This window comes from Lepus europaeus, chromosome 1 (genome assembly GCF_033115175.1).
Source record: "Lepus europaeus isolate LE1 chromosome 1, mLepTim1.pri, whole genome shotgun sequence".
NCBI lineage: Eukaryota > Metazoa > Chordata > Mammalia > Lagomorpha > Leporidae > Lepus > Lepus europaeus.
The window spans coordinates 108,376,324-108,448,412 of NC_084827.1; the positions used below are offsets into that span (position 1 = coordinate 108,376,324).

At 39.6% G+C, this 72,089-nt stretch overlaps 1 protein-coding gene and 1 non-coding gene across 2 annotated transcripts; one reads left to right on the forward strand and one right to left on the reverse strand.

Moving 5' to 3' along the window:
* Positions 1 to 267: 267 nt before the first annotated feature.
* On the forward strand, positions 268 to 374 carry LOC133768399 (U6 spliceosomal RNA). Its single transcript, XR_009866948.1, has one exon. It is a non-coding gene; the product is annotated as a U6 spliceosomal RNA (small nuclear RNA).
* A 14,999-nt stretch (positions 375 to 15,373) lies between these two features.
* On the reverse strand, positions 15,374 to 42,887 carry GALNT3 (polypeptide N-acetylgalactosaminyltransferase 3). The gene is made up of 10 exons (XM_062200158.1): positions 42,319 to 42,887; positions 36,469 to 36,641; positions 32,439 to 32,588; positions 29,672 to 29,906; positions 29,069 to 29,186; positions 27,449 to 27,649; positions 22,869 to 23,000; positions 22,554 to 22,655; positions 17,110 to 17,262; positions 15,374 to 16,026 (listed from the first exon to the last, which is right to left on the reverse strand). Exons 1-10 carry the CDS (start codon positions 42,831 to 42,833, stop codon positions 15,904 to 15,906), a joined length of 1,902 nt encoding a protein of 633 aa, XP_062056142.1. The 5' UTR covers positions 42,834 to 42,887; the 3' UTR covers positions 15,374 to 15,903.
* Positions 42,888 to 72,089: the final 29,202 nt, after the last annotated feature.

Consider the following 72,089-nt stretch of genomic DNA (forward strand, 5'->3'; position numbering starts at 1 on the left):
TCAAATAGAGAATTAAGTGTGAGATAAATAAACCTTTCTTTATGAAGTACCCAGGCAGGTATTTTGTTATAGCAACAGTAAACAGACTAATACACTAACTCTACAGAGTACAGAATTAAACAATATGTCTTTGACCAAACTGATGGTCAAGGGAAGTCAGAAAATATTCAAAATAGCAATTGTTCACGTAGTCAGCAGTTCTGTACAGTCGCGCATCTATAATCATTTAAATCTGTTTTCCTTAAAGCCTAAAGAAAGAGATAATGGGTGCTCGCTTCGGCAGCACATATACTAAAATTGGAACGATACAGAGAAGATTAGCATGGCCCCTGCGCAAGGATGACACGCAAATTCATGAAGTGTTCCATATTTTTAGAATTTGTTGCCACTCATCCTGCCCTGCAAAAGATGCTTAAAGATGTGTTACACACAGAAACACAGAAACATGGTCACCAATATGAAAGAAGGTAAAGGAAGGAAACCTCACAGCAAAAGATCACAGGAAGCTCAATTTCTCTTTGACATAGAATTAAACTCTGATGCTCTGTTAAAGCAATGTGTTAAAGTAATCTATTATGTTCTCTTGAAGTCTGTTAAATTCTAATTGTTCAAAAACAGCTGAATTTTTATTAAGAGCTATGGGTTATTTAAATATGTGCTTATTTTCAAAGATTTGAATAATCACCTTGTAACAATGATCAAATTTGGTCTATGTTATGTCATGATTTTAAGGAATCTTATTTCAACCAGATATTTTGGATTTTGAGCCTTCTTGGCATTCTTGACAGGCATTCAAAATATTAGAAGTACTGTCAAGATGTGATGTGGTACCAAACTTTAAGTTTCTATAATGGAAAATGCTATTAATACAAATGTTTGAGAATTAAAAAGTCTAATGATCTTGTGTTACTAGACATGATAGTTATCTTAATGAGAAAGCCCCAGAGGCCTAAAGGGTTAAATACTTGTAAAATCCTACAGGTGCTTTCAAAAATACTGTGAAGTAAGCAAATGCCTCTTGTTGGTTGATGAGTTTATAATTTTAAACATGGCGACTTAAAGTCTTTTGTCATCCACAGTTATATATGATTTGCTGCTCATAAAACTAAAGCATTGTTGGTTCTGTGTTTAGCTGTCCTCCTATAGGTTCCTATGGACTTTTTCCAGCCACTTCTATTGTATTCAGTACTTTGGGATGGATCTGTAAACAGATGAAGCCAATAATGTATTAACAGTACCAACTGAGAGAAAGTATGGTTAACTGAGGTTACTAAAAACAAAAAGCAATTCAAATCAATTGGCAATCTACAAAAATAGTTAAAGATTTTAAAAGCTATTATTAAAATTGCTATATTGGTCTATTATGTTATGTTATATGTGTGTACATATTGTATGTCCACATGGGGAAATTTTATTAAGAGTTTTATTTTAAATGGCTTATAGATAAGATTGTCCATAAATTTAAGCTGCTAAAATCAATCAAAGATACATTTTAATTTGTGTGACCTGAATCTGTGTATCATATGTTTTAGACTTGTTGGTAGAAAGAAACTAAAAACATTTTATATGGTTGTGCTTAAGTTTACTGGTTAAACAAACTACACCATGTTAGATATTTAAGAGGTGTTTTCAAATACATGATTCTTAAAATTTATAGAAGGCATTGGACCTTCTGGTAAATGTTTTCTTAAGTTGTTATCTAATGGTTGAAACGGTTTGCTAAGTATTCATGTGATATTGCTATTGTCAGCAAGCGATCTAGGACTTGCTCCCTCATTTCTCTATTCTAAGCCCAACTTGTTCTTTCATTTCTCTATTCTCTTTAAGGTAGGAAACTAATTCTATTATGAAGGAATCTGTAGGATGCACAATTTAATCTTTAGACCTTATAAAAGAGATGGCTAACATTTTTCTGTAATAGCATAGCCAAAATAAGAACTTACATAATAATCTCATAGCTAGATTTACTTCGCCATCAGCGAAGTATACAGTAAGTAGAAAAAACCACCCTTTCAGACCAAAGGGAAAGAAAGTTTTAAAGTGAGAATAGAATTTTCCTCATGGGCATTGTCTACCTTAGAAAAACTACTACAGAACATGCCTGTGACTATAGACTTGTAGTTCAGGCCACCGAAGATTAGAGATGGGACACGGGCACTCCCTTGACTTGCATCCTCTGGTCTGCTTTAACACAAACCAGGAGGAAAAGAAAGCTCGGCATCAGAAGCAATGGGTGGCAGGCCTATTAATGGCTGATCTGTACAGTGATCTGCCCTCAAGGAGACCCAACAGGCCAGTCCACTGCAGTGCCTTTCAATGTGGTAAGCCTGAGCTTCAGCAGGAGTCAGCTTGTGAAGAGCCCTGGCAGCTCTGCCAAGAGTTGGATCACTGGAAATGGACCTGCCCTGGAGTCGAAGGATGCCCAGGTCAGAGCCACAGATCTTATTGGCTCTAAGCTGAAAAGCCCTTCACTCAGCCCAACTTCCAAAGTGACCACTGCAGCTGAGGGGACAGCCAAGTAGGGTCAGCAACATTGCAGGCAGAACTGTAAATTTCTTGTTAGAGATGCCCCCTGCCTTTACCTGGCCAGCTCTCCTCCCAGGCCAGCCAAGTAATGAAAGTCAACAGAGTGCCTTCCCCTAGGAGGTTCACACCTCCCTTAGGATATACCCCATGAGAAGAGATAGGTAGGTCTGGGCCTCTTAACTTACAAGGCCTAAAGCCCACCAGATTATTATCAAGCCCCTTCTATCAGGTTCTATTTGCCTCTCAATCAGAAAACTTAATTGTAGCTTAGACAGCACCTTTCTTAGCTCCTCTAATAATGACTCTGTCCTTTGTTCTAGACCCTGTCTAGCATACTTGGGTCTCATTCCTTTGTAATCATAACCTCTACTCTACCACCAATGGCTCTACTCCCAACCTGTGTGTACTGATGGTCCTCTTCCCCACTTAATGCTGTATAATTGTTCAAACCTGGTAAATGCCACTCTTAGGATCATTGGTTACTATCCTCACTCTGTCCTTTATGACCTTGTCTAAATATGAGCAGAGTCGGTAAACTTGGAAGGCTTCCATAGCCTTGGCAACTCATGACGACAGCCTAGGGTGGTTCACTTGCTCCTCATGTGGGATCTCTGTCCTTAATGTGCTGTACATTTTGATTTAATGCTATAACTAGTACTCAACCAGTATGTTTCACTTTGTGTTTCTATATGGGTGCAAACTGTTGAAATCTTTATACTAAATTGATCTTCTGTATATAAAGAGAATTGAAAATGAAAAAAAAAACAGATAATGGGAAAGAATAATGCTACAGTCTACAAATCCTAGGATTTGTACTAAAAACATTTGTCATTTTTTAGCTGCTTCTCATCTGAATTCTTTTTGTACGCTTGTGAAATTTCAGCCGTCAACTGCAGAAACTCCAGAGTCCTCTATTCGCTTTCACGGGCTCCATTGTCTTGAGGGCTCAATCTGTATCCTTCCTGGGCACTGACATGGGAGGAAGTGAGAAAAGAAGCAGGCAGTGTAGAATTCATTCTGGCAGTAATAGTGGCAGTAAGTTTGAGAACCCTGTCAAAGCGGCAGAAAGGAGGTCATCCCGACGCCAAGGTAAGCAGCAGGCAATCCAAGGTCAGGGGAATGAGACGCACGAACCATTTACCTGGTGTTTGGTGGCAGCAGAAAAAGTATTCTCGCCACTGGAGATCTGTAGCATAATTTTAGCTTCAAAGCTGCGTACTTTACTTTATCCTGCCTGCCCAACTGTTTTTAGCCTTTTCTCCAATGTTCCAAATTATTCTGTGAGCTACTCAATATCCTTTCAACAAACCCCTTTTCCACTTAATCATCCAGAGTTGGCAATAAGAACTCTGATGGAAAAATAATAAATGTGCTCTAACACAGAATAACAGAAATAATGCTTCTCTTAGTTAAATTAGATTTTATAAATAAATCCATAGAATGTATTTGGTTTTTTACAAAAAAAAAAACAACAAAAAACTTCTCAACAGTAATTAGTAAAATTTTTTTATTAATACAAAGAGAATAGATTTCATGTGTTTCATAGACACAATTCTAAGATGATAACCATATTTACCTTCCTATCCCTCTTCCTCCCTCAACCTCCCTCTCTCCTTCCTTCTTTTTAATCTTTGTAAAAACATAATTTTAATTTACTTTATAATCACAGGCTTAATGCACCACTAACCACAATATTCAGCAAGTAAAAAGTAGAAAGACCACTGTTCCACAGGACTGCTTTTTAAAGTATTTTCATAACTAATGCTATGCTCTAAAGGGGAAACATTTTCAAAACACCTATTGGAAAAAATTAGACTTCTCCCATAATAATGTACCCCATGGATGGCTGAGTTTCAATGGGAATGCCTTAAAGTTATGATATTATTAAGTAGAAACAAACACTCTCATAACCAACTTTCAAGAGAACATATTCTGCATGTGACTGATGCAGTCTTCCTGGGATGTGTTCTGGAAGACGCTGTCATTTTCGGTTCTACTCTAAGAGTTCAGGGACTTGCTGAGCATCAACATTTCCTTATCGGTTGTGAATGTGTCAGCCACAATTTTTATTGAGTCTACTTTATATTCATTCACATTTCCTCCTACATAAACTCTGTGTAAGGAATTTCATGGATTTACTCTATGCTATATGAACTAATATTTTAATTTTCAGTTCCATTATTTTGTGCTGTCGGCTTTTATAAGTATACATTTGTTTGTAATTTGTCTTTTGAAGAAACAATGTATATAGTCAGATCATTTTTTCCCTATCAAGACTTTAAAAAAAAAGATTTATTTGAAAGGCAGAGTTAGAGAGAGAGGGAGAAACACAGAAAGAGAGAGTCCAGATGCTAGTTAACTCCCCAGTAGCCACAACAGCCAGAGCTGAGTCAGGCTGAAGCCAGAAGCCATGAACTTCATCCAGGTTTCTCATGTGGGTGGCAGGCGCTCACCTACTTGGGCCATTTTCTGCTGCTTTGCTAGGTGCATTAGCAGGGAGCCGGATTGGAAATGGAGCAGCTGGGACTCACACAGGATGTGGGAGTATTGCAGGCGGCAGCTTAACCTGCTGTGCCACACATAGGGACCCTTATGAAGGCTTCTGTATAGTTAATTTTCATTAGTCCAAGCAAAATCTGACCTTTGTGTTTCTATTTGCCCATTTTTGCTCTTCATTTTTCATTCCAATGCTCATAGCCCTTCCTATTTGGAACTCATTCATTCCATGTTTAATGTAAGCATCTTAGAAAATCACAGTTGGTTTATGTAAATGATGTACTAAATTTACCTAAATTGCAGTGTGATGTGGATTTCACTGTTTCTTGCCTCACTTTCATGAAGATGACATTTAGTGGTGACAAAAGACAAGTTTACATGTAGAAGAAGACAACAATTTCAGGTAAATGCAATAAATAAACATGGTGATTCAGTACTGCCTGAGTTACTTTATGAAGGGTGGTCTCTTCTGAGAATGTGTTGAGCTGAACTGAAATGTGTTAAGTATAATGTTATCAAGAGCATTCAGATAGAGAAAACATGAGCTCTGAAGCAAGAACAAGCTGTATGTGATACACGCATACAGCAGGCAACTGCTGTGTCTCTGCACACTGAGGCAGAGAACAACTGGGCCTGGATGAGGCAGGAAAGGATGGGATCAGGGAGGGTGAATTCTACTGAAGAACCACCAGGAGCCAGTGGAAGGCTACAATAGCAAGAGAACTATGCAGTTTTTATTTAAAAAAAAAAAAAAAACTAACTCAAGATGCTTTGAAAAAATCAACTAGAGGAATGATCAGACACCAGGAAAATCAGTAAAGAGATCATCTTGTGCACATGAGATGTGATGATGACTTAAATGATCATTGGATGGAGACAGGAGTTTGCAATGCATGTTGCCAAAAGAGGAGAGAGTTTCACAAATTTCCAAAATGAGATTATAGTCAATTGTTTCAAATGCCACAGAGCTTAAGTAAATGCATGCAGGAAAGAGGGTACTGGGTTTGACAACTTGGAAGTTGTTGGTAACAGAGAGGTTAATATTGGAGGTTATTTTTGTTAGAAAAAGAAAGGAGATTTCTCACCAAGAATACCAGATTCTACCCTCTTCTGCTTTCTTCCAAGAATCCCCTGAAAATGACAGCAAATATAGAGTTTCATATATTCTTAAGGAGAAAGAGTTAGAGAGGCTCCCTGACAACACCATTTTGAAGCCCGGAAAGCACATTAATTAGTGTAAGTGTCAACAGGATGGACAAAGGTTAATGCAAAGCAAGCAGGAGTGAAAGCAGAGAAGTAATCCAGGTTGTCCAGCAGGACACAGAAAGGATCAGAAAACCATGGTACCTGATGTCTCAGGCAGGGAGGGAGAAGTTGGGTTCTCAACAGAATTGGCTATCAGTCTAGGTTCCAGTGAGTTAGACCAGCCAGTTCTCCCCAACACTCAAGCATAGACCTTGAGATTCATTCACAGGAGGGAGTAAAACAGAGGGCCTCTTGACCAGCAGACACCAGCACAGGTGAAGACAGGGGTCTTGTATTGAAAATGCACAGTGGCGCTGGCACTCCGGGTTCTAGTTCCAGTTGGGGCGCTGGATTCTGTCCTGGTTGCTCCTCTTCTAGTCCAGCTCTCTGCTGTGGCCCAGAAGGGCAGTGGAGATGGCCCAAGTGCTTGGGCCCTGGACCCGCATGGGAGACCAGGAGGAAGCACCTGGCTCCTGACTTTGGATCCGCACAGCACGCTGGCCGTAGCGGCCATTTTGGGGGTGAACCAACTGAAAAGGAAGATCTTTCTCTCTAACTCTGCCTGTCAAAAAAGAAAGAAAAAGAAAAAGAAAATGCACAGCTTGTTCCCTTCACCTAGGAACAACTGAACTGACTCCCTCCAGGCAACTAACTGAAGGATTTCCTCCTGGGAACAAACTTACTATTTTCTTTACCAGTGCGAAGGCCCCAGTTAGGCTTGTCCCACACTATATAGCTTTTCAATAAATATTTGATGCCCTTCCGTTATAGATAATTAGTCAATTTGAGAATCACCAGACATTTCAGGGAAGCATCTATTATGAAACAGAGAGTATAACCAATAGGGAAAAAAGAAGCAAAATAAATAAATAAATAAACAAATGGCAGCAGCTTGGAGGAAACAGACTTTACAAGTAGCTGAAAATGTAACTGAACACTTACAGGATGGGCATATGGCACAAGTCACCACTTGGGACTCCTTCGTCACTTATCAGAGGGTTTGAGTACTGGCTACTTCACTTCAGATCCAGCTTCTGGCTAATACCCATGCTGGGAGGCAGCAGCTGATAGCTCAAGTACCTGGGTCCTTGTCACCATGAGAGAAACCCAGCTTGAGTTCTGGGCTCCTGGTTCTGACTGGCCCAGCTCTGGCTGTTGCTGACATTTGGAGAGTGAGCCTGTGAATGGAAGTTCTCTTTCAAATACAAGTGAAAATAAATAAATAAATGAAAAAGTAAATAAATAATTGGAAAGAAATCCACCATTTATATTAGAAAGATAAAAAGAAGGACTGGTGCTGTGGTACAGGTTAATCCACCTGCGGTGCCAGTTCAAGTCCCGGCTGCTCCTCTTCCCATTCAGCTCTCTGCTGATGGCCTAGGAAAGCAGTGGAAGATGGCCCAAGTGTTTGGGCCCCTGCACCCACATGAGAGAACAAGAGGAGGCTCCTGGCTCCTGGCTTCAGCTCGGTCCAGTTCCGGCCATTGTGGCCATTTGGGGAGTGAACCAGCAGATGGAAGACCTTTCTCTCTGTCTCTCCCTCTCACTGTCTGTAACTCTACCTGTCAAATAAATAAATAAATAAATAAATAAATTTTAGAAAAAAGATAAAAACAAATCACATTCATAAAATAATACAGCTGTATACAAGAAGCATTCAGAGAACAAGAATGTGCTCTTAGAAATTACAAATGACAAAAATAAGAAACTCATGGCCGGTGCCACAGCTCACTAGGCTAATCCTCCACCTGCGGTGCCGGCACCCTGGGTTCTAGTCCCGGTCAGGGTGCCAGATTCTGACCCGGTTGCTCCTCTTCCAGGCCAGCTCTCTGCTGTGTCCTGGGAGTGCAGTGGAGGATAGCCCAAGTCCTTGAGCCCTGCACCCTCATGGGAGACCAGGAGAAGCAACTGGCTCCTGGCTTCGGATCAGCACGGTGCCCCGGCTGCAGTGCGCCGGCCACAGAGGCCATTGGAGGGTGAACAGAAAAGGAAGACCTTTCTCTCTGTCTCTCTCTCTCTCTGTCCACTCTGTCAAAAAAAAAAAAAAAAAAAAAAAAAAAAAAAGAAAGAAACTCAATAAAAAGCTTAGAGAACTATATGAAGAATATCTTATGGAAAATATAATAGACAGATATGTATAGTGTTGTTTAGGTGAGTGAAGCTGCTCTCCTAAATAGATTGGTAGATTAGTGTATCAGGACCTGTTACAAGATTTCCAGAAAGAAACTAAGAACAGAAAGGAGACAAAATTCATGGGGCTGGCGCTGTGGCATAGCAGGGTAAGTAGCCACCTGTAGTGCCAGCATCCCACATGGGTGCCAGTTCAAGTCTTGGCTGCTCCACTTCCAATCTAGCTACCTGCTATTGTGCCTGAGAAAGCAGTGGAAGGTGGCCTTAGTCCTTGGGCACCTGAACCCACGTGGGAGACCTGGAAGAAGCTTCTGGATTAAGACTGGCCCAGCTCCAGCTGTGGCGGCCATTTGGGGAGTAAACCTGCAGGTGGAAGATATCTGTCTCTGCCTCTGCCTCTCATGTGAATAAATAAATAAATCTCAAAAAAAGAAATATTCAGAAAAAGAAATATTCAGAAAAAGAAATATTCAAAAAAGTAATATTCAGAAAAATATTCAAAATTCAAAGATATTCAGAAAACGCCTCAGAATTTAAAGAAATGAGTATTTAAGGAGCAAAATCAAAATATATTGTAACATAAGGTTTATGAATGAATTTGAAGAACACTGGGGCAAACAGAAAATCTTTAAGTATTCAGTAAGGAAAAAAATAAGACCACTAACAAAAGATCAAGAATCAGTGGAGATTTCAATACTGGAATTTAAAAGAAAATGAGGTAACACTTTTTTTTTTGACAGTCAGAGTTAGACAGTGAGAGAGACAGACAGACAGAAAGGTCTTCCTTCCATTGGGTCACCCCCAAATGGCTGCTATGGCTGGTGCACTGTGCCAATCCAAAGCCAGGAGCCAGGTGCTTCCTCCTGGTCTCCCATGCGGGTGCAGGGCCCAAGCACTTGGGCCATCCTCCACTGCCTTCCTGGGCCACAGCAGAGAGCTGGACTGGAAGAGGAACAACCGGGACAGAATCTGGCACTCCAACAGGGACTAGAACCCGGGGTGCTGGCACTGCGGGAAGAGGATTAGCCTAGTGAGCCGCGGCACCAGCCAAGGCAACACTTTCTGTTAAGAGAAATGTCCTACAGAATAATAGTTGATGGTTGCCTGAAGAAATAGAAGATAATATATCCACATGACATACTTCAAATAAGCTGGAGCATTTTGGAAGGAGGAATTTACCTATTCCAGGATCCTTGTATTTGAAACAAGACGAAGGATGAAAAACAACATCAACAAAACAGTAACTCTCCACAGAACCAGAAGAGGTAGCATTAGATCTGCAGCTTCAGTGAAGGCAAAGCAAGAGTGGAACTTTCATATAAGAGTTTTCTGATCAACAAAGAAGAGTAAAAGTTGGCAGAGTAGAAGTTGATACGAGAGTGGAGACTGACCAATTTAGAGATATACAGAGGATGTAGGAGCTGCCAGAGAGTATAACAACAGTAATGGACGATACAAAGTCACTGACTTACAGTGGTGCTTGAAGTAAAAAGGGATGCAGTTTGTTGAAGGCCACCACAGTCATCTCAGGGAACCCTAGACATTGGTTCAGCGGGTAGTCTGTCTATTCCATGTGTGGTCTCTGGGCCAGCCACCAAGTTACCATCAACACAGGCTGTACCCTCAAGATTAATGAATCAGAATCTATAGGCAAAGAATATCCTCAGGCATGTGCAATAAAGTTTAAGAAAAGTATTATTATTTTTTAAAGATTTATTTATTTATTTATTTATTTGAAAGTCAGAGTTACACAGAGAGAAGGAGAGGCAGAGAGAGAGAAAGAGGTCTTCCTTCCACTGGTTCACTTCCCAATTGGATGTAATGGCTGGAGCTGTGCCAGTTCGAAGCCAGGAACCAGGAGTTTCTTCCAGGTCTCCCACATGGGTGCAGAGGCCCAAGGACTTGGGCTATCTTGTATTGATTTCCCAGGCCACAGCAGAGAGCTGGATAGGAAGTGGAGCAGCCAGGATTCGAACCAGTGCCCATATTGGATGCCGGCACTGCAGGTGGCAGCTTTACCTGCTATGCCACAGTGCCATCCCTGATAAGTATTAATTATTTACCTGTAAAATATGATGCCTCTATTTTCTCCTGTGTCTAGCAGTAGACCCACCAGAAGCTGCGAGTGTAGACTATCATGGAATTGTCTTCCTCCAAAACATCATTATGTCATGACACCTCACTGATGACATTACTAGACGGTGACCTTCTTGAAGACAGATACTATTTTGCATATTATTAGTCCCTCATGCCTAATATTCCTAAAACACAAAATATATTTCCTAAATATTGAAAACTGGAGAGGAAGAGTGACTAAATGTGCAGAAGAAATCTCTTCTCCAGTACAAACTGATTATGGCTTAAGATTTGGAAAAGGCAATTAAAAACAGAAACCCATAAAAAAGGACACCAAATATTTCAACTCACACCTATATTGCATACATATTAATTGCTTTAGGAATACTATTAGGCCGGCGCTGTGGCTCACTAGGCTAATCCTCCACCTGCGGCACCAGCACCCCAGGTTCTAGTCCCGGTTGCTCCTCTTCCAGTCCAGCTCTCTGCTGTGGCCCGGGAAGGCAGTGGAGGATGGCCCAGGTCCTTGGGCCCTGCACCCACATGGGAGACCAGGAGGAGGCACTTGGCTCCTGGCTTCGGATCGGCACAGCGCGCCGGCCATGGCAGCCATTTGGGGGATGAAAAGTGGAAAAAGGAAAACCTTTCTCTAACTCTGCCTTTCAAAAAAATAAATAAAATGAAAAAAGAAAATACTATTAACTAGTTTCTGAGAGTCCTACACCTTTCCTGCACAAATCACACTAAAAAATGGATTGTGGGCGCAGACTGATGAGGTCTTTGCTAATTATAGACTGAAGTGATCTTCTGTATATAAAGAGAATTGGAAACGAAAAAAAAAAAAAGAAAAAAAAAAACAACCTGGTGTTAAAATGGAAATGGCATAGAAAATTAATTAATTTGAAAAAAATTATGTAGGATCTCTGTCTTTAATGTGCTGTACATTGCTATTTAATGCTATAATTAGTAATCCAATGGTAGTTTTTTCACTTGGTGTTGCTATGTGGGCAAAATGTTGAAGTCTTTACCTAATGTATACTAAACTGATCTTCTGTATGTAGGGAGAATTGAAAATGAATCTTTACACGAATGGAGGGGGAGAGGGAGCGGGAGGGGGGAGGGTTGCGGGCAGGAGGGAAGTTGTGCGAGGGGGGAAGCCATTGTAACCCATAAGCTATACTTTGGAAATTTATATTCATTAAATAAAAGTTTAATAAAAAAAAAATGGATTGTCTTATGATATTAATTTTTACTGTCTTTAAGTAAATTGTGAATCTTCCTGGATAATTTTTTCCTTATCTTTTACAGTTCTTATCCACCCATGACTTGGCATTTTTAAAAGACTTTTTTTCTGGGGCCAGTGCCATGGCATAGTAGGTTAAGCCTCCACCTGTGGCACCAGCATCCCATATGGGTGCTGGTTCGTGTCCCAGCTGCTCCTCTTCTGATCCAACTCTCTGCTAATGCTTCCGGGAAAGCAGCAGAAAATGGCCCAAGTGCTCAGGCCCTGCACCCATGCAGGAGACCTGGAAGAAGCTGCTGCCTCCTGGCTTCAGATCAGCCCAACTCTCGCCGTTGCAGCCATTTGGGGAGTGACCCAGTGGATGGAAGACCTCTCTCTGCCCCTCCTTCTCTTTGTCTGTAACTCTGCGTCTCAAATAAATGAAGCTTTAAAAAAAAATGAAGCCAAAATTGACAAATGGGATTACATCAAGCACTGCAAAAGAAACACTCAGCAAAGTGAAGAGGCAACTGACAGAATGGGAGAAAATATTTGTAAACTATGCAAATGATGAAGGTTAATATCCAGAATCTATAAAGAGCTGAAGAAATTCAACAACAAAACCAACGATTCAGTTAAGAAATGGACAAAGGACTTGAACAGGCATTCTTCAAGAGAGGAAATTCAAATGGCCAACAGACATTTGAAAAAATGCTATCATTAGCCATCAGGGAAATGCAAATCAAAACCACAATGAGGTTTCACCTCACCTTCTTAGAATTGTTCTCATGCAGAAATCAACAAACAAAGGTTGGCAAGGATGTAGGGGAAAAGGTACCCTAATCCACTGTTGGTAGGAATATAAATTAGTGCAGCCACTGTGGAAAACAGTATGGAGATACCTCAGAAATCTGAATATAGACCTACCATATGATCCAGTCATCCCACTCCAGGGAATTAACCCAAACCAAAAGAAATCAGCATCTGAAAGAGTTATCTATACCCCTAGGTTTATTGCAGCACAATTCACAATAGCTCAGATATAGAATCAACCCAGATGTCCATCAACTGAAGATGTCCATCAACTGAAGACTGGATAAAGAAATTTTGGTATATATACACTATGGAGTACTACTCAGGTGTTAAAACAGAAATCCTGTCTTTTGCAACAAAATGAACACAACTGGAAACCATTTTACTTATTGAAATAAGCCAGTCCTAAAAAGACAGATATCACAAGTTTTCCCTGATCCAAGATAACTTATAGAGTACCTGAAATGTAATGTGCTGGAGTGAAATGGACAGTTTGAGATTCAATGATTGTTGATAGCTCTTGTCTCTTCTGTTGAACTCTTCTACTTAGTGTAGGGTTAACTTTATGATAATAAGTAAACTGCAGTATATCTTTATAAAAATTAAGAGTGGGAATGTGAGAGGGAGGAGGAAGAAGGGTTAGAGCATGTGTGGGAGGGAGGGTAGTGGTGAAAGTATCACTATGTTCTTAAATCTGTATATATGAAACACATGAAACTTGCATAACTTAATTTTTTTTAAAAAATGACTTTTTCTAGATTTTCATAAGAATTAAACTTTGTTTTCCCAGAAATAGCTCTCTATAGTTTTGCACTTTTTTTTTTTGATAGTTAGCACAGTACTTGTTACATTGTCTAACAGCAAAACCATTCTCTGGTAATACAGAGCCTTAACAAAATTCATCATCATTGGTAATAAGAAATTTTATTTTATTTCTTGTTTTCTCCTATAGCTAATTGTGTGGTCATGATCCAGTTTCAGTGAGCCTATTCTGCTGACCTAAAGAGGGATGGCAGTACAGTTTATCCATCCAGGGTTCTCAGGTCTTGTTCTTTAGAATGAAGGCAATATGCCAGGTCTTCTGTAGCAACTAGACCATTCGCCACAGCAGCTTCAAATTGAGCAAGAATTTCACAATTTCACACTTGAGTGCCTTCAAATCTCTCAGGTGGACAGCTGCCAGGCTCCATAAATACCACCCTGTTAGTATGGTTCCAAATCTCAGATTTTTCAAAGGCACCACTCACCCTAATGGGCCAATCCTTAATGAAATTAGTTGTAAGACATTTGAGCAACAGCCAGAGGCTCCTATAATCAGCTAAGCAGGACTTGCCCTGTGAATGAATTTTACTCAGTCATAATAAAATCAGCCTAATCTAAATACAAAGTGTCTTCAACAAGTTAAAAAATTCATATTACAAAAAACTATAAATAGGATTTCAAATGACCTTTGCATCCTTATCTTTTAATCATATTTTCTATGAACTTTTGGAAGTATCCATCTAGACTTCAGTGATGATGACATGACTGAGCATGGAGGAACATCGAGTTTTTAAAAATCATTTATAACACATCTTGGAGAAGTTTGCTTTTAGAGCAATGACAAGCTCTAAGGGCAGTATTTGCTCATGGTTGTTCACATCTTGAGTATCAAGTTGAGAAACAGAAATTAAACAAGTGGGCACTAGAATATATTTAGTTATATCTATATTGGCTACAGTATGGAGATATGTCTTTACATATCAAATATGAATAGCGAGCTCTTCATAAGATATAACATCCCACTTACATTCACTATTTCCAAAATATTTTTCCTTCTGTCTCACAAGACATAGCTCAAAGGCAATGAGAAATCTACCACAACTTCTGATACAAAATTAGGTATACAATAACTATGAGTTGAGTTGAAATGAAAGGTGGCATAGGAATCAATTAGAAAATGAGTTTTTTTAAATGCAACTTCAAAGTTACAGACAATGAGAAGATGGGGCCAATAAAGTACAACTGAGGCTCTGCAAAGTTTAAAATATGAAGGCAATCATATTTTAACTTCTGGAATAAAAACATGAGATATAAAAACATATATACACAGTCATTTTATATATATATTTATATATTTTATATATTTAATTATATATACATTTAATGACAACAGAGCTAAATTTTCTAAGCATCAATTTAAAAATTACTATCAGATGCTCAAAGAATATTATTAGAAATTAGTATAAAAAGTTCTAAATATCTAACAGAATCTTCTCTATTCTCCAGTCTTTATGCCATTATTCTCAAGCATTTGAATTTTACATAAGAACTATCAAGTAGCCCTATAATTGCTTAAAATTGAATATATAAAATTCATGTGGCCCCACTTTTTACCAATTATAGATTTTACCCAAAAGAGGAAAAAAGTTAATAAGATGATTACAATAGTGTTCAAGATTTTTTTATTGTGTTTTCCAAATAGATAAAAATAAGGTTTTTAGATGAAAAAACATTACCAAGACAATCTATAATTGAATCAGTAACAAATAAAATTTAGCTTTATATGAGTCAAGTATTCTGCATTTGAAATTCAATATCACAAACATTCAAGATTAGTGAATTTTGGTAAGAAAAAAGACTAGCAGAAAGGAAAAGGATACCTTTTCAACAGAAGGTAATTTATAATTTTTTTTTTTTATCTTTTAGTTGCTTTGGGAAGACATCCAGTATAGTTACTTAAGAAAACTCTTTAAGGAAGACTTAAGTGTATCAAGTAGTGTGAGCTTCAGACTAAAAAATATTTTAAAATTTGCAAAGAAATTTAAGTGTTAAAATATTCTTCTTATTATTCAATTTCTTGTTTAAGGAAACATTTGACAGACAAGTAAATAAATGGCAAAAAATGTTTACTTGCATTTTAAAATAATAAATTCTATAGCTATAAAAATTTCCTGGTTTATACACAAAGGTCAATGTTTGACCTTCATTGATCCATTTCAATGTAGTTAAAAAAATACAGTATCAAATATTTCTCCTTGTCCCCCAAAAAACTAGAGGAAATATTTTAAATTGTGAGCATGTGACTATAACTATGCATATCCTCAAGTGCAAAAAACACACAAATATCACTTTACTTGAAAAATTATTTTCTTCATACTGTAAACATCTCTTCCCCTACCTCTGGACACTTCAAAATAATCTTTGGTATTACTAGTTATTGTGCTTTGAAACAGAAAGTTACAGGATTTCTGCAGCAGTGCTACATAGACATTTTAGATATAAATAAGAAAAATGCACTTGGAATAAGTTACGATTAGCTGCTTTTGCATAATTTTCAAAACTACAGTGTATGCCTCGTCACAGTTTTATGAGAAAGAACATCTCCATTCCAACTCCTTAATTTTAAGGAACACTTAATCGTTTTGGTTAAAAATCCACTTTTGGAGTAGATCTGATGGATTGCATGACACTAAGTTTGGATGCTCTCCATTTGCTGAAAGGCACATTTTTAAGTGTGGATTATACAGAAGTTGATCCTAGAATGAAAGGAAACAGACATTAGTTTCAAGACTTATAGTTAATTGATAATCATGAAAATGACTTTATGGTCTTATCAAAACTTGTCTCTGGGCCGGTGCAGCGGTTCATTGGCTAATCCTCTGCCTGCGGCACCAGTACCCCAGGTTCTAATCCCCGTTGGGACGCCGGATTCTGTGCCGGTTGCTCTTCTTCCAGTCCAGCTCTCTGCTGTGGCCCGGGAAGGCAGTGGAGGATGGCCCAAGTGATTGGGCCCTGAGCCTGCATGGGAGCCACATGGGAGACCAGGAGGAAGCACCTGGCTCCTGGCTTCAGATTGGCGCAGCCGCTGGCCATAGCGGCCATTTGGGAGGTGAACCAACGGAAGGAAGACCTTTCTCTCTGTCTCTCTCTCTCTCACTGCCTAACTCTGCCTGGCAAAAAACAAACAAAAAACTTGTCTCTGATGCAAACACTGCCATTGATGTCACTACTCTTTAACATAAAAAGCCATATAACTAAACAGAAGTGTCACTAAATAAGGCCTGAATCCAGTTTTCCAACAAGAAGCACTCCATTGATATATCAGTGGTAAGCTCTTAAAAATCTCAATTGATGAATGATAGATAGTCTTATGGCATTCTAGTGTAGTGTAAAACAATTTTAGGTAAGAATTGTCATGTATTTCCTTAACTCTAGACTCATGAAAAAGTATGAAACAGGGGAGGAAAAAATTAGTTGCTTTAAGTGAGAAACAACTAATGATTTTTTTTCTCTGACAGAAAAAGTGACTATTATAAAAAGCATAGTAAGAACTCAAAAAGGTAAAAAATGTACACAATTATTTATAATTCAAAGAAGTGTTGATCTGTATAAACAATATTTCAAACCAAACAACCTTATCACTAACTTTGCTTCTAAGGGTATTTAATTCATAGATATATTCCCTTGTCATAGGGGTAGACAAAGAATAATTAAGTTAATAAGGGTTTAGAATTCTGATAAATAACATTAATGGACTATGTGTCATGGGTCTTCTCAGATAAGCAATGATAGCTCATCACAATAATTAAGTGAAAGTGTGAATTAATGGCAAGAAGTACCTTCCGGATCTCCCAGATCTGTTCTCCAGTGACAACTGTGTTGTGACCTTTGTAGGTGCAGGCCTTCAGCTGAAGGTTACCTTGAGCAGCATGAAGACATAATTCCTTCTGGATGTTGTGCCGGATTTCATTTTGAGCAGAGTATTCAAAGTACTATGGAACAAAGAGTACTGTTACTGGCAAAAGCACCCCAGTGAGCTCCATTGCAAAACAGAAAAGCAGTCAGCAACTCGCAGTATAAAGAAGTTATGATCACATCAACAAAATAAGACAGCAAAAAGTGGTTATTCAAAATAAAAGTGGAGATTTTACGATTGAACATGTTATGGTCGACCTTCAGCCAATCACCTTCAGGTGGTTACTTAAGAAGCTGTTATTGTCTTCCTCACCATAGCAGTTACCAGAAGCTATCATGTAAATGGAGGCTAACATTAGCACAATGCAAAAAAAGGGCCTAGAAGTTGGCAAGGACATTTTAACTGCTTTTTTTCTCCCACAAATGTTCCCTCTCATGGTGGGTGTTTAGCCTAGCAATAATGATGCATGTTAAAACACTCTTGTCCTACATCAGAGTACCTGGGTTCAACACCTGGCTTCACTCCTGACTCCAGCTTCCTGGTACCACAGACCCTGGGAGGTACTGGTGACGGCCCAAGTAGTTGGGTCCCTACCACCAACGTGCTAGACCTGGATTGAGTTCCCAGTTCCCGGCTTTGGCCCAGCCCAGCCCCAGCTCTGGGGAGTATCTGGTGAGTTAACCAAAAGAGTGTGCTTTCTCCTTCTTTCTAAAATAAATTTTTAAAATAAAAAATAAAAGTTTGGCTATAAGAAAAATTGTCCCCTTTCTCTTACTCATCTCAATTAGAGGCAGTTTCATTATTCTATGAATTATAAAATATTTTCCATGTCCCAGTTTCCTCACCTATATACAGTTATGAAGATAAATGGGTTAAGATGCATAAAATACTTAGAACAAGTTCACAGTAAACACTCAGTACATTTTAGCTATTGATACTATAAGGGATGCTTTCTTCTTGCATATCCAATTAACTAATTAGTAAGTAGTCCAACAGGATTTCTCTCTCAGATGTTCCCATCCTGTGCTTTCTTACTTCCATATCCTTACTTCTGTTACTCAAATACCCCCAATAACCTCTGACTTATATTCTTACAATCCGGCAATTCAATCTGTTGCTAGTTAGTTTTTTAAACCCTTGGTTTAAGTGCCTACTGCCTTGCTTAAGTGAATCACTACTATTGCTACAATGAAGTCCATATTCCTTAATTGGTACATGAAACTTCCCAGTTTCAATCTTACATCAACCACTGTCCTAGTCATAGACTACGTTCTTTTCACAAAACGCAACCCATGCAGAAAGTCTACAACACAAAGGCTGCTTTACAGTCTGTGTTCTGCCTGCAATACCCTTCTGACCCTTTTTTTAGCTGTATAACTCCTTGGTATCCTTTAAGAGCCAACTTAAATGTTAGCTTCATTCTTCAGCTTTCCTTGAATTTGCCCTATATCACAATGTTACACCTTGCTCAAGGCTTTCCTTGCACATCAGCAATAACTTTTACAGCATTCTGTTAAAATTGTGTGTGCAGCTACCTGCTTTCCCAAAAGTCAGGCATCGTATCTAGCAATAACATATATTATACATCAAATATGTCATAATGTTCATAGTTTGAAGACAAAATAAGTTAGCACATTGATTTCAGTCATGAAGTAATTAGTATTAGCACTAGTGTTTATTGAATCTCTGTTATGTACTAGGGTGGTACTGTATTAAACCTTTCTTGTCTCAGAGTAGGCACTCAACAAATAACTGAATTAACAGAGTCACATAGCTTGAATTCCTCCCAGTCTTAGCCTTGTGCCTAAATTATCTCCTCTCACAAAAAAATCTGTCAATCATTTTGGTAATTGATAGCTGAAGAGATGGAAATGTTGAAGAAACAGGTTTAGATAATGAAAACATTATTCTAATTAAACCTATCCAAGAAAGATAACCTTAAAGTTTCAAAGACAGGGGCTGGCACTGTGGTACAGTGGGTTAAACCCCACCCTGCAGCATCTGATATGGGCACTAGTTTGAGTCCCAGATGAACCAGTTCTGATCCAGCTCTCTGCTATAGCCTGGGAAAGCAGATGAAGGTGGCTGAAGTGCTTGGGCCCCTGAACCCACGTGGGAGACCCGGAAAACACCCCTGGCTCCTGGCTTCAGATTGGCTCAGCTCCAGCCATTGTGGCCATTTGAGGAGTGAACCAGCGTATAGAAGACCCCTCTTTCTCTCTGTTTCCATCTCTCTCAAATAAATAAAATATAAGGCAGACTGGGGAAGGTGCTGTGGCACAGGTTAATCCTCCGCCTGAGGCATCGGCATCCCATATGGGCACGGGTTCTAGTCCAGCTCTCTACTGTTGCCCGGGAGGGCAGTGGAGGATGGCCAAAGTGCTTGGGCCCTTGCACCCACAGGGAGAAGCACCTGGCTTCGGATCGGCGCAGCTCTGGCTGTTGCAGCTATTTGGGGAGTGAACTAATGGAAAGAAGACCTTTCTGTCTCTCCCTCTCACTGTCTGTAGCTCTACCTCTCAAATAAAATAAATAAAATCTTTAAAAATATATATAAGGCAGACAATATTGTTTTCCTGCTCAAAATGCTGCTGTCCAGCTCAATGGCTCCTAACTCAGAATTAAATCCAGGTTTCTTAATGGAGACAACAAAACCCTGAGACAAGGTTTCTTATTGCTATTTCTGACCTCACTTCCTGCCCCTCTTCAACCAGACCACTTGGCTCAGGCCACACTGGCTTTCTGTTTTCTCCAATCCCTGACTCCGGGCCTCTGCCCTTGCCCATCCTACCTCCTGGGACCTGGTTCCTCTCCCAATGCATGCAGGCTCCACTCTAAGGCCATCTTCCCAGAAAGGTCTTCCCTAACCTCTAAAATTAAGCACCCCACCACACCCTTCCATCTCTGCACATTTCATGTCTTTTTCCCTTCCTGTGGAACAGAAGCTTCACAGGGCCAGAGGCTTTGTGCTTTATTCTGTTTTAGCAGTGTATGTTACAGTACAGATTCTACACAAATAGATACTGAATATTTTCTCTCCATTTCCAAATTTCTAAAAGACAGCTATATCAGCATATAATTAAAAAAATAACCTTTGGCATAGAACAATCAAAAAATTTAATGGTAATGATAGCAGAAAAAAAGAATAAAGAACATATATAATATATTGTCAACATTCATAACAAAATAAATATGTCAGAGGAAGTCTAGAGAAATTTGTAAGTATTTATAAAGTTTTTACAAATGAGGAAATATTTTCCTTTGCTCAAAACCTTAATTTTTAACATCATAGTCCAGTATTACTTCCAAAAGAAAGTAGTTGTTTATATAACTATTTTTCTTAATAGATAGGGGAGGAAGGACATTCAAACATGTATACTCAGGGGCTGACGCTGTGGCATAGTGGGCTAGGCCCCCACCTATGGTACCAGCATTCCACATGGCACCAGTTCAAGTTCCGTCTGTTCCTCTTCCAATTCAGCTCTCTGCTATGGCCTGGGAAAGCAATGGAAGATGACCCAACTCCTTGGGCCCCTGCACTCACATGGGAGACCTGGCTCCTGGCTTCAGATTGGCCCCGCTCTGGCTGTTGCAACCATTTGGGGAGTAAACCAGCAGATGGAAGACCTTTTTCTCTATCTCTCCCTCTGTCTGAAACTCTACCTCTCAAATAAACAAAAAGTCTTTTAAAAAATATACTCATATTTATATAATTTATATACATACATATACATACATATACACACAGATAGGTATACATAGTATAAGTAAATATGTACGCATGTGTGTACCTACGTGAGGGAATATTTATGTCTCCATTCTAATTCAGAATTACACTTTGACCATATACTTTCAGATCCAGTTTACCACTCTGGTTTCTGGGCATCTGCATCACCAACCCTTATTAGAGCGATTGCTTTGAGTGAGTAAGATTAAAATTAAATTAAGGTGAGCTTAATGAGTAGGAAAAAATATGGAAGAGGACTTATCCTCTCTCCTTAAAACTAACATCACCAAAGTTCTATTGTGTTAAAATTGGACTTCATAGGATGTTTTTAGCCTAGTAGTTAAAATGTTTATTAAGATGTGCACGTGCCACACTGGAGTACCTGGGTTTGATGCCTGGCTCTGGCTCCTTATTCCAGCTTCCTCCTAATGCAGATTCTAAGAGGCAGTGGTGATAGCTGCCATCCATACAGGAGCCCAATATTGAATTCCTGACTCCTGGCTTTGGCCCCAACCCAGGCTCAGTCCTGGCCACTGCAGGCATTTTGGGGAGTTAACCAGTGGGTGGGAATTGTCTGTCTGTCTCTCTGTTCCTTTGCCTCTCAACTAAATACATTTTTAAATACAAATTAAAATAGTATGACAATCCTCTACACATAATGTTGGACTCTACTACCCCAATGCACCTGTAGTTCCCAGAAAAGATACATAGCAGGCTCCTCTCCTTACAACGCCTTTCTTCACACTCTTCTCACTCTGTTCTCATTCCACCAGCGACTTCTCTAGCTCCTTTCAAAAGCGTTTTGCAATGTCACCTTTCCCAGAAAATCATATGGCCCTCCAGTCTAGTTTCGATGCCTTTTTCTTTACCCCCAGAGTACTCTGAATACTTTATCCAGACCTTCTCGTGATGACTATAACTGCTGGTTTTGAAACAGTTTTGTAGAAAGACTAAGAGTCTAAATTTTGGTGTGTTTGAACATACCAAAGTCCCTGACATGTAGGGTCACTCAGTGAATTTGCTAAATGAACAAATAAAAGAATATGGTCAAATCCATCCTATAGTTAACTTGCAAAAGGAAAGGAATTTAAAAATCATAGTTATTTATCTTTGACTCATAGTAGGCTAAATAGTACCATTTGGCATTGGAGTCTGAATTGGTATAACAGGGTGGTAACACGCTGTGATATTATAAAGCAAGGAGAATCAGGAGCACACCTTTGTGTGCATGGGGGTTGAGGGGTACTGAAATACTTTTGTGGCCCACAAAAAATACTTAAGTACTGCTGTTTGAGTATTAATATATGATGCAACTTGTTATTAAATCCAATTAAATATGGCCTTTATGTATAATCTTGCAAAAGTAATGCAAACATCAGCATAGAACATCACAATTTTTAAACTCTGAATGGCATGATCCCATTGTTTTCTTTTTCCTTTCCACTGAATGAAATTGTTTTCAGCCCCAGAGTGTAAACCAAAATACTCTACAACTTCAATATAAGTTGCCAAACTTAGTCTAAAAACATTTCACCCACTACTTTCCCTAAGTAAAAAACTGAGTGAGGACTTCTGAAAAACACACATCTTTCTTGTGATTTTAATTGCCTTAAGAGGGGAGACTTAGGCACAGCGCTCACCTGGTTTCCCCCAAGTCCATGACACGAGTACAAAATCAATGGTTTGCCTCCTTGATTATTTTCTCCAACATCCAGGCATAGAGGTTGACCAACACTTTTAATCTAAAGGAAAATTTCAAAGTTATAAAAATGTTTTGAAAATCTACAAAGTTTATATATTTTCTCATCTAGTTTCTGGAAGTCATGTTACTAATAATAATAGTGTATAACCTCAAAACCAATACACCAGAAAATATTTCAGCAATTTTTGCTGAACCACATAAATGCTGATGGCAAGAAACACATCAAATAAAAAAGGAATAGGAAAATACTTACATATCCAGATATAACAGGATTAAGTTCTGGCACATACACTTCTGGATAAATAGTGTTCAAATACCATGTAAAATTTTTACATTGAAGGCGGTTTTTTATTTCAAATCTTTTTGAAAGATCACCAAATGATTTCTGAGGAAAAAAAGTGAGAAGTGAAGGGAATACTTACTCAAAACAGTACTGATAATGTATTTCAAATGCTACTAATAGAGCTGGCGTTTGGCCTAGCAGTTAAGATGTAAAGATGCCTGCAGTCCATATCAAAGTGTTAATGTAGACCCTGGGAAGCAGCAGTAATGGCTCAAATAATTAAATTCCTGACACCCAAATAGAAGGCTTGGATTAATTTACCAGCTCCAACTTTGGCCTTGGCCCAGCCACAACCATTACAGGCATTTGGTAAATAAATCAGTGGATGAAAGCAGTGCGTGCTCTCTCTCTGCCCTTCAAATAAAAAAGCTAACAGGATATGTTACTATTTGTGTTTATATGTACATATTTAAAAATTGATGGGGCTGGTGCTATGGCACATCAGGTTAAAGCCCTGGCCTGAAGTGCCAGCATCCCATATGGGCGCCGGTCCTAGTCCCGGCTGCTTCTCTTCCAATCCAGCTCTCTGCTACGGCCTGGGATAGCCCCAGAAGATGGCCCAAGTCCTTGGGCCTCTGCACCCGCATGGGAGACCTGGAAGAAGCTCCTGGCTTCGGAGCAGCGCAGCTCCGGCTGTAGTGGCCATCTGGGGAGTGAACCAGTGGATGGAAGACTTCTCTATCTCTACCTCTCTCTAACTCTTTCAAATAAATAAAATAAATCTTAAAAAAAAAAAAAAATTGAGGCCAAAATGCAAGATACATTTTTTTAAAAAAATTTATTTATTAAAAGGCAGAGTTACAGAGAGAGACAGGGAGATCTTCCACCCACTGCTTTATTCCCCAAATGGCCACAACAGCTGGGGCTGGGGCAGGCAGAAGCCAAAAGTCAGAAACTTCTTCTGGGTCTCCCATGTGGGTGCAAGGACCCAAGCACTTGGGCTATGGCTATCTTTTGCTTTTTTCCCAGGTGCATTAGCAGGTAGCTGGATCAGATCAGAAGTGCAGCAGGGACTCAAACTGGCACCGATATGGGTTGCTGGCACTGCTGCAGGTGGTAGCTTAATTGGCTATACCACAGTGCCAGCCCCCATTAAGATGTAACTTAGTATTATTAACATTCATTCAGGTAAAAAGTCTGTTGCTCTCAGAATCAAGTACTAACAATGTGCTATTTTATTCTTCATTTGTGCCAGTAACTTCCCTTACAGGACAAAGATCTCCAGTGAAATCCTGTAGGTGGCCATCCAAAACTGATTCACTTATACTAAAAGTGTCCTGTAAAGTGAGGTGTGAGGACAGGTATAGACAAATATGTGATTTATCTTTTTCTTCTGTCAAGATGTTCTCAACACATTTGAGAACATTTTTCTAGTATAACAGTGTTGCTTACTATTAATAACATCCCCAACTAGGCAACTTGCAGAAAAAGCAATTTTTTAGTTAATTGTATTTCATTTTCTCTTATTTTAATGGACTAAAAAATGTTTTTAAAGTATTTTGCGTACCAGTAAAGTTTTGGAGAAAAATTGCTTTTGATACCTAAATTTATGAACAAGTAAATGGTAAAGCTTATCAGTTCAACTAAGAAACATTTTCATATGCCAACTTCAATGTCTTGAACTCAGATGTTTTAGCAAAAGGCATGGCTCTCAAGGAGCTGCAGTTGACTTGGGAATTTACCAGGAAGAGCTATTTGCCCTGTGGTAAAAACAGGGCGACAGGCACAGCAGAAGCTTCAGTTAGTACTCACCTGCCTGCTTAGCCAAGTACTCCTGGACAGTACACAGTCTGCTCAATTTGTCTTAGTGGCTTTGGCAGGGTGCGGGGTGGGGAAGCAATCTACAAACAGTGCTTTGAGTTTGTATTCTTTACAACAATAATCAAAAAAAATTTTTAAAGTATTTATTTATTTGAAAGGCAGAGAGAGAAAGGGAGATACATCTCTTGTCTGCTGGTTCACTTCCCAAATGGCCACAACAGCCAAATCTGGGCCAGGCTAAAGGCAGGAGATAGGAACTCCATCTTGTTCTCCCACATGGGTTTCTGGGGGCTAAGTATGCTTCTTCTGCCTTCCCAGGTACGATAACAGGAAGTTGGATAGGAAGTGGAGCAACCAGAACTCAAACTGACACTCTGATATGGATGCTGGTGCCTCAGCTTAACCTGTGCCACAAAACCTTACAATCTCCCCCTTACCCGGCCCTTTTTAATAGATTTAATATGAGCAATTAAATGCTTTCTTTAAAAATATTTATTTATTTTTAAAGGCAGAGTTACAGAGAGAGAGGGACACATACACAAACACACACACTCAAACACACACACACACACACTGGGTTGGGGGGAGATATCTTCCATCCGTTGGTTCACTCCACAGATGGCTGCAACCACCAGGACTGGGCCAGGCTGAAGCCAGGAGCCAGGAGCCTCATCTGGGTCTCACAAATGGGTGGCAGGAGTCCAGATACTAGGGCCATCTTCCACTGCTTTTCTCAGGCCATTAGCAGGAGCTGGATCAGAAGTGGAACAGCCAGGACATGAACTGGCACCTCACACAGGATGTGAGTGTTGCAGGTTGCAGGTTTTTTTTTTTCTTCCGACAGGCAGAGTGGATAGTGAGAGAGAGAGACAGAGAGAAAGGTCTTCCTTTTTGCTGTTGGTTCACCCTCCAATGGCCTCTGCGGCCGGCGCAATGTGGCCGGCGCATCGCGCTGATCTGAAGCCAGGAGCCAGGTGCTTCTCCTGGTCTCCCATGCGAGTGCAGGATCCAAGGACTTGGGCCATCCTCCACTGCCTTCCCGGGCCATAGCAGAGAGCTGGCCTGGAAGAGGGGCAACTGGGATAGAATCCGGCGCCACAACCGGGACTAGTACACGGTGTGCTGGCGCCGCAAGGCGGAGGATTAGCCTGTTAAGCCACGGCACCGGCCTGCAGGTTGCAGTTTTACCGGCTTCACCACCACACAAGCCCCAACAATCAAAATGTTGATGCTCTTCACTCCTAATAAATATACCCCCTCCCCCCAAAAAAACCCTAACACTATCTGTTTCCTACAAAGAATTGGGTGGCATTCACTGAAGCTTGTTAACGTCTAGTTAATTTACCACATCCAATATTAAGACAGTTGGCACTCAGTTCTAATGTACTAGATACTGAGGTTCTACAGAGCAAGTATTAATAAGTATACCATATGTTATAAGTAGTTTTCACTTCCTTATTTCACAGATACCCTGGGAAAGAAGCAAGACATGAATTTCCTATGTCAAGACAGGGAAGGAGAGAACAGAGACATTCTGAGCATATTCTCTATGCCCAGCCACTTAACTACCACCAATGAAGTACTATCTCTATCACATTCTCAAAAGGGATTTGTCAAGGTAACACCTTCACTGAGTATTGGAATTTGAAGTTGAAAAAAACCTTTGAGCTTGTGTTGTGGTGCGGCAAGTTAAGCTGCTGCCTGCAACACCCACTGAGCTCTGGTTCCAGTCTTGTCTGCCCCATTACTGAGCCAGCTCCCTGCTAATATGCCTGGGAAGACAATGGAAGATGGCCCAAGTGCCCAAGGTGGCCCCTGCCACCAGTGAGAAAGACCTAGGCTCCTGGCTTTGATTTGCAGCCATTTACATAGTGAAGCAATGGGTGGAAAGATCTTTCTCCCTCTCCCTGTATCCCCCCTTTCCAACCTCTCAGGCCTGTAACTTTGCCTTTCAAATACATAAACAAATCTTTAAAAAAAAAAAAAAAAAGAGCTCTTCCTGAGCTCAGAGCTTGTTGTGAAAACAAGTTACCTATCCCACCCTTAGCAGGCCAAACAGGATGAAGAACTATAAATGAGGCCTTTTGATGGTTTTTGTCCCTGCCAGGTAACTGAATGCCAATCTGACTGTAAAGTTTTTTTTTTTCCTTCACAACTGTACTTAAAGCTGACTGCCACCAGTCCCTTTGGGTTTTCCTCTCTTGGAAGCTCCCCGCCATGTCACTCTGGCTGGAGGCCCCTGATTCTAATAAATAGTTTTAAATCTAAAAAAAAAGAAAAGAAAAAAAAAAGATAAAAAGCCTTGATATCCTGGTTCAGGGTCCCGTCACATTACAACATGTCTATCTTGAATCAGAAAGTCACTTAGAACCCTTATTTAGATGTTAACCACATTTCCCAAAACCAATGAAAGCAGCTCCTCTAAATATTGTTTACTGTTCAGGAAAATACTAAACCATGAAAGGGAGTTACAAAAGCAATTATCTTCCATATTAAAATGTTTAATATCAAGTAGAGTGTTTGAATTTTTTAAAAGCAATTTACTAATTTTTTCCTTGAAAATGAAAAAACTTGTATTACATAAATAATGTTTTAAGAGTTAAGACAAAAAAACTTCACCACAAAAATAACCTTTATAATGTTTTGCACATGAAGTGACTCAAATAAGCAAAAGGTCATTTGAACTTGGAGCAGATTTTAACTATAATTCAATTTTAGTTCAGACTCACTTGTTTAACAATTTTTGCTGCATCTGTGTTTCTCCTATAAAATATTTCCTTGTATTCATCCATCCAGACTTCTGCAAGGCGAACTTGGTTGCGAGCAATCACCTGAGTGCCTTTTGGAAAGGAATGAGGACTTTTGCTGCGAAAAACATGTCCAACAACAGAGCAAGGCATAATCTCCAACTGCCCACCACATTGCCATACCTGATAATTAATGATATTTGTTTAAATTCACAGTATTTTAGGAAAATCAAAGTGTTGCTTTTATGTTCACCTTTAAGATATTAACAAAAACAAAATACAGAGAAGAAATGTAATATAATTTCACAAATAGCCTGTTCCCTGCCAGCTCACTTTATGCTCCTAAATGGAACAAACATTAAAAACAACAGCACATTTTCAGAAAATTAACAAGAGTGATTTTGTTTCTTTGGATGTTTATTTTTTGAAAATAGCTATGCAGATTCTCTAATGTGGACAGAAGACCAAAGGTTCCCGTGCATTTGACTTCCACCTCACAGGAGCCACATGGTCATTTCACTCACACCACAGGGTTTCTCTATAAGGCAGGAGCTAGCAGTCTGGAAGAAAGGAGCCAGACTCTATGTATACTTCAGGTAATCAAGAAAACAAATCCACATAGCCATTATTATCAAAATACAATCTGTACTTCTGAAGTAATTGGTCACTGAAAAAATCATGCTGACTAAAGGAAAAATATCAAAAATCATAATTTGTATTAATTCTAAATAAAATGGCAAATTATGACATTATTGCCTTTTCACTTAAAAGTCTTAATTGTGCACTGAATATCCAAATAAGAAAAAAATTCCATAAAGAAGTCATCTTTAATAGTATAGGCTAATGTTATGTTACAACAAAGTGATTGTATCATCTTTTTTCTTTTTCTTTTCAAAAATATGAGAAAACTCAGCGACATGTTCAGTTCAGCAAACTGCTGTGCTAGGGGTTGGAAATACTGAAATGAATAAAACTAGATCTCTGCCTGTAAGCAATTCAAACTTGGCTACAGTCATCACTATTGTGATGAAGCCATAATCAAAACTTAAATCTTCTGACTCCTCATTCAGTCCTTTTTCTACTATGTTCCAGCCAAAGGGATGAAAAATGAATGACAAGTTAGTATACAAACTGAACTCACACAACCAAATAAATAAGGTACATGCTGAGAATATCCAAAGCCTTCATTTGATTTTTATATTTGCTTTCAATATATATTTGAGAAAAATTCGTTTAATCCAAAGAGTTAAGTCCAATGTCCTTTAAAATTATACATGAATGTTTTTCCATTCTGACTCCCTTGATAATCAACCCATTTCCTGAAGCACTAGATTTAATTATGTTTATTTTGGCTAGAATCCAGTAACTACAAGTGTATTAATTGGTGTTACTGCCTGGAAACAGGAGGTCAACTGACTCTTCTTGTTATATGGGCAACAATACGTAAAACTTTTAAGTTAGATATTAAAAGGAAATATTCTTATCCCAAAATTTCCAGGAACTTAAGTTTACAAAGCACAAAAAAGTTCACAATCATCTGCATCAGCCAATTAGAACAGAAAATATTTCATTGCTTAATATATTTAATCTCCATAAACTTACTCTGAAAGACATTTCTATATTTTCACCTCCCCAGATTTCCATTTCTTCATCATAACTTCCAATATACTCAAAATATTCTTTTGATATGGAAAAAAGGCCTCCTGCAAAAGTAGGTGTTCTGAAAGATAACCCATCATCAAACTGTTACAAAAACTAAACAAGATAAAATAGCCTATTTTAAGAATTGTATCAAATTTACAAATTAAGGAGATATTATAATTTCCATACTTCTACATAGATTAACAAAAACTAAAAATGCTGTTTTCAAAATCAAGTCAGGGTTGGGAAAGCACTTTAGGTGTTCTCTCCCAACAGAGCATGTCTTCATAAACATGCTTAAAGATTCTTAAGGAATAATTTATAAGGATGACATAAGAACACATTTATTTTGTTAAATTTTGCTTCCTAGTCAGTAATATCACATGTACATACATAAACAAGTTGTGCATAAATAAAAGATTTTTCTGTTCTCTCTACAGAAAATATGTGCGTTCTTTGTTAGCATGATTTACCTCAGTGGCAACTGCTGTAAAAGTAGAGTGAATACATGTTCAATGTATGATTTATGGCACAAGCATGAGACTTTGAGAGTAATCATCTTACTTAATCGGGTAGGTTTCATCTTTCCTTCGTTGCTTCTCATGATCAGGAAGTGACTCCCAGCCAAATGAAAGGCTCCAGTCAAAATTTCCACGGTTATGGTTACTTCCATAAGGAGAAGGCTTGTTGAACTCAAATGTGTTCATGTCTATAGACGCAATATCAGGACTCACAACGGCAGTGTAGTTCTCAGCTATTCTGGCCAGCAAAGGTTCTAACCAACCATAGAAACACTCACCTGAGGAATGAGAATTTTAAAGAACTCAATGAAACTACTGAAGGGTTTGATTTTTTCCTCTAGTTGTTTTTGGTGAAGCTTTACAGAGAATTAAGAACAACAAAGTCATTTGTATTTCAAACTTTTTTATAAGGGAGATTTCTTTTTCCAGATTTGAGGTATAAATGGACAAATTGAAACTCTAGATATTTATGGTATACAATGTGAAGTTTTGGTGAATATATACATTGTGAAATGATCACCACAATCAAGCTAATTAACATATCCATAACCTCATATGGTTATCTTTGTGGGTGTATGTGTGTGGTAAAAACATTTGACTTTTACTCAGATATACATGATTGTTAACTATAGTCACCATGCTGAGCAAGAGATCAACAGCAGCGGAGGCTTCCTAAAGGCTTCTAGAGCTAAGAATACGATGAAAAAAGCAAAGCAGGGTTCAGAATAGTGAGGAAAATTTCTTTATAGATAATTTTTTTCTCCTAGAAAATAAGCAAAACGACACTGGTGAGCATTAAGTTCAGGTGTTTCCCTTTAAAATGGGCTGTAAACCAAAGATAATGTTTTGCAGGTACATATCACCTACCTCTCACTGTGTTCTGATTTATTTATACTTGTCTCCTCCCCCTGAGTATGGTACAGTAACTGAAACATTCATTTCCTTAATTGAATCTTAGGATAAAATAAGTCAAAGGATCAGAACACTTTGATTTTAGAAAGGATCAGTGTTGTGCAATGGGTAAAGCTGCTGCTTAGAGTGCTCACATCCTATATCAGAATGTACAGGATGGAGTCTCATTCTCTCCTCTCCACTTTTGATTCAGCTTCTTGCAAATGTACACCTAGGGAGGAAGCAGATAATAGCTTGGGTACTTAGGCCCCTGCCATCTAGGTGGGAGACCGGAATGAAGTTCCCGGCTCCCAGCTTTGGTTTGGCCCAATCCTAGCTGTTGAAGGCATTCAGGGAGTGAACCAATGCGTGGAAGTTCATTCTCTGTGTGTGTGTGTGTGTGTGTTGCTCTGCCTTTCAAATAAGTGAAAATGAATAAATAAACAGTGACTAAAGCGACTGAGGGTGGGTATTATGGTGCAGGTTAAGCTGTTGCTCACATCCCATATCAGAGTTCAGGCTTCAGTCCCGTTTCCTCCACTTCTGATGCAGTTTCTTGCTAATCTGTGTGGGATGGCAACAGATGACGGCCCACATACTTGGATTCCTGCCATCATGCAGAAGACCCAGAAGGAGTTCCTGGCTCCTAGATTTGGCTTACCCCAACTCTGGCTATTGTGGGCACATGGGGAGTGATCTCTCCCTCTCTCAAATAAGTAAAAACCTCAACAACAACAACAACAACTATATATAGTTGGAAAGAACCCATTCAAAGCTGCCCCAATCCTAATGGAAACAAATGAGAGGTTTGTTCATAGGTCAGGCTGTCTCATATATCACATAGTGAGTTCAGATCATGCATGTGCAGTCCCATTGTGGGTTCCCCAGTGGCTGAAAGGGGGCAGTAGTTATGCTCCAGGGGGACCATCAGACATATTCTCTGAGGGAAGAATGCCCAGCCTGACCTTATTGTAATCCTGGACCAGGACAAGGAATACTAGACAATCACCTTTTCTTTCACAAAACATCTCTCTAGGGTTATCTTTTTATCTCTTTTCATTTTTCAATTGCTGGGCATTATCAGAGTATTGAATATTATGGCTATAAGTAACTAAAAAAAAATCCAAAAGCTCTTCTGTAACAATTAGCAGTTGTTCAAAACTAGTCATTGGGTCACACATAACCCAAGGGCTGGCCAGTTGAAAGTTAAACAGCCATACAAAGAGTGAAACCCATTAAACTAACTGCTCAAAGACTAACATTTATTAATGCCTAGAATGCTTATTAATGTTAACTCTAAAAACACTTTCTAAATACTTTAAAAACATTAACCAGAAAAAAAAATTAAAATACAAAGGGACAAAATCCAATAGCAATAAAAACAAACAGAAACTGACTATGTTAATGGAAGAGATAATCATAAAATGCTGGAAGCCGGGCACCTTAAGGTGGCATGAAAAGAGTTTAAGAAAATCTTCAAAACACAACAAAGAACGGAAATATTAAAAATAAAAGTAGCAGTACTAGGAAAAACTTTAATGATAGTGTTGATTACATTGAATGTAGGTATCCAGTAACAAGGGTAAAACACTTCTGATTTTGGGGTTTTTTGGTTTTTTTATTTTGTTTTGACAGAATGGACATCTGTGGACAATAATATCCCAGGCTAAGAAAACTTGTTGGAAAGCCAGTCACTACATGACGTGAAAGTTGAGGAGATTAAATACTGAGGAGGTAGGAAGTAAAGGAAGTTGCTACACAAAGCTGCTATCTGCTTGGGCTGTCATTGCTAGAACCACCAGTTGAAAATGCTGTTAAAGAAAATGCAATTAGGCACTATAGACAAGGATTCCTTACTTTTTAAATTAGAAGGTGTGGGAGGGAAAATGCCACAACTAGGTCTCTACATAGATACTTACAGTGAGCATCTAAAAATGTGAGTGTTTCAGCTGTTGCTACCGTTGCTCCTAGCAACCGAGCAGTGATCAGACCTTTTCTCTCTCTTTGTCTGACTATTTTTACTATAGAAAATTGTTTTATATATTCCTCTAGTTTATCATGTAAGTACTCTGTAAGGAAAAAAAAACAGAATTAACTTTCTGAAGGTATTTTCACACATAACATATGAAAGCAAATGAAATGCCAGAGCAGCAATCTCTTCAAGTTCATGATCTTTAACGCTTGCAAATGTTCTTCCAGTGAAAATTTTAAATCTTTATTTTAAATCTTGTCTAGGGGGGTAAGGATATGGAAATCATAACTAAAAGTACTATGACATATAACAGTGTAACACACACTTATCTTGTATATTTCAGTTCAACAAATGTCATATGGGGTTAGAAACTTCAAGTGGAGGTCCCCAAGACATAAGAAGAGTCATGTAGGGGTGTGAGACCACTGCCTATTGGAGTGAAGTAAAAAGAATTTTGCCAACAAGTATTAAACATTTTTTAAAATTAGTACTTAGATCTGGAAATCTTAAAGAAAAGTGTCAAGTATCAAAAAGACTCTGATCAAAATAATTTGGGACCAAAATGTTGAGAAAGGCATGAGCAAGAAACAAAGTCTAGTTCTACACAGTTTGGGAACATTTCTACAAAGTCAGCAAAAAATTTTTTTGAAAATTTTGGAGTCTTTTATCAGAATTTTTTCCAATAAATATATGAAAGTAATCATGTAAATCAGGAACAAAGAAACACAGGCAAAATTTCAGTAATGGCATCTGAGAGATCTAATCTCCAATTTTGCTGAGATACACAATATGCAAAAGTTCAGAAGGTGAAAGAAAATCAATCAAATGTTAGTCATGCTTTTAAACAATTTCTTGAGCATCTAGTAAGGTTGTTAAAATGGCACATTGGGGCCTCAGAGAGATCTGAGAATAAGCTGGGGTAGGTATTTGCTTTTGCCAAATTTCAGAAGCAAATGTAGACTTTATCTGTGATAAAATACACATCTTTTATCTGCAAATATGAGTGTTGCTGATTTAAAGTTTACATATTCATAAGTGAGGTAAGAGTTTAGGAATAGTCCTTGTGTAAAAACAAACCTAGCTAAACATTGTGCAAAGAGTAATACACTTTCAGATAGCATAAAGCTACATGAAATCAAATATCCTGGGTTGAATTTCTGATGCCATCACTGTCAGCTGTGAGACACAAGTTTTTTTTAACTCTCCTAGTCTGTTTTATCTCTAGGATGGGAGTCAGAGGACTGACCACTGCAGGAGACTGTTGGGAGTGTAAAACGAGAGACTACTGCTCAGATACAGCACTGGAGACAAGGCCTGCTACCTGGTCTCTGCTCCAAAAATCTTGATTATGTTTTGTTATGGGCTTTAACTCTTTTCTTTCCTGATTATCCATATATTTGTGTCTTTTCCCTAAGCAAATTGAAATCAAGGGCCAGTTTCCAGTTAGAAGGCCAATTTACAGCAAGGCGGGACCTATTTTTCACACTGAGGACTCCTTGGAGACCTCTGACTGACTCAATCCAATAAAATAAATGTAACTTTTGCTAAGAAAACTGCTCCAAATCTATTGTTGATTGCTCTAAAACATTATAAAAATAGTCATTTCCTTTGGCCAAGCATAGTCATACTTTTCTTATTAAAGGTATACTGCAAAATAAGAAAAATGATATAAGCACAAATATATTTATCATAGTATAGCTTACAATACTATAGAGTAAAAAAAACACAGTTAAGTAAAATGTACATAGCCCATTATTATCATTAAAAATCAACTTTCCATCTCCCTCTCTACCCTTCAAATAAAACAAAAATAAGTGTTTATATAAAAATGGAGCTTCAGAAGGTAAAATAAACAGGCTAAAACGATATTATGTGAAAACATTCAATTTTAAAACAGGATTTCTGACACAGATATAACTAAATGCTATTGTGCTTATGCAGACAGTGATAAGAAAAGAAAGGGAAAAGACTGTAATATTTGAGGCAGGAAGATTATGAGTGAACCCTGATTTACACTCTGATTTTCTTTAATTGTATAATCTTGCTTGCACAGTTAAATGAATATGGTACCTTCAACTGAAGGTTTACTAAAACTAGATCACCATGCTCCTAATGTTCCACTAGCTTAGAAAATCAAGTAAAATAAAGATTATCTGAGAAAAAATGTCTAAGATAAGTTTCTTTCTAAGGGACAACATATGAGAATTGTACAGAAATTAATTAGATGTCACTTAAAGTATCAAGGACTGTGATTCAACTAGACAGAAAAAGAAAAAAATGTAGAACAAATCAAGCAATAAATAAATCAGCTGATTACCACTGAGTAGTGAGGTATTTGAGTCACGGCAGTAGATGTTCAAATTAGAGACCTATGACATGTTGATTCCAGGGGCCTTCAACTTTCCCATCTGGAGGATAACTTTGACACCAGGTCAACAATCCTGTGATTTCACCTAGTTACTAACTGAACTTGAGAATATAACATCAATACACTAAGGTTGTTTAATTTTGAAACCATGGAAACATTTATAATTATATATAGAAATGATGAAATAAACTAAGTCTATAATTTCATGTTTTGAGGCACTGTGGTGTAGAAGGTTAAGCCTTTGCCTGCAGTACTGGCATCTATGTGGGTGCCGGTTTGAGACTCGGTTGCTCCTCTTCAGATCTAGCTCCCTGCTGATGCACCTGGGAAAACAGTGGAAGATGGCACAAGTACATGGCCCCCTGCACCCACATGGGAGACCTGAAGAAGCTCCTGGCTCCTGGCTTCCACCTGGCCCAGTTCCAGACGTTAGGGCCATTTGGGGAGTGAACCATGGTTGAAAGATCTCTCCTTTTCACTCTCTGTATTTCTGCCTTTCAAATAAATAAAATAAATCTTTTTTTAAAAAAAAAGAATAAGAATTTCATATTTTCATTTATTAACTATTTCTGGAATCTGATAATACCTTACAATGGTTGGAAGGTCACCTAAAAGGCAACATTTTTCTTTTCTCGTGTATTTAATTATGTATCTTACAATTGACAATTCTCTAGATTTGATCATAGAATTTATTCTCATTTTACAGTTGAGGAAACAACTAATTTGTGCTAGAGCTAAGATTTGACCTTCAGGAATCTGGCTCCAAACAAAAGTTTATTCAGGAATAAATTACATATCATGGAAATACTTGGTATCTGTATGGTGTTAAATACCAAAACTTAGAAAACTAGAGTATCTGTCAGATTAGCCTGTGATTCCAATTTAAAGTGTTTAATTTAATATCTCATTAGTAATTTTAGGAGGAAATACATTAAAGAATTTTTGGCTATCCTAATAGATAATATTAGAATATTTAAAACAGCCAAAATAAAATAGAAAATAATGAAACTTTAGAGATTTTTAGCAATCACTTATATTATTTATTAATTTATGTTATTTATATAACTCACTTAATTTTTAAAATTACTCTAAGGGGTATTTGCTATTTCTGTTTCCTCAGTTCTACACTATACAATTGGTTAATGTACATTCATTTAATTGCCAGTGGTTCTTTTTCTTCTTAGTGGCTTATAAGCAAACGACACATAGTTGATGAAATACAGCATTATCCCCATTTGACAATAAAGAATCTGAAGCAAAGAGGTAACATGCCCAAGTGCACAGCTGTGGTGACCATATCTGTGAACCAAGTCAAGGCAGCCTCCCCTGAGGCTCAAGTCTGTGCTTCCAACCAGTGTGCCTTATAGTAAAAGCCTTTCACTGAGACAGATAAAGTTATGAACAGATGAAGTATGGAAACATACATTTCTGCACTCCAAAATATCTGAATATAGACATTTTTGGATTCTACTTCCATCTATCATACATACCATTCAAACTATTATATTCAAGCTCTGAGATTGCATATAGACAGCACAATACAACGAGGTAGATTTTGGATGCCACTACATGGATTTATTGAACAATCTAATTCGCATGTGCTTCTTACCATCTACACTAGCATCATCCACCAAAATGATTTCCTTCAGCAGTATTGCAGGTGAAGAATAGAGCACACTGTGGACAGTTCTAAGCAGCGTGGACCATGCTTCATTATGAAAAACTATTATGACACTGGTGGTAGGCAGGGGAGGGCAGCGCTTAAATTTTTGTTCAATACATCTAGAAGTCAAAGAAGTAGAAGAACAGTTATGAATGCATTACTTTATTTCACAGTTATTCCAATGCTAAAATATCATTATTTAATCTTTATCACTTAAAAACAACAAATAGTGTCTATGTGGAATGATATTAATTAAATATACAGAGATCAAAACAAACTTCTTACAAGTAGGTTGTTCACCCAAGAATCATGTCCATTGACATGGATATCATGTCAAGGATTACAACATGTTACTGAAACCTTTTTCCATAATATAATTTTAAATACAAACAAGATTTTATACAATGAATGTAAGCTGCAAGACATATAAAAGTGACTAATACTTAGAGTTGCTCAAATAAAAATTCATTTTTCTCCTGTCTTTCAGAAGTCATCCATTTTTTCATTTCTAATTTTAAAAGACTGCAATATTATTAAATACTCATTTTTGTGGAGGTCACCTTAAATTAGATCTGTTCCTCAGTATGTGGTATATGATGCCACATTCTGTAATAAAGATTTTGCTCTAATAATCTATAGTTTAGTTATATAAGATCCAGCAATTCAGAATTTCCTTTAGGGGCCAGCGCTGTGGCATAGCGGCTAAAGCCGCTGCCTGCAGTGCCAGAATCCCAAGTGGCCACCGGTTCAAGTCCCGGCTGCTCTACATCTGATCCTGCTCTCTGCTATGGGCTGGGAAAGCAGTAGAAGATGGCTCAAGTCCTTGGGCCCCTGCACCCATGTGGGAGACCCAGAAGAAGCTTCTGGCTCCTGGCTTCAGATCAGCTCAGCTCCGGTTGTTGCAGCCAATTAGGGAGTGAACCAGAGGATGGAAGACCTCTCTCTCTCTCTCTATCTCTCTCTCTGCATCTCCTTCTCTGTGTGTAACTGACTTTCAAATAAAATAAATCTTTAAAAAAATTTCCTTTCAATAATATTTATATCTCCCCTTTAGTCCTTTACCCTAAAGTTTAAGATGCCTGTGTACCTTGGTTTGATTCCTAACTCCAGTTCCTGACTGCAACTTCCTGCTAACACATAGCCTGAGAGGTGATAATGGATCAAAGAAATGGGTCCTGTCACCCATGTGGGATACTTGGATAGTGTTCTTGGTTCTGGCTTGGCCCTGGCAGGGTCTCAACACTCGTAGGTATTTAGGGAGTGAATCTCTCAAATAAAATTTTAAATAGAAAAAAAAAGGTATAATTTAGAATAAAGGTCTAAATCCATTTTAAAAGTCTTGTGTTTCTGTCACCAGCTACAACATTGAGGGGAACAGGTAGAGATCCTTGATTCTTGACTGATTAGTGGTGCTATGCATTAGCTAAAGACATTAACTATAGGTTGATCTCAAATTAATTTTATGAAAGTATCTTCCTCGATGAAAACAATCTACATATTAAGCTGCTGGGTTCGAGGGGGTCTATACAGTCTCCTGCTTTTGTGACTCTAGATGTGGGGATGATCACAGTTCTCACTCTACAGGGTTAAGGTAAGAACCAATTAAAATAACATACAGGAGAGAGCCCCAAAATATCAGGACATAAAGTAAACCATATGTTTTCTATGCAACAAACAAATAAAGTAACTGTATCTCTAAGGTCACTGAAAAACCATAAGCCGGCTGGCGCTGTGGCATAGTGGGTAAAGCCACCACCTGTAGTGCCAACATCCCATAGGGACACCGGTTCAAAACCCAGCTGCTGTACTTCTGACCCAGCTCTCTGCATATTGGCCTGGGAAAGCAGTGGAAGATGGCCCAAGTTCTTGGGCCCCTGTACCTGCATGGGAGACCCAGATGAAGCTCCTGGTTCCTACATTCGGACTGGCTCAGCTCCAGCCATTATGGCCATCTGGGGAGGGAACCAGTGTATGGAAGACACTTCTCTCCCTCTCTCCCTCTCTCTCCCCCTGCCTCCACCTCTCTGTAACTCTGTCTTTCAAATAAATAAATCTTTAAAAAAAAGCAAAAAACTAGCTGTACTATTTTGGACAACAGATTATAATACCTTCCCAGCCAGTCCAAAGGCACTATAAATACAACATGTGAACAAATAGTGCTGTTCAAACCCAAAGATAAGGAAGCAAATCATCCACTCAGGGAGATAAGAGCCTAATATACTGCAGTTGCTCTGCAAGGGCGATTGTAGCCCCCAGTGTCATATGAGGGGAAAGCCACCCTAAAAAAGATCTACAAACTCTCTCATTCATTACTTTCACAACCATGCCTCAAGAGGAATAGCTTGTCATGCCTTAGATCCATTTTTAGCAGGAAGTCTTCAGGATGGAAATGTAGTGACAAAAAGTGTATCAGATTAGAGATAAAATATCAAGATAAGGTGTCAACAACACTGAGTGGGAAAAGGGGAGGGTGACTCTGGGTGAAAGTGGCTTTGTTCTCTAGTGCCTTCATGATTTCAGAGTGCAACTCAGATGCGTGGTCAGAGGGAAATCATCACATTCTTCCTCACTGAGGCAGAGAGCAAATTATTTGTTCTAAATTAAATTGTATAAAGCATCAACTAAAAATAAAGTTCAACACTTATGTGGATTCATACATTTAAGTACATTTGAATCATATTTATACATATATATATAAGCTTATATTGTAATACATAATGGTATAGAAACCAATGTAAATTATAAATAAAAATTATGAAAAACTTTATAATATAGTATTTCCTTTTGGAAGAAAATATAGAGAAATCTCATGAAATATCATCTTACAAGCAGTTGGGGGAGGAATGGGAATTTATGATCAAAATTTTTTTTCTATATTTGTCACTTAATGAATACAGTATTTATCAAGAATTACTAACAGGTTTTGAAGACTTGAGATAAAAAACTATATAAAAGTTCACACTAGTAAAATGTTATCACTTTAATCTTTCAGGGTTTCTCTGCAGTTTAAATTAGGGAAAGCTATTTGCTTAACTGATAGCAGCTAATATCAGTTAAAAGTATCATGTTACACATTAATGCAAATGATGAAATTTCATAGTATGATCTTACAAATTCTATTTTTAAACACACTAAATCTATATTTTAAAAATTATTTCAAGCTATTTTAAAATATTGCAATTAAAATAATTTGCCAAATTGACTGTATATTTCTAGTCAAACCATTTGAAAAAACTAATTTACAGACACACTTAAATTATTAATCACATGACCATATGGTTTCGGAAGACATTAGATCTAATACTTCTAATGAGTATGAAAGAAAGACTAGCAACTCTTCAGAAAATGTATTCCTTTGTGATACAGATTACAATCAAAGTAAACAAACTTTTATCACATCAGCAAAATACTATTCAAAGTAATCTACAATTAAATCTTCAGCTCTAATAAAAATATACTTAATACGCTTAGTTGTTTTTCACTTCTTAAGGATTTACATTGTTGAAAACTACTGCATCTTCTTAATGCTATATGGTGGGGAGGGGAAGAGCTCACCTTGAGCTGACAGTGGTTTGTCCTGTCAAAGAATAAATATGATTATTGATTTCTGGGACTGCTTTTCAGTCAAGATCTCACTCCAAATCAATAAAGTGAAATGTTTTGTAAATCTCTTAACATACAAAAGAAACTATACAACATGGTAACAGGGAGAATATTTTATAGATATCATTTCTTCACATATTTATTTTAAAATGAGGGGTGGGCATTTGGCACAGTAGCTTAACTCACAGCTTCAGACATCCACAATCCATATTGGAGTGCCTGGTTGAAGTCCCAGCTACTCCACTTCTGATCCATCTTCCTGCTAATGTATTTCCTGGACACAGCAGATGATGGTTCAAGTACTTGGGTCCCTAACATCCACGTGGCTGATCTAGATGCAATTCTCGTATCCTGCTTCAGCCAGGCACAGTTCTGGCTACTGTGGGCATTTGGGGAGTGAGCTAGGGGAAGAAAGATGTAGTTCTCTCTCCTCTCTCTATTTCTGTCTCTGTCTCTCTTGCTCTCACACTTTCACTCTTCCTTTCAAATAAAATGAAATACATTAAAAGTTTAAAAACTAATGATGAGAAGCAACAGACACTTAGCCTGTTAAGACACCAAATCCCACACTGGAATGCCTGGGTTCAATTCCAGGATCTGGCTCCTGACTCCAGCTTCCTGCTATGGTAGAATCTGGGAAGCAGTGGTGGTAGCTTAAGTACTGTGGGTTTCTGCCACCCACATGGGAGGAGAGATTGAATTCCTAGCTTCTAGACTCAGCCCTGACCAGTTCAAGGCTATTTGCAGGCATTCAGGATAGTGAATCAGGGAAGGGAAACACCATCTATCTCTCTCAAATAAATATTTTTAACAAACAATAAGCAAGACCATGGATGACATGGGTTAGAACATAGGAACAGAAGTCAACATAACTTCTACATTAAGGGGTAATAAAGATTTTGCAGGCATTAGCAATTTAGAACAACCTGAGTGAAGCAATATAGCACAGCCTACAAACTTCCCTTTCTTCAGGTTCTCTGCCAAATGTACTTCTGTTGTAACCAGAAAGCAAAATATGTAGGAATTGTTTGCCTATCCTGTACTCTCAAAATTCTACCAAGGGCTTAAAAGTGTTAGAATTTGGGGCCAGTGTTGTGACTTGGCAAGTAAAGCCACCACCTATGATGCTGACATCCTAAATGGGTGCAGGCTCAAATCCCAGTTGGTACATTTCCAATCCAGCTCTCTGCTAATGGCCTAGGAAAAGCAGCAAAGGGTGACCCACAAGCTTAAGTCCCTGACACCCATGTGGGAGGCCCAGAACAAGCTCCTGGCTCCTGGCTTCAGCCAGCCCAGCCCAGCTCATTCCAGCCCTGTCCATTGTGACCATGTCAACCAGCAGATGGAAGACCAATCAATCTCTCTCTCTGTAAGTCTTTCAAATAAATAAACCTTATTTAAAAAAAAAAGTGTTGGCATCATTTTAACCACTGCAGTCCAAATATAGGATTTGAACATTGCCTCACAGAAAACAACAGCTATAAATGGATAAAGAGACAACATAACAGAAAGTGGAGGGAAACATTAACCAAAATACTGAATAATATGGGCAAGCACGTAAACCAAGTGACTCAACAAAAAAGAACATCGGCCTTTCCAGTAGTCAATGGGAGGCAATTCCACAGATATGAGAACTTAATTAGCAAAACTCTAAAGTCAAAGTGGGGATATTAATTGTAACAATAGTTTCCCTTAAGAGAAAGCTTACAAATCATAGGGAATGTAGCCAGAGTCTTTGACTTAGTTAGTAAACCCATAGACTACTATCATCTAATAATGTTACAATCTTAGCATATTTTTTTAACATTTCTATTCTATTGCAACATGTAAAGAGACAAAACAACTCCTCTATCTGCCTACATTTCCCATAAAAGAACTGCCCAATGTTTCCTCCTAAACAGATGAGAAAACTGCAGCATTTAAAAATAAAGCATTTCCTTGTGGAGAGGCATTTGATACAGAATTCCAATTTTCTAATATCTAAGCTAACATCTGTACTGCTTCATCAAGCACAGACATGGACATCTAGGCACAACAATGATAAGCAATAAATAAATAACAGAGACTGAAAAAACAGCATTTGCTGATTTTCTGCCTTAGAATGGCTAAAGAATAAGCAACTTCCTTAGCAAATGCTTCTCCCCCTGCAAACCCTGGTGACAAACAGTCAACAATAAATATTACTCAACATACTCAGGAGGTCGAGTGTCTGGTCCAAGATCTCGATGTAAAGAAATCCTGTCACTTGCAAAAGCGTTGAAACAGTGTTTTTTTTCTCCACGTTCTTTTTCCTTCTGCTCTTCCATACTTAAATTGGTTGTTTTGAAGGCTTTGCCAGAAGCACCAGGTGCATTGGAATCCTGAGGTGGGCGGTCCAGAACAGGTTTCAACTCTGCGGCTGTATAATACCCTTGCAAACAGGGTCTCTCACCAATGTCAATGTTTTGCCTGACAGGTGCTCCTATTTGCATTTTTGGCATTACATCTTTAATATTGTTTACAGCTTCTATCATTAAATTAAACATTTTGTTTTTGTTTTTCATGTTTGTTTCCATTCTTGATTCCTCTTTGGAATACTGAACACTTACTTCTCTTTGAATTAAAATCAAAACTATTACAAAGATAAAAATTACTGCACCAAGTTTCCAGAACTTTTTATGATAATGTCTTTTAATGTGTAATTTCACTAGGCGCTTTAGGTGAGCCATTCTGACATTAAAATCTTGTCACCTGACAAATAACAGTTATGATTTCCTCTGTTACTTATCTTTTTTATCATAGATTTGCTGGCAAGAAGATTTCTTTAACTGGTAAAACCTATAAACAGAAATGATAGATTGTATTAATAGCTATTCATTCATATAGGCATGGTTTAATCCATTCATTCAACCAACAACTGAACATAAAATACAATGTACTATTATGATTAACAAGAACACAAAGACACTTTGCTTTCAAGAATATTACACTTTTGGAAGAAAAAAATAGCTATAATTAGCTATAATCTGTTTGGTTTGCAAAATATCAAGGATTTTTCTCCAGTAGAAAACATATTTTTCTATAACCCTGGCTAATGTCTACACTATGATATGCAAAAAACTATTTTTTGTAAAATATTTTGAGTTTTTTAAAATAAGTTTTACTTGGTAACTAAGGAAAAATCTTCATTAAACATACTATTAAAAAGGGGGCAGCCACAGAAAGCAAGTACACTGACAGGGGCCATCACATCCCTCTAAAGAGGTGCCCTTCAGTTTATGTTTGCCTTCAACATATGAACCACTACTCCAACTAATCCTATTAAAATAATAAAGCAGCTTCATAAATAAATAAACTAGCATTCACTTGACAGTACTTGTGACTACTGACAGACCCATGGACAAGAAAATCAAGAGCATCCAATTAGTTCATATACAGTTGCTATTTTCAATAGCTCATACAAATACAAAATCTAATAGCAAGAAGAAAATGCATTAGCTTTACCTGAAGTGTCTCTGAGTCTCTAGGGTTAAAAAAAAAAGTAGAATTTGGCTTGATGAACCAAACCAGAACTCTGCTTGCAATTGACTCTAAGAATGGAGCAATAAGTTTCTAAACCCAAATTTGAGCCACCAGGAGCAAAAAAAGGAAAAAAAAATAGTGCACTACTGGCAACATGAATCACAGTGAACACTGATTTTCTTCATGATGCTTTAATAATATCATGTGAAGGAGTTTTAATACGCAACTGCATATCATGCATCATTACATTCAAATAACTGGCAGAGGTAAAGACTGAAAAATGCCTGTTCTCGCTAAACCCTTGATATATTTGAAAGCAAATGTCGTTTACAACAATGAAAATTAACTGGCACATTATTCAGCTTCTCTTCCAAAGTTATCACAAGTTGAAAATAAGTAAAGCAAGTTCTAAGATGAATTCTCTGGCCTTTGGCATGAAATTTTAAGTTGAATAAACAAAACAGGCAGCAGTTAGCTCTATATACTATTTCTAAGGTGACCTCATATTTTCAGGATGGAATGCACACTTTTGCCTCTAAAAATAACTCAATTATGATGTTGCCCATGATGTTTTAATATTTCTTAAGTTTTGCTTAGGAACTTTATGTAAAGAACAATATGATCCTTTTTCCTATTTCATTTGAAGGCTTAATGTAAAGAGTTGCAGAATCACACACTTACAGCTGGGTCAAATGTTGTGCTAGGCCATGGATACAGAATTAAAGATAGCCCCTTAGCTTCCAGAAGCAGACCAGTATGTAATATGGTGAATCAACAGGCAACCACAAAGCAGTGAGCTATGAGCTGTGAGCTATGCTAGGAGACTATGAAAGTAGCATGAAAGGACAGCTAGGAAACAAGTCCCATTAGCAGCAAGAAGACACGCTATGAAAAATCTCCACAAATGATACTGTTGAGCAGAATCTTCAGGATAAGCAAATTTCAGGCAGGTAGACAAGACAGAGGAGAGAAAAGGAATGTCAGAGGCAAAGGCAGAGAAGGAAGACAAGACAAGCTCAGTTCTTGAGTAAGGCACAAGTAAGGGAATGGTGGTTGAGGCTAAGCGGTCAGTAAAAGACCCATTCATGAAAAGCCTATTGTATATCTGCAAGTGAATTCAGAATTTACAAATTTGGTTCCAAATGGATGAACTGCAAAGAACTTAATGAGTTTGAGGAAAGATAATTAAATTTATGTTTTAGAAAAATCATAGGCTTCTCAGCCCCAGTCAAGGTGCATATACTGAAGAGAAGAAGAGATCTACTAGGATGGAGAAGAACGATTCAACACAGTCTAGGAAACAGAAGCAAACAACAGGACTTGACAAGAAAAAGGGGAGAATGGGAGATGAGTCAGTAAACTGATGACATTTAAAAAGTCAGGGAATACAGGAAGATATATTGACTCAGGGTAGGAATTAGGAACAATATTGGTTGAGTTTTAGAAATGGTATATTTGAGATGCTAATGGGATTTCCAAAGAGAATTTTCATTCTATTTACACACACACACACACACAAATACAACTGTAAATCAGGGAAAAGCTCTGTGCTAGAGATAAAAATTTGATAATTAGTCTCAGAGTACAAAAGATTTCACCAGCAGAGTATAAAAAAAGGTCAGAGAAACACATTTATAGGGGGAGGAAATGAGAGACACTAGAAAAACCATTCTTTTTTTTTTTTTTTTTTTTAAGATTTATTTATTGGGGCCAGTGCCGTGGCACAGTAGGTTAACCTCCAACTGTGGCGCCAGCATTTCATATGGGTGCCGGTTCTAGTCCTGGCTGCTCCTCTTCCAATCCAGCTCTCTGCTATGGCCTGGGAAAGCAGTGGAGGATGACCCAAGTGCTTGGGCCGCTGCACCCACCTGGGAGACCTGGAACAGACTCCTGGCTCCTGGCTTCGGATTGGCACAGCTCTGGCTGTTGGGGCCATTTGGGGAGTGAATCAACTGAAGGAAGACCTTTCTCTCTGTCACTTCCTTATTGTCTGTAACTCTGCCTCTCAAATAAATAAATCTTTTTTTTTTTTTTTTGAAAGGCAGAGTTACAGAGAGGGAGAGAGAGATAATCTTCCACCCACTGGTTCACTCCCCAAATGACTGCAATAGCCAGAGCTGGGCTAATCCAAAGCCAGGAGCCAGAGGCTTCTTCCAAGTCCCTCACATGGGTGCAGGGGCCCAAGAACTTAGGCCATCCTCCACTGCTTTCCCAGGCCTTAGTAGAGAGCTGGATCAGAAGAGGAGCAGCTGGGACTTGAACTAGCAGCCATATAGAATGCTGGAATTGCAGGTGGTGGCTTTACCTGCTATGCCACAGCGCCTGCCCCGAGACCAGTCTTCGTTTTATTCTGGGACCAGGCAGTGCAGCATAAGAAAACAAAACAGAAGAAATAAGGTATCCATGTCAGGTGGAGGTAGATTTTGCAATCTTCATGCTATTCTTCAGAGACATTTATTGACAATTGGTTGATCATTAAAAAGTAAACGTCAAGAAATCTTGTCCAATAGGCTTTACTATAAAAGCAGAAATAAACCTTGGCAGAGGGCAACAGTAGTCCTGCCCCCAAAATCCTAGGGCTTAGGATTCAGAGAACCTTTAGACACAGGGCAGTAACCCAGTCTAAGAGATTCTAGGAAGATAAGAACAGGCCAACTGTTGGGATCCCACATTACAATAGTTCCCAGCCTGTGAGATCAACTTGATCAACTCTAACTGCAGCTTGATAGAAGATTTTAATCAACCTACGCATACTCTTCTTTCTTTCCCAGATGGAACCACAAGACATCTCCTTCCCCAGTGCTATCCACTAATACTAGATTCCTCAGTGCCAAAGGTAGGACAGATGAGGAATTTCGGAAGGATTGAACTGGCCTCAACATATTTTAACAGGACACAGAACAAGAAAAAGAACAGGAAAAGCAGAGTAGGAAGAGTTAAGATTTTTGTACAGCAGTGATGGCTTTCCTAAAACACTTATGCCAGAAGTCACATATATGGCCAGGGTAGAGAATTTTTAAAAAAAGAAAGAAAGAAAGAAATGAATGAAGCACTTGGAAGAGAGTTATTTATTTCTTTTAGCGATAAATCATAAAGTAGAGGAGTACTTCATCAATAGGGCAGTAATTCTTCCGTTGCTGTGTGTGGGAATGTGTATCTACCTCAGGAATCACTCAATTAGTAGCTTTTAGTTTAGAATGCCTCTAATAAGGGAGTCCAGGAAAGCTCAGACAGGGCATGGGTAGTGCCTTTCTTATTCAAGGTCATTTTTTACAGCACTTACTACAATGTTGCTGATGGTGTGCATACCCGCAAGTGTCTGCTGACTGGAAAAGGGAAAATGAGGCCAAGACCTCATTAGATATAACTATAAAAACAATATTTAACATTTGTGAAAAGTTAATTAGGTTCCTGATGCTTTAACATTTAACATGTAAGCTCTTCATCTCTTTAGTTTGAAGTATTACATTTTCCCAATTTTACAGACACAGAGTCAAATAGATTAATTGGGTTGGTTGGCCAAGTCCATTTGGTTTAAGCACAAGAATAGCATTTACTCAGGTGAAATTCTGGGCTTTTAACCAAAAATATCTGAAATATACTATTTAAGGACAAGAACTTATCCCCCCTAAATAGAAGGACAAAAGAAAACAATTGAAGGAAATGCCCCCAAAACTACAAATAGCCTCATATCACTTCAGATTATGTTTTATAGAAAGTGAGTTTAAAACCTGTTTTCAAAGCATATTTTAAAAAAATAAAGACTGAGTATCAGATTGTAGATCCTGACAATCAAGAATTAAGAGGTCAGGAACCTTCTGGGAGCCAGCACTGTGGCATTAACAGATAAAGCTGCCGCCTGCAATGCCGGCATCTCATATGGGTGCCAGTTCATGTCTCAGACACTCCACTTTTGATCCAGCTCCCTGCTAATGGCCTCAGAAAGCAGCAGCAGAAGGCTCAAGTGTTTGGGCCTCTGTCACCCACATGGGAGTCTTGGAAGAAGTTCCTGGCTCCTTGCTTTAACCTGGTTCAGTGTTGGCCATTGCAACCATCTGGGGAGTGAACTATCAGATGGAATCTCTCTCTCCATTTCTGTTACCAGTGCCTTTCAAATAAATAAATCTGAAATAAAAAAGAACCTTCTGGAGGCAGCCTCGAAGTAGAAAATGAAGGAGGATTAAGAGATCAAGAATCTTCTAGAGGTAGCCTAGGAGTAGACTAGGAGGGCTTGCTCTTTTCAGACTATTTCTGAAAAGAAGAATGTTCTCTTAACTCCTGTTCACTTGAAGATTTCAACACAGATGCTCCGGGGATTTTCATAGACGTATCTGTCCTTGGCTCCTAATGTGCAATATTAAGTCTCCAGTCATGAAAAATTACACTCAGCATTAAGCATTCCCATCTATTTTCTTCAACCCTGGATACAGATTAATAAAAAGCTCTTAAAATGAAATGCCTGAGGTTGGCATTGTGGTGCAGTATGTTAAGCTGCTGCCAGAAATGCTGGCATCCCATATGAGTGCCGATTTGAGTCCTGGCTGGCTACTTCACTTCTCATCCAGTATCCTGCTAATGTGTCTGGGAAAGCAGGGGAAGATGGCTCAGGTACTTGGGCCCCTGCCACCCACATGGGAGATATAATGGAGTCCCAGGCTCCTGGCTTCAGTCTGGCCCAGTCCTGGCTACTGCAGCCATTTGGGGAATGAATCAACAGATCCAACATCTGTCTGTCTCTTCCTCTCTCTATAACTCTGACACTCAGATAAATAAATCTTTTTAAAAATAATAAAAATAGGGGCCAGCACTGTGGCGCAGCAGGATAAAGCCCTGGCCTGAAGCACTGGCATCCCATATGGGTGCCAGTTCTAGTCCTGGCTGCTCCTTTTCAGACCCAGCTCTCTGCTATGGCCTAGGAAAGCTGTAGAAGATGGCCTATGTCATTGGGCCCCTGCACCCATGTGGGAGACCCAGAAGAAGCTCCTGGCTCCTGGCTTCAGAGCAGCACAGCTCCGGCCGTTGCAGCCATCTGGGGAGTGAACCAGTGGATAGAAGACCTCTTTCTCTATATTTACCTCTCTCTCTGTCATTCAAATAAATACAATCTTTTAAAAAATAAAATAATAATAAAAATAAATGAAATATCTTAGGCACCACACTATACTTTTGTTGTTGTTTTAAGCTTCCTAGGTAATTCCAGGGGGCAGCAAGGGTTTAGACTGATAGACTAAGTAAGAAGACATCGGGCAAATGATAACTAACACCTGATAAGCAGTGGGCTGTTATCTGCCCAAAGGCATTATTAATTTTTAATACTGTAAGGACACATTGTTCCTCATAATTATTGGTATAAATTGAGTTAAAGTTATTTAGACTTAGAGTAAGAAAAAATCTAAAATAAGAATAGCTCAGTATTTTCTGAAAAGGTCAAGGATTAACAGCGATAAAAATGAGGTATTGAAGTGTTATTGCAAATTATAATGCTATAAAATCATTTTAAATGCTTTATTCTAATCATAAATGTTATGATTGAACTATGAAATATGAAAATTGAAATATGAATAAAACACATAATCCAAAAAAGATGCAATAGATAAAAGAGTAGGATAAAACCAGTATTCTTAATTTTTTTTCCCAGAAATAATCTCATGTTCACAGTCTATGCTACCTACCAAATCTGAAAACCTATGTGAAAACAGCTCACAAAACAAAACAAATCTTTCTTATAGTAAACTATCAGTTGTATCCCAAAGTTGAACACCAGTAGCCCACTCAGGATATAGCAGGTTATACTTGAATATTAGAAACACTTAGCAGATAAAGGGGTTTTTATGGTAATCTTCCTAAAACCCTGAAATTCACCTATTCAAAATGGCAATTTCGTAATTACTAAATAACAGATTCATAGAAGAGAAGTAAATACCATAAATTTTTTTTTAAAAATCAGAAAAAAAATTTGAAGAGTTTCTAAATTCTATATTTTTTTAAGTTTCTAAAAGTAAAATAAATTGAGAGCCTGGTCTTTAAAAATATAAATCTGCTTCTCAGTATAGATGTCAATATCATTAAAAAGTGTTAACAATAAAAAAAAACCCACAAAATGAAAAGCTAAAACAATATGCACAATTCTTTCAGACTGCAAGACTGGATTAAAATTCATGGGTTATTCTCAGTGTAAAAATATGTTTCTATCTGAAGAGATTTCCCTACAATGTTGCAAAGGTAAAATAATCCAACCACAACATTGTGGCTTGCAGTTATCTAGACTCCTGCTTCTCAAACTCCATGTGACTGTGAATCACCTGGGCATCTTGTTTAAATGTAGATTCACAAGAGAAAATGTCAAGATTATAGTCACGGTTCTGCCTCCAAATGGAAAGCATACATTACAGCACTGTTAGCTCAACTTAAAAATTCCCCCTGAGGCAATTTTCTAAAGCAGTGAAAAGCAGAATTTGTAACTGCACATGAAAGTAACATTTAATAAGATAAGAGAACAGCATTCTTAGCATTTCTTGTTTCTGTACTGTGACAATAAAGCACTGCAATTCCAGGGAGGAAGTTCTGTTTCCAGGTGAATTTAACTGGCACAAAGCCTAATTGATATATAAAACATCCTTGCTACTGAGTTGAAGCATGCTGTAAAGAGTTAAGGATAACCACATCAAGCAGGGAAATACAAAATTATATCCTAAAATCCTAGTACAGATTGCTGAGTAAGAAAAATACACTATTGTGAATTAATTCTCATTGGATCCTTGCCACACATTTTCATCAAGATTTCCTAACTGCATTTAAAACAAAACAAAACTGCCCCCTGATAATGAACTAGCTGGTGCTTGGGCAGAAGTTCTGTTAAGTTCCCCTCATCTGCTGGCGAAAGTGTTAGGGAATGAGGGAGTGGTAGGAAGTCATTTCTGCTTGCATTCCTTGGTGGAATCAAATTTGCCTGGAATGTGCAGGAAGCCACTTGGGGCTGTATGACAAGACACGCACAGTGACGCAAAGCAAACTGCAAGGGGACAGCCACATGCTGTCTCAGCAGGGATGGCAGCAGCCTTATTTCAAATATCCCAGCTAGAGACAAAGTAGAGTTGCTCTAGGAGGCTGACAGTCTGCAGTTGTTACAGAGCTAGATGACTTTCTGAACAAAGGGATCTATCTTCTGGTTAAAGACAAAAAGCCCAAGGACAGAGGTGACTGGGAGCAACAGTGAGGCACAGGATTCATTTCACTTGCACACAGTCTGATAAACACCTCCATTAACACCTTTGAATATGAAAGGTTGCTGGTAGGATCTTGGTTTGTGGGCCAGCCAATTCTATCTTTGCCAGTTTGGGGCAAATAAGTAATTACAGGGAGCTGCATGGGGAGGTGAACTACACACTCCCACACTGTCCTGCCACATCTACATCTCTCAGTGAATTTCACCTAACATGAAAGACACTTATCGATTATTTATGGCATACTAGGAAGTACAGGAATTCTGAGAAGCAATTTCAGTGAATCCTCAGATTACCCACAGAACTGGTAGGAAGATACTTCAAAAAGAGGAAAACAGAATTCAAACAAAAAGCCTATTTTGGTGCAAAGAACTCTTGAAAGTCATACATAATTTTTCATAACATACATTTTATTAACTTTCTGAAGACTCCTCTATGCATGAACTTCAATTTCTTTTGCATCAAAATGAACTTATCTTTTAATTCCATTTTCCATGAATTTTTTGAAGTACTTCCCATTCCCCCAAGTAGATGATTGAATTTTGAAACACTTCTCCAACTAGTTATCCTATAAACATAATTGGTGGGGTGGACATTGTGGTACAGAGGATTAAGTCACTGCTTGAAACCCAGGTTCACATCCCACATAGGAGTGCCTGGTCAATTCCTCAGCTACTCTGTATTTCTGACCCAGATTCCTGTCAATATGCCTGGGAGGCAGCAGTGGATAACTCAAAGTCCCTGCTAACCACGTGGGAGACCCAGATGGAGTTGCTGTCTCCTGGTTTCCACCTGGTTTAGCTCCAGCTGGTGTGGGCATTTGGGGATTGAAGATAGACACCAACAGAAGATCTCCTACCCCCATCTCTCCCTATGTCTCTCTGTCACTCCACTCTGCCTTTCAAATAAGTTAATTTTTAAAAATTGTTGGTTTTTGGATTCATATGGAAACAGAAACAACACAGTGATTTGAACAAAGAGGGTTTAATACAATCTTGTATTAACAGAGGCTTGGGATACCAAGGAATTGGCTACTCAGAGTTATGGAGTCTAAAAAAAACAGGAGTTGCAGACATAAGGGACAACAGCTACCTCTATGGATGAGATGAATGCCCAAGAAAGAATCATCCTCTCACCCGGACTGAGATCCAGAAATCTCTACAGAGAAAGAGGGTAAGGTCTTCTCCACATGGTGGAAAACACAGAATTGCCTCACTGGTGGGATGTGCCAGAAATCTGTCCTCTGGAATCTCAAAAGAAGCATTCATAGAGACGTGCGGAACACTGGAAGTAGCGAGGTGCTGAAAGAAACTAGCGACTGCTGGGTACTGCTGGAGCCTGGAGTTGGAGAGGCTGTCCTTTGAGGAGTCTACTCTACCTCCTGGTGTCACCTGGCAAAAAATGGCTCTGGGGTGGCTGTCCAGGACAAAGGTTGAGCAGCTGTCTCTCAAGACACCCAATTTTGTGGGTCTCCCAATGTGCACTGTGTGGATCTGAGAAGAGAGTCTAGAAAGCAGTGGCCTGGGACGGGGAACAGGTGGATGTGGCTCCAGGGCATACCACTGGTATGATGTCAAGCTCTGGAAAAAAGCGCAAAAGAAAGTTATGCTCTGCAGGTTTTTACTGAAGAAAAACCACATGGGGAGCTGAGCAGTGAAAAGAAGCAAGCCCAGAAAGGGCTGGGCCAGCGAGCAACCCTGAAGTCAAAAAGAAAGGTCTCTTTCACCCTCAGTGTCCTTCCAGTGCCCTCTACTGTCAAGGTTTAGCATCACACCATTAGGTAAAAGAAATGTTTATGAGGCCTTGCTCCAATATTGTAGAACAGGCCAGAAATTTGGAGCTGAGACATAAAAAAATTCATAAGCAGCATGCTCTAGTATTTTGACCAGCTTCAGCTAGCTTCCCTGGCCTCCCCAAGAGCTCAATATTGATCTCTTGTTTCAAAACCAGGCAGTGGTACTAGCTAGTGAACTCTAGAAACGGGAAGTCCATGTTGCTGAGCCCATGCATACATAACTTCTATCCCTGCCACCAATGTCAATGTCCATAGGCCACCTGAATAAGCACTGTGGTAGCTAGGGAGAGAGGTTGACTGACAACCTCAGAGTGTGTCATTTTAGCCTCTTGATTAGTAAAAACCTCTTCTGTAGTGGATGTCCTTTACTGGGCATACAGATGGGACGTACTTTTTTTTTCAGACAGCCCATTTTCAAAGGCTCATACATACTTCTTGTTCAAACTTTGTTACCAATCTTCTAATACTGTTCCTTCCAAAGTCTTGAACATATTACCTGTATCCAATTGTCCATCAACCAATATAGACGTATGCTTCTTGCTATCTCTCACTTCAAACATAATGAACAGCCATGCCAACTGGAATAATTTTCTTTCTCCGTTGACCTTCACGGTTACTCACAAGTGCTCACAAGTGTGACTGCAGTGTTGCAGCTTTACATCCTTGGGTGGTATCAGCATACTGGACAGACTAGTCTGTAAACCAGGCTTAAGTTTTTTTTTTTTTTTTCTTTCCTCTATCAACAGGACTGAGAAAATCTCCAAAAAGCCATAGGCATAGTTTGAGTAAGATAAGGCAGTACAACAGGAGCTGGTATCAAAGGGAGCACGGTCACTTTCTCAAGCAACTTTCATAGGTACTTTCCTGATCTGTCCATGCTCTGTCTCATGTATCATATTCACCTGATGACAGACCATTACCAAGCATGGTTTACTTTATGTCTTGGTAACTCAGATAACACCCACTGAAAGATGGGAAACTCAGTCCTTATGGCAACATGATGTCCCATGATTATTCATTCAGTACCTAGTGGCAAGCCAGAGGCTGCTTATCAATGGTAGTTATCTGAAGAAGGAATATATCTATTTCAGAATGGTAGAGGTCTGCACTGTCATTCTGCTATTGCTGTTTTCCAAAGGCACCATGGAGCAGGCCTAGTTACCACAGGTTCTAAGACAATCATTGGATTTGCTAGATCATAAAAGTGAAATCTTAATACAGCTTGCATTGTGTCCTTGACTGGCTATATTGCCCCAAGTCTTTGTTTCTTGGTTGGTTGATTTGTTTTTGCTCTGATCATCAGTCAAAACTAGAAGCTTTATGAATTACTCTTTATTTATGCTGAAGTAGCACATTAAGATGTAATATATATTGCTCCCAACATTCAAAACAGCTCATCAAAATAGTAGCCACTGAATGCCCAGACATGTCACTAAAATGCTGCCCAGAAATGTTACTAAAATTCTGGGCCCTTGAATTTTTGTAGAGTTGATCTATCACCTTCTAATTCACATGTTTTACTGAGCCATCTAATGTGCTTGCTACTTTCTGGTCATCATATATAATCAATATGGACCAGTATGATAATTTGTGGAATGTTAGGAAGTAAGATCTCTAGGACAAGAGAACTAACCTATACCTGAGGGAAGACTATGAAGGAAAACTGTTGGCCTACAAGATGAAAACAAATTAGGTTTGGTAGTCCTTATAAATTGGAATGAATAAATGGGTATGTATTAATAAACTGTTTAGCTACATAAAAAAAGCTAGATGCTGTATGATTTGATAAATATATTACATCTGGGTGACCAACGACACTTAGAAGCACTCAATAGTTCACAGTCATTTTCTAAGAGACATTCAACTTCTGCACAGCCAAATGGATTAGAAGGGGATGTGATGTCATATGTCTTATATATATTAACAATTTTCTCAGAGATTTGATATTACTTTTGCTTTGCTATCTTAGAAGAGAGGGGAGGTTGTAAGAATTTACCATTTGATCTTCAATCCATGGTTTAGAGTCAATATAGAGATAGTCCCAGTTACCCAAAGTCTATTCCAATAATATGGCTCTGTTTACCACTCGAGCTTATGGTGAGTTCAACTAAGCCAATACTCCACTTTGGTGGGTCACAGTGATATTTGGGGCCCTTGGGAATTAGTATGAACGATTTGAGTATTTCCTTTTTCCTAAACATAGTCTCTAATAAATGGCTGTAGTTTCCTTTGGGAAAGAATTCTGGGTCTGGAAACTGGGTGAAATGCTATGATTCTCAACTATAGCAACTAAAATCAGGGTTTTTAGTATCTAAAAGGTTTTTTTTTTTTTCAGTTATATAAAGTGATACTGTAACACAGCCCAACTATTTCTTTTTTTTCAACTTTTAATTAATAAATGTAAATTTCAAAAGTAGAACTTTTGAATTATAGTGGCTTTTACCCCCATAACCTCCCTCCCATCCGCAACCATCCCATCTTCCACTCCCTCTCCCATCCCATTCGCATCAAGATTCATTCTTAATTATCTTTATACACAGAAGATCAACTTAGTATATACTAAGTAAAGATGCCAACAGTTTGCACCCACACATAAAAACACAAAGTATAAAGTACTGTTTGAGGACTAGTTATACCGTTAATTCACATAGTACAGCACATTAAGGACAGAGATCCTACATGAGGAGTAAGTGCACAGTGACTCCTATTGTTGATCTAACAATTGACACTCTTATTTATGATGTCAGTGATCCCCCGAGGCTCTTGTCATGAGCTGCCTAGGCTATGGAAGCCTCTTGAGTTCGCCAACTCCGATCTTATTTAGACAAGGCCATAGTCAAAGTGGAAGTTCTCTTCTCCCTTCAGAGAAAGGTACCTCCTTCTTTGATGGCCTGTTCTTTCCGCTGGGATCTCACTCACAGAGATCTTTCATTTAGGTCATTTTTTTTGGTCACAGTGTCTTGGCTTTCCATGCCTGAGAAATTCTCATGCAGCCCATCTATTTCATTTAGCTACCTCTAGGAGTCCACCAAAGACATTAGTCTTCCCAATGCATTAGTCAATGCAATGCAATGCATTCTGAGCACTGTATAATCCCTGCTTTCCATTATGGAAGATGTACCTACTTTGTCTTCAGCAGTTAAATCCTACTTCCATTTGACTTCTGTTACTATGGGATCTCATCATCTCCACTGAAGTCAGAGAGCCAAGTTCAATGATCTGCTAAGGAGAGCAACCACATTTTTTCTCATGGTTACAAGGACTTCCCTCACCAATATATTTCTTAATACCTTACTGAAGGGAATGTCTACTGGGTCTTTTTGGAGATTGTAGTTGGAGGATGGTCATATAGGTTTTATTCCATAAATCTAATCAAATGACACTTTTTAAAATTTTGGGGAAGGAATCCAAAAACCACACAAGTAGAGTGCAATTTCTGACCACTCATGCTTACTTAAAGGACATAGGAATATTACGTAATGGAGAAGTGTGGGGAGTGAGGGAGTAAAATTGCTTGTTTGTTTGCTATCACTTTGCATTCACAGTTCTATAGGTTTATCCACAATTCTTTCAGTAGATGCTCATTCTCCACCTTTCAACTTCAATTACCCTCTACGAAAAATGTCAGCAACTTCCATAAAGGACAAGACAGCATTTTTTTTGTGTGTGCTTTGCAGGCCATATGGTCTTTATTGCAACAGATAGATTTTGCTGTTATAGCACACACAAAAAAATGTCAATATATAAATGAATGAGCATAGCAGCGTTCCAATTAAATTTGTTTACAAAGATGGGTGGTGGACCAAATTTGGCTAGGAACTATGGTTTGCTAACCTCTGCTATAGAAATTCTAAAAGATGTCAATCTCATTATTTACAAATTGCCTTATACTTACCCCTTTCCCTAGTAGTTGCCACCTCCTCAGACACAAAATAACAAAATAAAACTTTTGTAAATCATTTATAACATTAATATTTTGATTAAATATAAAAGCAGTGTCTGCCTTTAAGATTAGCCCCCCTCACACACACCCTTAATTTAGAGCATACACTATCCCTCCATTTCTCTAACAACCTCTGAAATTATGGCATTCCCTAAATTTCAAGATGAAGGTATGAAAAGTCTCTTTAAGATACAAGTTCATAAAATATGTGTTTTTATATTCTTGTTTTCTAAAATTTACAAAACTGTAAAACAATGCCACTTTTGGTACTACTTTTTGTCTTAGACAATATAGACTTTTCATTAAAATATTTATTAAATTTAAAAAATGCAAATTCCAGTTAGAAATAAACCACATTCAGTTTAAATTTTAATTTCTTTTTCAACAGTGGACCTCAAGTAGGGCAATTTTCCTCAGGACCATACAGAGTCAATCACATACACATTGAGGCCTATTCCACATTTGCTGAATGCCAACCTCCCAATATGGAAGGCAGAGGTAACTAACCCTGTGGGATTTATACTTAATTCTGTACTTAATTCTGTGGGCCAAGGTGAGAGGCCTTGATGGATTTTAAGTAAGATAATGACCTAATCAGAATTGAAATTTAGAATGACTGTCCTTGAAGCTGTGCTGAATATGAATTTTGAGGGGCAGAGTAGAAAAACCGGATAGGGAGCTGGAGGCAATTAGGAGACTATTAGAAGTAATCCGTGCAAGGGATGAGCAGGAGAGGGGCGGAGGCTTGGAAAGAGATTTGAGCTGAACTCAGCAAATGAATCAAAGTGCAGCCTGGGGAGGTTGCTAAGTTGTGATGTGTGTTAAGGATAGGTTGTTAACTTGCTTAAAAGGACTGGCTAACAGAGTGCTCTCTGTTCTGGATTATCTGCAGTGATAGAACTGGAACTTTAAAAAAAAAAAAAAAAAAAAAAAGAGCAAGAGACCAGCGGGGTCAAATGGAAATAAACAGAAGATAAAAGGTATAAAGAAGTGGGGCCGGCACTGTGGCACAGTGGGTAAAGCCACGGCCTGCAGTGCTGGCATTCCATATGGGCACCAGTTCAAGTTCCAATGCTCCACATCCAATCCAGCTCTGGGAAAGCAGTACAAGACGGCCTAAGTCCTTGGGCCACTGCACCCATTTGGGAGACCTAGAAGAAGCTCCTGGCTCCTGGCTTTGGATCGGCATAGCTCCGGCCGTTGAGGCCAACTGGGGAGTGAACCAATGGATGGAAGACCTCTCTCTCTCTCTGCCTCCTCTTCTCTTTCTGTGTAATTCTGACTTTCAAGTAGATAAATAAATCTTTAAAAAAAAAAAAAAACTTCTTTGCCTAATTAATTGTCCTTCAGAATCAGGCCATTCTTCCCTCAGGTATTTTCTACCAGGTATTCTCATCTTTTACCCTTATCCCATTTGACTCAGAATTATCAAAATTGCAAGCTCTCACATTAGTCTCCATCAAAGTATCATTTTGAAGTGAGGGTAACTTCCAGAAATTTACCCAACAGATATGTTAACACACAAATGAAATGCAATAAAGCACTGTTTGAGTATCAAAAGGTTCAATTCCATCAACAGAAAGAAAAGGTAAATTGTGATAGTGTCATATGATGGAATATGCCAAGCAGGAAACAAAACTAATTTGTATGCTCACAAGGAATGATCTCCACAGAAAGCAAGGTTTACTTCCATTTTAAAAAGTGATAAAGTATATGCATATTGGGTTTTTCTTTTTAAAAGATGGTATTGGTGGCCTCCAGAGAGGAAAACTGGGTGTCAGCTGTCAAAGGAAGACTAACACAACATGTCTTTCTTCTGAAAATTGTGAATCCCAGGAATAAAGTAACTAACTAAACAAATAACACAGGAAAATGTGTGAAGGTAGAATAAAGGTTTCCCAACATGCAATATGTCAACTTCCTCAATTCCACATGCCATTTTCCAGAGAGTTAGTGGAGGACATGTACCTCTAAACAAGAATAAACAAAGTAAATAAAAGAAGTTATAGTAAGGAATAAGTTCCATCAGATCTGTTAGCAAAAAAATCCCAAACAACTTCAGAACAGATCTCAAATACAGAGAGCCATAGCTCCAATTCAGACAATAAAACAGATATCACCAAAGAGGGCCTAATAAATATATTGACTATGTTGACTGTCAAAGTGAGAAAATGTTGGAGTACATAAAAAATGTATTTCAGCTGTTACATGGAAAAATTTAGAAAATTACTTTTCTTGGGTTAACTATTAACTGTAGTATAAAAATATTTTCTACAAGTAAAAAGGCATAATAAGGTAGACAGTACCTACATAATCATAATAATAAAAATACTAAGATGAAGACAAAAGAATGTGGAGATCATATTAAGAGATCCAAGAACAGAGAGCAGAAGTGTGTGTGCAAAAGAGCTAAGTATTTATTTACTATAATGGGAATGTCAGTGGATAATGCCTAATATGATACATTAAGAAATAGCAGTGTAAGCAAATGAATCCAAAGGGTGATTATGAAAACATCTAAATGGTGAAAGTGGTTGATTTTAGGCATCAGTTCTGAGGAGATGGCAGAAGAAGAGCAGGTTAATTTTTTGTTGCTAATCTGTTTTGTTGTTATAACCTTTTACTAGCCCTGTTTACTTTTATTTGCACATAAGCAGGAGAGAAGTTTGATTTGGAATCAGACTTCTTAGATTTGAATCCTGGATCTGACATTTCACTAACCTCATAGAGGCAAAATATTTAATCTCTCAACTTTTTCTACCTCTAAAATAAGAAGGAAAATAGCAATGCACACCATAGAGTTGTTCTGAACATTGAATTAACTTACATAAATTGCTTAAAATATGCCTGACACATAAGTGCTCAACAGTAAAACAGTAAATAAGGACCAACACTTACTACAACAATTAATATGGGGGCCGGCGCTGTGGAGCAGGTTAATAATCCTCCACCTGAAGCACTGGCAACCCATATGGGCGCCGGTTCTAGTCCTCACTGCTCCACTTCCGATCCAGCTTTCTGCTATGGTCTGGGAAAGCAGTGGAAGATGGCCTAAGTCCTTGAGCCCCTGCACCCATGTGGGAGACCTGGAAGCAGCTCCTGGCTCCTGGCTTCAGATCGGCGCAGTTCTGGCCGTTGCGGCCATCTGCAGAGTGAACCAGTGGATGGAAGGCCTCTCTCTCTGCCTCTACCTCTCTCTGTAACTCTTTCAAATAAATAAAATAAAACTTTAATAAAATAAAAATTAGGCTAACAATCTAATTTTAAAAAATATGTGCCATACATTACAGCCTGCTCATCTCATGAGAAAACTTTAATCTTTAAAGGTTAATACTCCCAGGCAGTAACCAGGACTCCACTTCTCTAGGCTGTCCTCTAAATAAATCATTATGGTGAGGGAGGAAGCTGCACAATTCCAGTTTGGGTTAGTGCTAAGAAAGAGGGAGCTCAAACTGGAACCTGAAGGGTATTGGTTAGACAGGCCAGAAGAGGGAGAAGAGCACTGGATGCAGACAGGAGGAACAGGACACCCCAGTGACAGAAGGCTGGTCTAGCGAGAGCACAGCACTAACAAGAGCAGGATGTGCCTGGCAGGCAGTGAATCACGCCAGCCCTAAGGGTCTTGTTAAGGAATTTGCCTTACCCTAAGGGCAATGGACAGCTTTACAGGGGTTACAAACATTTTGGAAGAAGTCACTCTGAGAGCAGTGTGAGGAATCAATCAGAAAGAAGTCAGAAAGAGCTCAGATCGACAACACGGAAGGCCACTGGAAAAGCCCAGGCAAGAGATGATGGTCGTGATAAGACTCAAGAGAGGGTGGACTTCAGAAGCATTTATTTAGCAGGTAAAATTGGCAGAACTTGGGCAAAGACTAGCCAGGCTGCTGAAAGGAACATGGACTCCCGGGAATTTTTTGCCCTGTTTGAGTTCAAACTAATCCCTAAGTAAAAGCTGCCCAGGTCCCCGGATCTTCACTGCTACTCATGCACTCCATTGTGAAACATTTCTAAAGTTGTAAGACATTTCAATAACAAAGTTAACTTTTCACTTCTAAACAGTAAAACCTCAGTTTTGGAACAGAATCAAAAGGCCCTAAAATAACATGAAATTCAAAGGGATGAGATGGAAATAACAGTAATCCAAATTAAATAGACTAAGCAAGTAAAACAAGTTTCCTACTCTCCAATTTCTTTGGTCACTTCCCATAAAAAAGAAAACTGACTTTCACTGCTTGCCCAATAGTTTCCCCCTTCCTGTGACACTTTTCCTCCAACATTTCTACCCACCTTGGGCTGAGAGGAAAGAGAAACTCTGTAGGCTTTGCAAATAATCTAAAAGATGTATGTGTGTATGTATACACAGACAGGCACAAAACCAGTTTATATCACATGTGGAACGCACATGATAAAAGTTACCCATAGGATACCTCACCCAGCTCAGGTGCATATAAAGGTGATGGTGGGGAGTGTGATTTCCTCCCAAGACTTAGCTGAGCCTTAAAAGTTGTTTTTGGTTGTTTTTTGTTTTTGTTTTTTTATTTTTAAAGATTGGTTTATTTGAAAGTCAGAGTTAGAGAGGGAGAGACGGAGAGATCTTCCATCCGCTGGTTCACCTTCCAGATGGCACTGGGCCAGGCTGAAGCCAGGAGCCAGGAGCTTCATCTAGGTCTTCCTCATGCATGTCAGGGGCCTTAACACTTGGGCCATCTTCCACTACTTTCCCATGCCATTAGCAGGGAGCTGGATTGGAAGTGGAGCAGCCGGGACTCTAATTGGCACTGACATGGAATGCCAGAGTCGCAAGCGGTACCTTTACCTGCTACACAACAACAGCCCCCAGGTTCTTAATAATTATTGAATTGGGAGCCAGCATTGTGGCCCAGCAGGTTAAGCTGCCACTTGTGATGCCGGGTATCCCATTACAGGAGCACTGGTTCAAGTCTTAGCTATTCTGCTTCCAATACAGCTCTCTGTTAATGTGCCTAGGCAAGCAGCAGAAGATGGCCCAAGTGCTGCAGCCCCTGCCATCCACATGGGAGACCTGGATGGACTTCAAGGCTCCTGGCCTGGGCAGGACTAAACTGTTGCAGACATTTGGAGTGAACCAGTAGATGGACGAGAGCGCGCGCTCTCTCTCTCATCACTCTGCCTCTTAAATAAATACATAAATCTTAAAAAAAAAAAAAAAAAAACCACTACAGGGTTATAAAAGGTATAGGCATTGGCCCAGCAGTTATATAGTTATATGACACCTTTTGGGATGCTCAAGTCCTATATCAGAGTGCCTAGGTTCAAGTTCAAGTGCCAGCTACACTACAGATTCTAATTTCCTTCTAATGCACTCCCTGGGAAGCAGCAGGTGACGGTTCAAATACTTGCGGCCCTGCCACCCTCAAAGGAAACACAGATTATGTTTCCAATTTCCAGCTTCGGCCTGTCTCAGCCCCAACTGTTGCAGGCATTTGTGGAGTGAACAAGTAAACGGGAATTCTCTTTTTGGTTGGCTGACTGGCTGTCTCCGCCTCTTGAATGAATGAATGAATGAATGAATAATTTTTATTCTAATAAAACTTCATTACAAATGGGGCCAAAAACTTCACAGACCAGAAAGGTAAAGATCAAGAGAAAGGTACTCTCAGTATTGGTGAGTGCAAGAGAAAAGGTAAGCACACAGGGAAAAAAAAAAAAAAAAAAAAAAAACCATAAAACTGGTTTGTGGAGTATAAATGCAGAATTAAGCGAAGGTCAGGTTCTGTCGGACCATTTTTAAGTACCATCCGTTCTACCCCAGCAGTTTTGGAAAGTTGTTAAAGAATTTTACAAAAAGTAGAAACTTCAGTTTACATCTTTAAAAAGATCATTAGATGGGGCTGGCCCTGTGGCACAGCAGGTGAAGCCACCACCAGCGACCCATGTGAACACTGGTTCAAGTATAAGCTGCTCCAATTCTGATCCGGCTCACTGCTAATACTTGGATGGATTTCCTGACCCAGCCCTAGCAGTTACAGCCATTTGGGAAATGAACCAGCTAGAGGAGATCTCGATATCTCTCTCTCTCGATCTCTCTCTCTAACTCTGCCTTTCAAATAAACTTTTTCTTTTTAAGAGTATTAGCTAAAGGTTTCTGCTGAGGATGGTTTTAAGGATGGAGACACCAGGTAGGAGGCAGCTGTGGTACCCAGTCAAGTGTTGATAAATCTGCCCTAGGGCAGTAAAAGCAGGAGAAGGGATGGGGGGGGGGGGGGGATTTCAGCAGATCCAGTGATCTGATGGGTACTGTCTACTGTCTTAGTCTGTTTGGGCTGCTGTAACAAAATACTGTAAACTGAGTAATTTATAAGCAACAAATTTACCACTCACACCTGTGAAGTGTGGAGTCTAGGCAGTCCAAGAGCAAAGTGCTCGCAGATTCAACATCTGATGAGGGAGTCCCTTCCTCATAGATGGTGCCTTTTCACAGGTCGTGGGAAAGACAAGCAGCTCACAAGTGCTCTGAGACCTCTCTTATAAGGGCACTGATTCTGTCCATGAGGGCAGGGCTCCGCTGACCTTATCTCGGAATACCACCACGGAGGGGAATAGATTACAACAGGAGACTTTTGGAGAGAGGCAAACATTCAGACCACAACAGTTGTGGGCGCTAAGAAAAAAAGAGTTCAAAACAACCTCAGGATTTCTGGCATTAACAACTGAATAGTAGTAGGGACCCATAATCCGTACCCATAATCGATTCTCGATTCTCGTAAATCTCTGGAGTCAAATGCTTTTTAAAATTCAGAAACTTTTTGGAGACAGAAAGGTTCTATGGTTCACATATCCAATATAAAAGTGTTCTTCAAGCAGGGCCTGGGGCAATGTCATGTAATCAACCAAAGTACTATTTCTACAGAAAGGCATACCCCACCAAGTGGGATAGGTGATGGCCTCCTGGCAATTCACTCCTGTTTTGTTCCAAATGAGTTCCACTTTCACTAACAAATGAGTCACACATAAGTTTGTGGTTTTCAAAGGCTGATTCTGGAATTGTGGAGAAGTGGTAATTGAACCAATATCCATAGATCATACACCAGGAGAGAAACAGGTTGGTTGGTCATTGATGGAGAGAAGGTTCTGCTCTACATGTCTATAATCTCAATGATTTTGACAACCTAAAGACATTGGGCAGGCAATCATGCATTTAAGCAAATCAGTTTAGAAGACTTTGAAACTGAAACAATTATGGAGAAAAGGTGTTCCTGGGGAAATTCTCTAGTTAGTGCCAAAACTATGAGCCCAACTCAGAGAATGACTCAGAAGTTTCATCTAATTGTAAATAGTGACTAATGACCTAGAATTCAGAATCCTACTTGTCTTTGCTTTGCCCTAAGTTAATGCACTTTTGTCTTTTGCCTTTGCTGGAATTAACTTGAATTCAGTGTTGCCATGACAGTACATTAGTAGTGTTAAAGTTATCTTCAATATATCACACTAATTACTCTGATATTAAGTAGATGAATACTTGTATAGGTAATTTAAAATACCACCTTTCATCTCAATCAAGTCTTATAACAACAAAATATGTTATTGCAAATGTATTTTTTTTTCACTTTATGGACCAGAGAACTGAATATACTGGAAGATGATTTGGGTGCTATTTGTTATCAAAATATTAAAAATGGTATTATTTTCTTTAGGAAAAAAATTCCTTCTACCAGGAATGTGAAAGCAAGTAAATATTGAAAGCTTCTATGGAAGGCTTAATTATCCAATCAGAGTTTACTTCCCTACAGATCACTTAGGAATCTAACTTAATCTCACATACTAGTCTATGTTAGGGGAGGTGGTATGTGAATCCTGTAACCTGCCTCTTATACTTGCATAATAAATAAAATGTAATATAGGGGCTGGGGCAGAGCGCAACAGGTTAGTTCTCTGCCTGTGGCACCAGCACCCCATATGGGCGCCGGTTCTAGTCCAGCTCTCTGCTGTGGCCTGGGAAAGCAGTGGAGGATGGCTCAAGTCCGTGGGCCTCTGCACCCGCATGGCAGACCTGGAAGAAGTTCCTGGCTTCAGATCGGCGCAGCTCCAGCCGTTGTGGCCATCTGGGGAGTGAACCAGTGGAAGGAAGACCTTTCTCTCTGTCTCTCCCTCTGTCTGTAACTCTAGCTCTCAAATAGATAAATAAAATATTTTAAAAATGTAGGATATTAACAGAATACAAAATAATAAACTGGGCTATGTTTTTTTTTTCTAATTTTTTCAGACGCCACTGAAAATTGTAACTCAGTCATGAAGCTTAGTTAAGAATACAGCTGAACATAATTATTTTTCTCTCTCAAACTTTCACTTGATGTTGCTTCAAAATCTCCTGAGAAAAACATTTCTAGTTTTTCTTGTCCCTAAATACACTACAGCATGCTGAGAACCCATTTAAAATACAATAATGTACAGTGAGATCCCATGCAGTTCCTAATGTTTGAGAGATTTAATCTAGCAAAAGGTCCCAGAATCTGAAGCTCTGTAGTAAATGTTTAATTAGGATGACAGGATGACGTTAGGAAAAAAGAAGTTTGATTTCTTTTGTGTGTGAGTGACACACAGTAACATGGCAGAAAATTCAACCTAAATAATGCAAATCCAATAGAACAGCAGTACTTTCACATTGTGGGCTCTAGGCCATTGGTGGTCATAAAGTTAATCTAGTGTGTTGAGATCAATTTAACAAAATAGAGAATACCTATGTTTTAAGCCAAATATTATTTTGTGAAACATTTCATTTATATGTACACACAATAGAGTATACCGAGTTGAGGCACAAGATGCATTTTGTTTATTTATTTATTTTGCTGAGACTGAAGGGAAAGGCTTAAAAAACGTTTGGTGTTAAGGAGGTAGGCTTTAAACAAAAAACCTAGAGTGCTGCAAAATGAATAGAAGACACTGGGTTGCTGCCTCATAAAATATTTTTGAAGTCAATATAATAAAAGATCAGAAGACTAAGTGATGCTGTTTGTGTTGACTCAAAAAATGAACAGCGGCTCTGATATACCAAGAAAGGATCAAAAATCCTGATCCGTATGGCATCTTCAAAACACAGGAGATCCACAAGGAGAGGAAGGATGCAATGGCCTCAGTAGGTCTTCATGGGGGCAGACATCCTTTGGACTAGTAGAAATTAGGGTAAATTAGAGCTGGGCAAAGATCAACTCTTCTATAATTAGAAGGGGCTTATATAGTACTGAGAAAAAAAATGATAAACATCTTATAATAAGTGAGAATGTAGGTGGTGAAAGTAAAGATACAGGAGCTATGAGTCAAGCCATTGGAATAATAATGCCATCTGCAGTACTAATTCACAAAGTGAGAAGAAGTTACAACATCTCTTACGACTGGTGCTGTGGCATAGCGGGAAAAGCTGCCGCCTGTGATGCCAGCATCCCACACTGGGCTAACATGCCTGGGAAAGTAACAGAGGATGGACCAAGTGCTTGGGTCCCTGCCACTCACGTGGGAGACCTGGAAGAAGCTCCTGGCTCCTGGGTTAGGATCAGCTCAGCTCCAGCCATTGCAGCCATCTAAGGAGTGAACCAGTGGATGAAAGACTTCTCTTTCTGTCTGCCTTTCAAATATATATATATATATATATATATTTTTTTTTTTTTCCAAAGAGCATCAGCTTCAGCTTCAGCTTTGCACAAACTGGACTGGTAGACCAGATCGCCAAGATGAGAAGAGGAACCCTGGAAGGCCAGAGCTGGTAGGTATTGCTGATTTCTTCAAGGCCTCTTCACTCCAGAGAAGCAATATTTACTGTTTTACAATTTGATTAACAGACACATTTTTACTGTAGCTAATAAAATCATGTTATACATCTGCCTAAGGGGTAGGGTAAAGATAGGTGATAACACCTGCCCAGTGACCAATGAAGATTAACATACAGAGCTTTTAGGGAGCAACATTTATCTTCAATTATTAAACACTAGTTAGCACATTGATTTCTCTGTATGGAGACAAGTTTAAGAGAGCAGGTGAGTCTCTTTTGAGAAAAGCAGGAAAGCCCTGGTTGAATTCATAATTATGTCCTTTTTGGCTGTGGATTTTTGCTTTTATTTTTGTTTTTAGTTTCTAATTGCATCTTCCTTTCAAAACTACGTGTACTACTTAAGGCATTTTAAATTAAATGTGCGATTGAAAATGTTCCAAAAATTAGCATAGAGCTAAACATATCTAAGGAGTGAAACTGCTACTTATCATTATAAATTCCCCTGTAAAAATATTGGTTAAAGCAATAAAAAAGAAAGATGCTTGGTACAAATAAACTGCTCAAATGTTTAAACTAACAAATAGGCTAGGCTTCAGACACTAAAAGCAAAAGTTATTTTTAAGGGCACATAATTCTAGAGTGTGATTTATAACCTTATGTATTTTATTCATAATCTTGAAGAAAAAAATCTACATAATAAAAGCAAGTTGAAAAGCAGTAACTCCCCAACTCCCCGCTTTTTTTTAAACAATGGGATCTGAGTTTAAATGTAGGGTAGCTTCCATAGCAAGTTATATATTAGCTTCATAACGTTCTCTAGAAAACAGAAAAATGGGCAATTCGATGGCAGTTCTAAAAATGGTTCTTCGCTGAGTTTGAGAGGGAAGGCAAGAAAGTAAGAGGTAAGAGCCGGTTTCACCCTCAATTCTTGGGCGTCAGAAGAGTCCAATGAGGCAGGACTGGAATCCAGGCCAGGCACACCCAGGTTCAGACGTGGCACAACCCTGAAACAAGGCTTTTTTTGACCCTTTGAGTCATATGCCACAGGCTAACCACAGGCGCGATACACAGGTCCTCAAGTCAACAGGTCCTCGGAAGAGAGGGCGTGCGGTGGGTGCGTGGCAGTTGGGTTTCCTGCCGCCACGGAGAAACCAGTTCTTCCCCCATCAGACTGGAAAGTAGGCGCAGCTCCAGCGAGGGGAGCGCACCCGGAAAAGTGCCGCGTCCAAACCGACAGGGCGACGGACGTCCGCGTCCCGACCACAAAGCGCCTTCCAAACCGCTCGGAGAGCCTGTCAGTGGCTCGGCGGCCGCGGTCTGCAGCCCAGAGCTGTCTAGGGTCTGGCCGGCGAAACCGCAGAGCGAAGCCATGCCCTGCCCCGTCACGGGCTTGTCCCTGTCGGGCACAGCCGGGCAACCTGCGAGCGCGCGGGGGGCAACGCGGCCGCCTCAAGCCCGGCCCACGGCCGCCGGCCCCCCGACTCCGAGGCCCTCCCACCTTCCAGCCCCGGGGCCACCGGACGGCGAGGCCCCGTCAGGCGCTCGGGGCTGGGGCTCCCATTCAGGGTCCGAAGGGGTGACCTGGTCGCCCCCCACCCCCGGGGGTGCCATTCCCCCCCTCCCCCCGCCGCGGGCGTCGCTTTCGGCCTCTCCCCGAGGGGCAACCGTCTCTAACCGGCGACGAGACCCCCGCCCTCTCCGCACCACGTGAACCTCCACGGCCGTCCCACCGCCCCCTCCGACGCTACCAGGGGGCCACCGGCGCCGCCCCCACCCTCCGGCATCGGCGTCGGCCGGCCGGCTTACCTGGCGGGTGGGCTGGGCAGGGCAGGACGGCGGGAAGCGGCGGCCGAGCGGGCGCTGGACGTGGGCCGGGCGCCAGGTGCAGGTGGTGGCGGCGGCGGCGACTCGAGTTGCTGTCGCTACAGTTGCCGCTCAGCCGAGCTCCTCCTCCGCCGCCGCCTCCTGCTTCCCGCGGGGCCTCCCGCGTTGCCAGGAGAGGCCGAACCGAGCCTCCGCTTCCTCTGGGAGTCTCCCAGGTGAGCTCCAGCCTGCGACGTCGGCAGGGGCGAGGCCCCCGTCCCGCGCCTGCGCGCCAGCCTCCGGCCCCGCCCAAGCCCTACCTGAGCGCTCCAGGTGAGGACCGCGGCCCGCGAGCGCGCGGCGTGGGGGGCGCGGTGCGGGCCCAGCGCGGGGGCAGCCGCTCCCCACTCCGCCGTGGGCACGGCTGCTTTTCTGCCTACCCGTCCGTGTGCATTTGAGAGGACCCCTGCACTGACGCGGTGGCAGCGGCCACTTGGTGACCTGCGCACAGAGCGCGCGGGACTTTGGGGGTCCTGATCTAGCTTTCCAGGCGAGCACTTCTCCCCTTCCCCCGCGGGTCGCGAGAATGAAGGGGCGCACGGCGGCCCGGGAGCGGGCTCGGTGCCTCCGAGGACCACTTCGGGGGCGCAGCAACGGCTGGCTCGTGTGGTTTCCTCGGGTCGAGTTCAGCGGCTTCTGTCACCGGTTGGGTCTGTGGGGGGAGCTTCCTTCGCAAGCAGTCTTGATTTCATCACTTGACTCACTTGGGTGCAGCTAGTGGTTTCCGCTTCTGCGAGCGGGCGCGCTGGTAGGGGCGCCTTACGTCCAAAGGAGGAGCCTCCTTCCGAAGAAGAACCTCTGGCATTTGGCAGAGGCTCGCTAACTTGGGGCGCACCTCCCTTCCCCAGGTCCAAAGCCAAAGCAGTTCCCAGATGAGAGAGAAAGCAGCGACGGCAGAGAATCCCCCCCCCCCCCCGCCCACACACACACACCCAGCACCACCACCACGCAGTCCTTGTGTGGAAAGGGGCTGTGGTTTCCTGGACAGGGCATCCTCTGTCGTAGGTTTTGTGCAAAATCTGCACATCTCTTCTGGAGCGTGAGAACGCACGCTCTGGGAGGACGGTGGGTTTGCTGCTGCAATTAAGACACAAAACTTTTTTTTAACGCGTTTTTTCCTAGTTTGACACAACTTTCTGTTTCAACCTTCTCTCTGCTGCTATGACAGATACTGACACACTGAAACCAGAACTTAAAACGGTCTTTATACCTTCCCCAGGGGCTCTTTTTTTTTTTTTTTTTTTGGGCTGTATTTCAAAAGTGCATGGGGATAAGCATTTAAAAAGATCTGAAAACGGCTTGCTGGCGCATTTAAATACATGGTGGCAGGTTTTCCTCTAAAGTGGAGCTGTGCTCCTCCTGCATTTTGACACATACTCTCCTGGTGCTTACTCATGGGTGTCCTCGTCTGTGGCCTAACCTTGCGGTTCAAAATACTGCTCAGGACACTAACAACGATGCAGCTCTACTTGGCTACTCTAACACATTGGCTTTAGCTGCCACACTGTTGTTTTATGCTGCAACACCCAGGAATTGGGTTTTAGTTAGGTGATTCTGGTTTGTTTGTGGATATTGTTATTTTCTAAGCACTAAGGAGCCCTTTTTATGTGTGTGTGATGTTTTATTGTTCGATCCTGCAATTTTTCAGCTCCCTCTCCTCCACAAAGTACTTCAGGAGATGCTTGTCTATCCTCAGGTCACCAGACTAACATAGCTGTGTTTGTCCATAAATACAGAACTGAAAACACAAACGCCCCCTACACCAATTTTTTTCTTTTTCATTTTTGTTTTGTTCAGAGATGTTTTACATCTTGCTTTGCTGTTTTCCTTTAAATGAAGGTTAATGTTAGTCTGTGGGGAATGTGGGAAAAATCCTAAAGGTGTAGCCAAGAAGTCTATACTTGCCATGCAACACCCAGCCCTGAATGAGGCAGCAAGCCAAAACTTTTCAGAGTTTTGATGTCCCACCAGCTAAAGAGCAATAATTTTCACTGACAATTGGGACACAGCAGATGGGTGTAGAGAATAGCAATCTGGACTCCAAGGCCTGAGAGGCATTGATGGCAAGACTAGTAATATCAAATAACACCTGAAAAGAGAAGCTAGGGCCGACTTATAAAGAGAGCAAGCAAGCAGGACCCAAAATGCTGCATGATGAGGGGAAAAGAGCAGGGAAAAAACCCATAATGATCAGTAGTTACTAAAGGTTGGCCGTCAGTTTTATAATCTGCACAGTTAATGTAACTAAGGAAAGTGGTCTCTCTCTCTCTGGTATTACTTATACTGTTTCATGCAACATTGCTGGCAAGATTGATATCATTCTGAAAGCAAGGTCTTAAAATAATGAAAGTCTTTCTAATTTATAATAGGATTGAGATGCTTCAAGATATTAGTATGCTGAAATGTTGAACACCATAATTTTAATCAGACATAAGATTTTTTAAATTGTCATCCCATCCAAAATGATGAAATAAAAAATTATTTTATAAAGGGAAAATTAGCATTTCATCAGAAAATAAAATCCAGAAGACATAATGTAGAAATGCTTCTCAGAAAAAAAAAAAAGCTTCCTTTAACAATGCATGTTAGGTATATAATGGCAATTATGTTAAAAAAAATTGGGAAGATTTAACACAGGAAAAAAGACAAACATATCTTTCTCTTCCTGTGTATTCCTGTGTATACATACACACACACAGAGAGAACTAACCACAAAATGTTCATTTATATATATTTGAAACAATACTCAGTGTTTAATAATATTAACATTTAAATTAATGCCAAGATCAATATCTGGCATTTAACAGTTCCTCAATAAGTACATGTTAAATGAAGCAATTGATTCATCAAATACCATAAAGAAAACAATAGGCCTAGTGTCTTAAGCAAATTACCAATGCAAAGAACTTTTTTTAATGATTTCATTTATTTATGTGAAAGGCAGAATTAGAGAGAGACAGAGAGACAGAGAAAGTGAGATCTTCTATTTGCTGGTTCACTCCCTCAAATGGTGGGAATGGCTGGAGCAGGGCTGATCCAAAGCCAGCAGTCAGGAACCTCCTCTGGGTCTCCCACGTGGGTGCAGAGGCCCAAGGTCTTGGTCCATCTTCTACTGCTTTCCCCGGCCATGGCAGGAAACTGGATAGGAAGTGGAGCAGCCAGGACTCAAACTAGTGCACCTATGGGATGTCCCTTTACCTGTTTTTCCACAATGCCAGCCCCCAAAGAATGTTTTAATACAACGTTATAGAAAAGTAATCTGGGACAAATAAGAGTAATAAATTGGGAATCTGAAGGAGAGAGTCCTACCGCTTTCCCAGGCCATAGCAGAGAGCTGGATCGGAAGAGGAACAGCCGGGATCAGAACCAGCACCCGTATTGGATGCTGGTGTCACAGGCAAAGGATTAACCCACTGTACGACAGCTCAGGCCTCAGGAGAAAAATTTAATACCAATAGCCACCAGTCTTCACATGCCTATTTTCCATAATATACTATACAAAATAACTTATACTCTGACAAGTAACTTTACTTTTGGGCTTAAATTTTTTCTTCCACGCTCCAAGATAGCTATACAACATGATATTCAAGTTCCTTTTCATTGATTCATGTAAACATGCCAAGACAGTTAGTTGTCTTGCAAAAAACAAACTATAGCCCAAAAGCCAACCTTCTGGATATAAAAATAATAATTAGCAGTGATGAAACAAATCAAAATTTTAACTCATAGAAAATTACAATATGTAATGTAATGAGTAAAATTATGCAGACTCACTAAGCCCGAATTCAAATGTTTTTAGTTATTTTTAACTTGCTGGTTACCTGGGACTTAGCAACGTAGTTTTTAGTATACTTTAAAAACAAATTTTCCTCATGTGGGAACTGTTCCCTGGTCAGG

Coding starts and splice junctions, on each gene's coding strand:
- GALNT3 (XM_062200158.1), bottom strand. CDS start 42,833: ATGGCTCACCTAAAGCGCCTAGTGAAATTACACATTAAAAGACATTAT. Junction 27,650..29,068: donor ATATAGAAATGTCTTTCAGA/GTAAGTTTATGG, acceptor ATTAATTATCAG/GTATGGCAATGTGGTGGGCA. Junction 17,263..22,553: donor ATGGACTTGGGGGAAACCAG/GTGAGCGCTGTG, acceptor TTTGTTCCATAG/TACTTTGAATACTCTGCTCA.